This window comes from Ochotona curzoniae, unplaced genomic scaffold (genome assembly GCF_017591425.1).
Source record: "Ochotona curzoniae isolate NIBS_2020 unplaced genomic scaffold, NIBS_Ocur_1.0 scaffold_3208, whole genome shotgun sequence".
In the NCBI taxonomy this organism is placed as follows: Eukaryota; Metazoa; Chordata; class Mammalia; order Lagomorpha; family Ochotonidae; genus Ochotona; species Ochotona curzoniae.
In genome coordinates, this window is record NW_024467106.1 from 29,782,999 (window position 1) to 29,853,296 (window position 70,298).

The following is a 70,298-nucleotide window of genomic DNA, read 5'->3' on the forward strand; positions in this document are numbered from 1 at the left end:
TTTTCTGCCTTGCCTCTTGTCTTTCTTGTGCCTATTTTTCCTTCTTTTATCCTTTATTTCCCTCATTATTGTTCTTCCACTCCATAACTCTCTTTTCCTTCCATTCTTTGATGCAGACTCTGCTTGCCCACCTGTAGCTAAGGATGACTCACTCCTCACAGACTTTTCAGGCTGGCACTCTGGCTCAACCTTCAAGCGCCAGACACCACAGGGGCACCAGTTCGTGTCCTGGCTGCTCCACTTCCCAACCAGTTCTCTGTCTATGGCCTGAGGAAGCATGGAGGATGACCTTGGGACCCTTACCTGCATGGGAGACCCAGAAGCTCCTGCTAATAGGTATGGATCCTTAGATACAGGAAATGTTACAGCTCCTATATCAAGCCCTCAAACACAGGCCAGAATTAGGTCCTTCCTTTGGGAAAAAGAATAGAACACAGCTTTTGCTCAAAGGATGCAGGATTAGCAGAGCCAGTGTTGCTTCAATGGCTCAACTGGCTAATCTTCCACCTGCAAGCACTAGCATCCCATATGGGCAGCAGTTTACGTCCCAGCTACTCCACTTCCCATCAGCTTCCTGCTTGTGGCCTGGGAAAGCTATAGAGAATGGCTCAAAACCTTGGGACCCTGCACCCACAGGGGAGACCAGGAAGAAATTCCTATATCCTGGCTTCATTTTGGCTCAGCTCCAGCCATTATAGCCATATTTAGCGTCTTCCTCAAACATTTGAAGAATACAGGAGAACTTCTCTGTGGCCCTAATATATCAGGGATTTGTTCAAGTCATGGGAACCCAAAAAATATTGTTAGGTTAGCCAATCTTAATTTATGAACATTCTTATCTACAAGTCAATTAGAACAGACCAGTTAGGAGCATGCTTACCAGGTAACACATATTACAGGACAAAAAAGTGGTTTTAGAAACAGTTTCTTAAAATCTATAAGTGTTTTGTTTTAAGAATTATATCTTGGGCCCGGCAGTGTGATCTAGCAGCTAAAGTCCTCACCTTGAACGCACCAGGATCCCATATGGGTGCTGGTTCTAATCCCGGCAGATCCACTTCCCTTCCAGCTCCCTGCTTGTGGCCTGGGAAGGCAGTTGAGGACTGCCCAAAACCTTGGGACTGCACTGGTGTGGGAAACCTGGAAGAAGTTCCTGGATCTTGTCTTCGGATTGGCATAGCACCAGCCATTGCGCTCACTTGGGGAATGAATCATTGGACGGAAGATCTTTCTCACTGTCTCTTCTCTCTGTATATCTGACTTTCCAATAAAAATAAATAAATCTTTTTAAAAAAGGAATTATGTCTTGCCCTTAGCAACCTGGATTAGCACTACTTTCAGCTGGAACCAGTAATTTACTGTTAAACTTTAGCTTTATCTGCATTCAATACAAAAGAGGGTTGTTGGAACGTTGAATATGAAGCATCCATGGTTGGAATTATGAAATACCAATCAACAAGCAGAGACATCTACATTTCACACAGCACTATGAAACCACATGAAGGCTCTTACAAACACTTGTACTTTTTAGGCCTTTAGCATTAAGATAACAATTGTGACTAATGGCAATATCATTAGACTGTTGTAACCTTTGAACATTTGTATCAGCAGCAGTTTGTTATTTTAACATTTTATATTGTAACTTAAAAGTTTTAACCATGTTACAATTGCCAATGTCTTTAAGACTTATTTTATTTTTATTGGAAAGTCAGATATAGAGAGAGGAGGAGAGACAGAAAGAAAGAACTTCCACCCATTGATTCACTCCCCGGTATTACAATGACCGGAGCTGTGCCAATCTGAAGCCAGAAGCATCTTCCAGGTCTCCCATGTGGGTGCCGGGTCCCAAGGCTTTGGGCCATCCTCAACTGCTTTCCCAGGCCACAAGCAGGGAGCTGGATGGGAAGTGAAGCTGCTGGGATTAGAACCGGTGCCCATATGGGATCCTGGCGTGTTCAAGGCGAGGACTAGCCGCTAGGCCATCACACTGGGCCAGACAGTATCTTTAACATAATCTAAATAGGCTGGTCAATGGTCATCTCTACAAAATGAGAGATAAATCCTTTGACATTTTCAGGAGGCCTTACTGGAAATACCAAAGTCCCCAGATATTAAACTTTTTCAATTTCTGCATGTCTGTCAAGAATGTCAAAAAAGGCTTAAAACATCTGGATGGGGGCCTGGCACAGTGCCCTTGCGGCTAAAGTCCTCGACTTAAACACACCAGGATCCATATGGACATTGGTTCTCATCCCGGCAGCCCCACTTCCCATCCTAGCTCCCTGCTTGTGGCCTGGGAAAGCAGTCAAGGATGACCCAAAGCCTTGGGACTCTGTACCTGTGTGGGAGACCCTGAAGAAGCTCCTGGATCCTGGCTTCAGATTGGCACAGCTCCCAATTTGTGGCCACTTGGGAAGTGAACCATCGGACAGAAGAGCTTCGTCTCTGTCTCTCTTCCTCTCTGTATATCTAACTTTCCAGTAAAAATAAATAAAATCTAAAAAAAAATTTGGTTGGAATAGGATTCATTTACATGGCATACTATAAATCAGAATTGATTACTGAGTTCAAGTGATCACTCAAACACTTTCAACAACTATACAGCCTTTGCCTTTTTTAAGCAAAGAGAACTTAATGAAATAGAACAAAAGATTACCTCAATAGGACACAAAAACTACATATCTGGTTTGTCACCAAAATGAAAATTAAAAACCATGAATAAATGAGCACATCAGTTTGTATCAGACCTTGAAACAACTTAACAGAGTCATAACTAGAACTTACTAGAGCTAACTAGAAGAGTTAGTCACCAATAAGATGAAAATCATTAAGAAGGAAATGTTAAAACATTGTTGCTTTGATAGAGGATCAGATTTTAATTCCATGTACTAAAGATAAATACCTAGAAATGCCACAAACCATATGATCAGATATACCACACATCCTTTAAGAATTAGCCATATTCCTATAGAACATACTATCTTACAAACACTGCTCTTCTTGCACATAAAAATACATGTGATTATCCCATCACTCGGAACATTCTTTACAGTTATTAGACATCTTGATCAGGCACTAATACACATTAACAACTTTTGAAACTTTATGAAAGACCTATGTAACCATGCAAATATTCACTCACTTTGATAGAACATACAAGCTTGCACGCAGAATTTACTTCTCTTCATAAACAGCTCTAGAGATAAACAGTGATATTAGTGTAACAAACTTAGCACTATTTTTATAACTTTACAAAGTGCTTTGCATAATCTAAATTAACTTAAATGACCATCACCTCATCCAAGTGAGTCTCATTCTTTGAGAGTTCCAGGGCTCCTACTGGAAACCGCAAAGCCAGGAGACTTGGCTTGGAACTTGAAAAAATTCAGAGGCCCAAATCATTTGATCAAAATAAAATACATTTAACTGAGCACTTTAACAAACATTAGGGGTCAAATCTGATCAGAGTTAAGGTAATTAGTACAAACAGGTGGATAACTAATTTCTTTCAAGACTCAATAACAGTAAAAAATGCAGAAAGCCTTGAAAGACACATGAAAGCTCATTACTAAAGTCAGTCACAATAGCACAGATGAGCCTTGATTCAGCTTCTGAACCCATTACTTATGATAGTGAGATGCATCATGAGACAAACAGGCAGAGAATCACATATACTATAGTCGGAAGCCAGAGGAAAAAGCTAGTATAAACTGCAGAGAAGGGGGAAAAGGTGTCTCCTGAGTTAGAAAGGGTTAATGGAATCAAGTCTCTCTCCAGCTGGGGTGGGGAGTCTGATTGGACAGCTATAACTAGTAGCATCCCTGCCTTTTTTTTTTCTTTTCTAAGACTTATTTTATTTTTATCACAAAATCAGAACTACAGAGAGGAGGAAAGACAGAGAGGAAGATCTTCCATGCAAAGATTCACTCCCCATGTGACCACAACAGCTGGTGCTGCGCCAATCTGAAGTCAGAGCCAGGAACTTCTTCTGGGTCTCCCACAGGAGCACAGGGTCCCAAGGCTTTGGGCCACCTTTGACTGCTTTCCCAGGCCACAAGCAGGGAGCTAGGTGGGAAGCAGGACCACCGAGATGAGAACAAGTGTCCATATGTGATCCTGATATATTCAAGGTGAAGACTTTAGCCATTAGGCCACCACACCAGGCCCAGCATTCCCCTTTTATTCTATAAATCAGCAACCATGGAGAGGCAATGTGAGCCTCTATCTCCTGCTACGTATTTCTGACAATGCCTGCAAATGTGCAGCTAAGAGCCTTGACTAAAAGCAAGACAGAACAGGGAAAAGCCAAGGTGAATTAAGAAATCCAGTTGTGGGCCCAGCACGATAACCTAGCAGCTAAAGTCCTCGCCTTGAACACGCCAGGATCCCATATGGACTCTGCTTCTAATCCCGGCGGTCCCACTTCCCATCCAGCTCCCTGCTTGTGGTCTGGGAAAGCAGTCGAGGACGGCCCAAAGCCTTGGGACCAGGCGCCCACATGGGAGACCTGGAAGATGCTCCTGGCTCCTAGCTTTGGATTAGCTCAACACTGGCCATTGTGGCTGCTTGGGGAGTGAATCAGCGGGCAGCAGCTCTTCCTTTCTGTCTCTCCTCCTCTCTGTATATCTGACTTTCCAACAAAAATAAATAAATCTTAAAAAAAAAATCCAGTTGTGTGATTTTCATAGATATGGAGTCAGCACAGAAGAAGAGTTAATCTAACAAGCTATGCAAAGAAGGCTCATTTAAGCTAACTCTCTCCATCCTCTAGCTTAGAAGCAGGCCAGGCTGTAGTGTAGAAAAGAAAAATCAGGCACCTCTTCTGGGTGTCAAAGGACTCCCAATGCTTAGGGATAAAACCCAAGGGGCCCCAGCTGAGAGCAACAGCCTAGTTTGCATTGTTCCTACGCAAGTGTTACACTGCTGGGAAAAAAGCAGCTAATAGTTGGCAAACATCCTGGACCTGGTTAATGCCAAATCTGTGTTAACTATAGTAGTGTTGCTAGCATAATTGCCTATTCTTTTTACTCAAAAGATATGTGGAAAGCAGATGCCAGTTTGCCAACAGATAGGATCACTTAAGCAGTATCCTTGGAACATGCTCTGCATCTGGAGCCCTGGGATGACATCAGGTGGCCTTCCCCTGCTCCCGGGTACTGCTGCAGTTGAGTTGTTGGCAGCAGCACTTCCCCCTTCTCTCCACTTTCCCAGATACCAGAAGCAAAAAGGAGATTGGTGGCAGCTGTCTCATCCACTCTCCCCCATTCCTCAACCCTCTCCACCCTACTTGGCAGTCCACATGCACATGCATCCCTCTCAACTATCCTTCTCATCAAAATAAAATGGATTTTTTTAAAAGGCACCAGCCCGGGCCAAAGGTTTGGGTTCTGACCACCGCCCCCACTGCCAGCTATGTGGCTGTGGCCAGGAGAACTTGGGCCCAGCAGCCAAGGCCCCAAAGGCACTAGGCAAAGCCCTTGGGCCACCTGGTGCTGTGCTCTGGGGACTGAAGATGTGGAGTTGCAGGGAGTTTGGAGGATGCCACAAATGTGGATGAGTAGGGACCTGAGGGTTCATGTCAAGTAAGGAATGACTTCTGAGAGACTATCATGGACAAGGCCACTATACTTGCAGGGCTAGATCATGGAACCCACCAGCCAGAGTTGGAACAAGGAACAGGTAATGTGAGACTGAGCCACAACATTGCCCAGTATGTTAGTGAGTTGGGTTTGGGTTAGAATCTGTGGAGGATTTTGTAGGCTCACCCATGTGGAACAGTAATCTCCACTGACATGAGCAAGATCTGGGGCTGGGAATGGGCCTAGTTGGGGAGTAAGGGGATGCCCCAGCTGGGTTGGGGTTCCCACTGGTGAGCACAAAATAGAGGCAGCAATAGAGCCAAAATAGGGGCAGCAATCTGGGCTGAACATGGCTGCAGTCTGAGTGTGGACTGGGTCTAGGGAGCATCGGACTGGGCTAGACTCCAGCATCCACTGGTACTTGTGAGACCAAGAGTAGGTGGAGAACGGGCTGGGCCAGGTCTCAGCTCCCACTGATCCATGTGAGAGCTGTGGCTGGGCTGCAGCACCCAACAATAAGAACCAGATAAGGTATGGCCCAGTTGGGCAAGGGACACCGTTCCTGCCAGAACAAGAGGTGGAAAAAGTCAACTTGGGCCAATGACCCACCACTGTGCACAAGATCTGCCACTGTGGGGAGGCATGATAGAGGAGCTTGGGGAATTCCTTTGTCAGGACACAGTCCCTGCAGGTAAGTGCAAGAACCAAGGCAAGGTGCAGCCCAAACCAGGCCAGGTTACAATACCTGCTGGCATCATGTGGATCAGATCTGGGGTAGACCAGGCCAGAGAATATCAGAATAGCCATACACAAGAACCAGGATGGGGTGCAGGAGGAGCCAGAGCAGGCTGTAACACCAGCCAGTTCACACTGGTCTAGGCTGCAGCATCCACCACCAGGATCTAGAACTGGGGCAGGCTGGACCAAGCCAGTCTGAAGCATCTGCTATTGAATGCCAAGTTGAGATGAGCCATGCCTGTTTGTTTGGTGGATGACAGGCGTGTGAGCCAAGATGGCAGGGAGGGGTCCAGAAGGACCCGGGTCATCCGGCCCAGGCTCTTTGAGTCACTTGCAAGATGGGTGCTGGAACTGTGAACCCAGGGGGTGGAGTTTCTGGTGGGGTCCTGGTCATTTGGCCCAGGTCCTTCAGCCCACCTCCAAGGTGGATGCTGGATCTGTGAGCCCCAGGGGTGGGGGTTCAGCAGGGCCTGGGCTGCCTGGCCTTGGTTCTAGGGCCCACCTGTGCAGTGGGTATCAGGTCCGTGAGCCCCAGAAGTGGGGGTCTGGCGGGACTTGGGTCATCTGACCTGGGACCTTTAGCCTGCCTGAAAGGTAGGTGCTAGATTCATGAGCATTAGAGGTAGGGAGCTCTCCTCCCCTGATAAAGGACAGAGTGGTAGACGGCAGTCATTGATGCACATAGAGGCTATGGTAGCCCATTGGGGCCTGAGGAGGACATCTGGTACCATACCAGAGAACGGTGAACAGAACATATCAGACAACTACCCCAGCCAAATGATGACAGCAAATATCTCAGCGAATATAGACACTGAGGTTGATTGTGTCAGCCAATGGACATTTCCTCATCCTTAGATCACCAATATCAACATCATTTCAGAATTATCATGGGCCTGGCATGGTAGCCTAGCAGCTTAAGTCCTCGCCTTGAAAGCGGCAGAATCCCATATGGGTGCCGGTTCTAATCCTGGCAACCCTGTTTCCCATTCAGCTCCCTGCTTGTGGCCTAGGAAAGCAGTCATGGATGCATGCACCCACTTGGCAGACTTGGAAGAAGCTCCTGGCTCCTGGCTTCAGATTAGCTCAGCTCCAGTTGTTGCGGCCACTTGGGGAGTGAATCATCAGACCGAAGACCTTCCTCTCTGTATATTTGACTTTCTAATAAAAATAATAATTAAATCTTAAAAAAAGGAACTATCACATCCACTTGGGCAGAACCCTTGCAGCATCTGCCACATTGGGACCCTGAGTTGATGTCGGGTGGCTGTTCCCCATCAGCAGGTACTGAGTTGGTTGGGAGGCTGTGGAAGACTTTGCCCCTTATCTCCTCCTCTCCCCAGAAATGGGAAGAAGAAATAGCAAGTTTGGAAACAATGATCATAGTCACTTTTCTCTAACCATCGATCACTCCTGCCCTGATCAACTAGGTAAACATCAACTATAATTTTTAAAATTCTAAAAATTAAAAGCAAAGAACAAAACAACAACAACAACAACAAAAAGTAAAGCCTGGGCCTGGCGCGGTGGCCTAGCGGCTGAGGTCCTTGCCTAGAACGTGCCAGGATCCCATATGGATGCCACTTCTAGTCCTGGTGGCCCCGCTTCCCATCCAGCTCCCCGTTGGTGGCCTGTTGGGGACAGCCTGGGGCCTTGGGACCCTGCACCTGTGTGGGAGACCTGGAGGAGGTTCCTGGCTCCTGGCTTCGGATCAGCTCAGCTCTGCCCATTGCAGCCACTTGGGGAGTGGATCATCTGACAGAAGAAAGCTCTTCCTCTCTGTCTTTCCTCCTCTCTGTATAGCTGACTTCGAAAAAAAAAAAAAACCCTCAAGGGGGTGTTTGTGCTTGGATGGCTTGTCTCCCATTTGAAATGAAAGGACAAAACCAGAAGTATTCCTCAATTATTTCTTCTTCTTTTTTTTTAATCCTCACCTACCCCCAATCTCTCTCAGTTCTTAACTCTCCTGAGTGTGAGAGTTCTCTTAAGACTCCTATAGCCAGCCTGTGGCCTCCAGGCATGCACTGAAGCCCACAAGGTAGGAAGGAAGGTGAGGGGCAGGTTAGCAGACTTCACCCATATTCACTCAGCCTTCCACACCTTTGGGAAAATATTTATCAGAACAGCATGTTCGGGAAATAATCAATTCCTGTTTCCTGTGCCTTGGTAGATCTGGGACTCTGCCTGGTCAAATATATCATGGTTTGGCTAACCTTGAGTGTCTGGGGATATATCTGTCGGAACAACATGTGCTAGCAGTGATCAATTCCTGTTTCCTACGCCATGCTAGATCTGGGACTCTACCTGGTCAATTGTATCCTAGTTTTAACAACAAGCCTGATTTCAATGAGCCTTCCTGGCAAAAGTTGTAGCAAAGGCTTTTTGAGCTAGTGTTTAGAGAGAGAGTGTCCATCCTTGCTACTGCTTAGATAGACGACTGGATGGGTGAAGGGATTAAGGGAGCCTAGTTAGAGAATAAAACTGTCCCCAATAAGCTTCCTCTGAGAGATAGGCTACATAGAAAGGACCTGACAAAGGAAATGCAAAGGAGAAATCTATGAAGGAAAGGGGACACTAGGGACCCTGCTGGAGGACCTGCCTCCATACTTTAAAGCCACCTGGGGCTCTTGCCTTCCTCGGAGCCTCGATGGAAAGGACACCTGCCTATAAGAGAGTTATTTAAGCCCTGCCACAGATCTAAGGAAATGTTTAGCAAATACTGGCTAGCAAAATCCAGGAATCCAAGCCCATAGGAATTGAGGAGATTTTCTGGTAAGCCTTCTCTGGCTTTTGTAGTGACAAGCAGAGAAAGAGACGGAGGACTTGTCAGCGTCTGGGGCAGGTTGGGGATTCATCGAGACAGGCAGCACAGGTTTCATGGCTTCACCATGAACTGAGCCCAATCTTACTGGCAAAGGGATCTCCAAGCAAGGAAGGACAGAGTGCAGATTTCAGTCCAATACCCCGATGGGCTGTCAGAGTCTGAGATCCAGTCAAGGTGCCTTCAGAAGAACTTCAGGGAGTAGCCCCGACCTGAATGCTTGATGTGCTCAAAGACTTTCCCCCAGTCTTACGCGACGGGCCTAGTCCACACAAGGAAACTGAGTTTGGACAGGACCAACAGTCCTGCAGCTGGGACGAGTTCAGCTCCTGGGGTCTGATCTAGCCTAGTCAGCAAACCTGACTCCTGAGTCTTTTTTTTTTTTTTTAAAGATTTATTTTTATTATTTTTTCATTGGAAAGGCGGATATACAGAGAGGAGAGACAGAGAGGAAGATCTTCCGTCCGATGATTCACTCCCCAAGTGAGCGCAACGGGCCGATACTATGCCGATCCGAAGCCAGGAGCCTCTTCCGGGTCTCCCGCGCGGGTGCAGGGTCCCAAAGCTTTGGGCCGTCCTCGACTGCTTTCCCAGGCCACAGGCAGGGAGCTGGAAGGGAAGCGGGGCTTCCGGGATTAGAACCGGCGCCCATATGGGATCCCGGGCGTGCTAGGCGAGGACTTAGCCACTTGCGCCACCGCGCCGGGCCCGACTCCTGAGTCTTAAGACTGGCAGTCACACTAACCATATTTAACTGGCTGACAGGAACCCAATGTTTCCTGAGAGAAAGTTACTGACGGTGGAGAAAAGGGTCTCTGAAAAACAGAAGTTAGAGAGCAGTCCACGTGCTCACCCACTGTCCGACAAGATGGTACGATGCTGGCTGGAGTTGAACTGGAGTCACATTGGCACTGATTCGAGTCATGCTGGCATTCAACCAGTCACCACACCGAAACTGCTCCGGGGGAGTTCCACCCAAAGCAAGAGGACCCTCTGTTCCTCTGTTCCTCGTCTTGCTGTATTCAGCAGTAAACAGAATGTTACATACATCAGTGACAGTCACAACAAAGCTCTAACTACAATGAAAAGTAAGGCAACCTACCAACCAGGACTGACACCCCTTACCAGAGAGCGGCCTGAATGGCACATTTACAGAGTTTTTACAGGGGCAGTTTACAATGGCTTGCATAGTGTAGCAGGAGAAGAGGCATTGCACGTTCCCTGCCTATCTCAGCTGGGCAGCCCGTGCCTGTCTCCTTTCCCGGCCAGCAGTCCAGATCGCCAAGCTCAGCCCTCGACAACATCCGTGAGCTAAGGTCACGTAGACGGTTTGGCCTGCGAGCTTACACAGTCTCATACAGCTTCATAGCCAACCAAGCAAAGCTGAAGCTTCAAAAGCGAGAAGTACTGCAGTTGGTAATGAGCCATGTTTACTCCATTTTGCCTTCAATTTTAGTCTCACACAAGAGAATTTTCATGTGAACAATTTTCATGCTTTAATAAAAGGGATCGGTATAGGTTATGTCTCCTTGCTTTTGTCATGACAGCTCCAAGTGATGGGAATTGATATTCTGATTTTGTCCTTTGGTTCTCCCTCAAGGGGAGAACGTGCTCTTGGAAGGGTAAGAAATGGGGAGAATAAAAATTTTCGGTTTTAAAAGGAAACTTTACCAGGAGCCAGAGATCCTAACTGCCTCCTTACCCCATCTCACTCCTCACAACTGGTCGCCGGTCCCACCTCCCTGCCTTCCGATGGATGCTGGGGTTGCTATCATCATTAATCAGTGCTTTTGTTCCGTCTGGCTTGCGGATTCACTCCACATGAAGACTTTCTTGGGACTTTACCTGCCTCTAGTGTATGAAGAACCACCACCAAGCGGGCGACTAAAAGAAGTCCCTCGAGTCAGTTGGAGGGCGGGGCGCCGGTCGGCTCGGGCTCCAGGCAGTCGTGACTGGGATTGGAGGAACTAGACGGAACACCCGGCGCCTCCACCTCCACACGGACTTTAATTGGCTGCTCCCCGCGGTCGCTTTGCCTCAGCCCAAACCTGGGGCTGGTGAGCGCTAAAGCCCGCCCTACAAGGCGTTTGATAACAGTTTTGCGTGTTGTAAGGCAGACGGTGATTGGCCACAGCCGTTCACGGCTTCGGTCGGTAGTAAACACAACCAGACTCCTGGGACCGGGGATTGGTCAGTTTTTTGAGGGGCCGAGCAAATTCCTCCGGGTTCGGTGCACCAGGGCTGGCTACCCTCCCGCCCAGGCCCCGCCCCTCCCGCCTGCTCATTGGCTCCAGCAGGGTCGGGGAGGAGGAGAAAATGAAGCGGGGAGGACGCTCGGGCATTGCGTCACTTCCGTTTACTGTGGGGCGCCGCCGCCGTAGTCTGGACCGCGGCGGTGAAGCGGGGTGAGGGAGAGGAGGGACGGACGGGCGAGGTGGGCACGGGGGGTGGGGGGGAAGGACGTCCCATCCTGGAGACGCCCGGCTGGACGCGCCCGCCCCTTGCGAGCCTGTCGGGTCCCTTAGGAGACGGGGTCCGTCCGCCGCCGGGCGAGGGCAAGGGGGGCGGAGCCCGCCTCAGGTGAGTCGACCCTGTCAGCGCGAGTGGCGGCGGCGCGCGGGGGGCGCGCTCCCGTGGAGGCGGTTGAGGGCCGGGGGGCGCGCGCCGGGGAGGCGGGCACCCCGCGAGTTTCTCATTGTTACCCTTTGCACCGGCCGGGGCCGGGCGGGTCGGAGGCGGGTCCTTCTGCGCAGGCGTCCCCCGTGCGCGGCGCGGGGCGGGGGGCTTGGGGTCGGGAGAGGCCTCCGGGGCGGCGGCGGCCGGGGGGCGGATGGAGAGGCTCGGCCGGCGCGGGATGGAGGCGGCGGGCTCGTCGGTGTCTCTGGAGCGACGAGGCTTCGTCTCCGCGCGAGCGCAAGGCCCACGCGCGGGGTGGGAGGGGGCGCCGGCGGCGGACCCCGCGTTTTGGGACGCCTCGACTCGTCCAAGTGTTTTATTTAAACGGGCGGTTGTGCGGGAGTGCTCGTCCCTGGCGGGGAGCCGTGGACCAGGCTGTGCCGAGATGATCCTCGCTGTCCCATCTTGTGCATGGGATGGACGGACAGACGGGCTTCGGGCTCAGCGAAGGATATGGTAGAAGCTAATTTTTAAATGGAAATGGAATCTTGAATATTTAACTCAAGGGGAAGATGTTCCTGTAAGGACACTGAAGTCTTGATTACGTGTGAATCAACGGAAGTTGCTCATCACCTTCCAGCAGTTGAAGCACTCTGCAAGGGGTGTGCATGCACTTTCGGCTGTTGGGTAAATGTGGGTGGGCGGTCTGTCTTCGGGGGTCGGAAGGGGGTGCTGAGGCTTGGCAGCCGCCGGTGACTTGTTGGGCTTGCTTGGGCTCTTGTGCCATAGACAGTGCTGGAAAGTTGCCTTTTGTTTTGTTTGCCGGGGACCTTGCGCCTCGTTGGCTGAAGCTCTGCGATTTCTGTGCTGAGGCTGCTTGGCCATAAGCAACACTTTGCACTGTGGCTTTAGCCCCTCAGGAAATCTCTATATTTGGGCAGACACCCGGCTAAGGCAGCCAGGTGGTAAGCTGCCAGGTAAGAGGAACTGATTTGGGACATGTTTCTTGGGTGTTTGTTTGTTTTTTGGAAAGTACTGGGGCGTTTTCCTTTTTTTTTTTTTTTTAATTTTCCTAAGACGTATTCAACACATAACTTTTGGCTAAATATTTGGGATGCTGGCAGACTAGATTTATAGAAGCAAAATTATGAAAAAAAATTTGGAGAAAGCACATTGTACAGTGGGAGTATTTTCCTTAGTTTTAGGAGTCAGTGTTCTCAAGAAACTTACTTGGTCACATGATTATCACAAGAAGTGGATAAAAATTTGGTTCCCAAAGTGCATGTAAGTGTTTCATGTGTTGGAAATCTAGCATGTTGTGTTTAGTGAGATGAACAAACTTTGCTTGTTGTGCGGACATGGAATGTCTCGTCTGCCTCAAATCCTCCTAGAGTTCCCACGGATGGGTTGCTTGGGCTTCTTGTCTTAGCACAAGAAAGAGTGAAGACGTCATAGTAGTGGGTCTAAGGCGTGCTTCCTCAGTCCATCGCATAGAAATTCTCATTTTTCGGGCCCGGCGCGGTGGCGCAAGTAGTTAAGGTCCTCGCCTTGCAAGCCCGGGATCCCATATGGGTGCCGGTTCTTCCCGCGGCCCCGCTTCCCTTCCAGCTCCCTGCCTGTGGCCCGGGTTTTGGGACCCTGCACCCGCGTGGGAGACCCGGAAGAGGCTCCTGGCTTCGGATCGGCATAGCATCGACCGTTGCGCTCACTTGGGGAGTGAATCATCGGACGGAAGATATTCCTCTCTGTCTCTCCTCTCTGTATATCCGCCTTTCCAATAAAAAAATAATAAAAATAAATCTTAAAAAAAAAAGAAATTCTCATTTTTCTTCAGCTCCTCACACATACTGTTTGGCTCATGTTTACCTAGCTACATTAATGCTTGGGCAGGGGAACAAAACCCAGGCATTGATTAGCTGGCAGCTTCTTTACTAATGTAAACTAATTGTAAATATTTTCCTTCTATGTCAGTTTTAAGTGGATGAAAGACCTTAAAAACAGTTCTTAAAATGCATATTGTGAGAAATCCACTTGTGGATTTCAATTTTTTTTGCCATCCATAGGTCTCTAACATTTCTTAAGTGTGGATGTCATCTAGCAGGGGCAATTTTTGTGGGCGGTTGGTGTAGCTGGTGGCGGCTGTAACACTACCCTGCACCTTTTGTCGGACAGCAGTGACCTCCGCCTGTGCTCCAAGACCAGCTGTTTCTGGGTGAACTGTGCTCTAGACAGTTGTTTTCGTCATTTTCACCTTCTGAACTGTGGAATTTAATCTCAACTTTCATTTTTAGGGGATGATTTTCATCTCATTAATTATACATATATTTGCTGAAAGTTTTGATGTTTTTAATCTGCTAGACAGCTCAGATAAGGAATTGTGTTAGAGTACTGACTATTGTGTGATCTCAGGGATTCCTCTAGTGGGGACCAGGACTCGAGGTATGACCACCACACCGAAAAGAATTGGGACACAGGAGATGCGAAGGCAAAGATGAACCAATGTACATTTTATTGTGTTATACTGGGTAACTTATAATAATTTTTGCAGGACGGGCCCGGCGCCATGGCCTCACAGCTAAAGTCCTCGCCTTCAACGCACCAGGATCCCATATGGGCGCCAGTTCTAATCCCGGCAACTCCATTTCCCATCCAGATCCCTGCTTGTGGCCTGGGAAAGTAGTCCAGGACGTCTCAAAGCTTTGGGACCCTGCACTGGTGTGGGATACCCGGAAGAAGTTCCTGGATCCTGGCTCCGGATTGACATAGCATCAGCCATTGCGCTCACTTGGATGGAAGATCTTCCTCTCTGTTTCTCCTCCTCTCTGTATGTCTGACTTTCCAATAAGTAAATAAATCTTTAAAAAATAATAATAATAATTTTTGCAGGACAAGCAGGCAGATGAAAGTGACCAGGATCCCATACGGACGCCGGTTCTAATCCTGGCAACTCCACTTCCCATCCAGCTTCCTGCTTGTGGCCTGGGAAAGCAGTCCAGGATGGCCCAAAGCCTTGGGACCCTGCACCTGCGTGGGAGCCCTGGAGGAACTTCCTGGCTCCTGGCTTTGGATTGGCACAGCACTGGCTGTTGCGGTCACCAGGGGAGTGAATCATCAGATGGAAGATATTCCTCTCCATCTCTCCTCCTCTGTATATCTGACTTTGCAATAAAAGTAAAAGAAATCTTTTTTTTTTTTTTTTTTTTTACGTTACCAGCTAACTAAACAACAGAATACAAGCTACTCTAACGATATATCACAAGAGATTTGGGGAAAAAAAAAAGTCACCTGGCCTCAGACAACAGGATAAGGAAACATGAGTTACTGGAACCAATACTGGTAAACAAACAGATTTAACTAGAAAAGGAATCTAACAGAACTTTGTACTCAGATAGGTTTAGTAACAATCACTAAAAAAAAGTAAGATGGTGAAGACACCTCACACCTCTCCAGGCACACTTAGCCAGCAAGGTGGCCCATAATCTCAGCAGGAAATGCTTTCTGCTGCATTCTCAGTCTGCTGGGAACACCTGAGATTTGGGCTCCCTTGGGCATCTGTCTGGTTCAGGGGGCAAACTTTCACAATTAGCAAATCTCCACAGTATGACATGGCAGTCACGGATTGTTAGTATCCCAAGATTATTTTATCTGTACCTTCCCTACTCTTCTAACATATTTGAATGACTTTTTTAAGGCCAAGCATTTCCTTGATTCTGAAACACATTTTCTTTACATTTTATTTTGAGTTTTTAAGATTTTTATTTTTATTACAAAGAGGAGGAGAGACAGAGAAAGATCTTCCATCCGATGCTTTACTCCCCAAGTGAGTGCAACGGCCGGTGCTATGCTGAACCAGGAACTTCTTCCAGGTCTCCCACACGGGTGCAGGATCCCAAGGCTTTGGGCCATCCTTGACTGCTTTCCCAGGCCAAAAGCAGGGATCTGGATGGGAAGTGGAGTTGCCGGGATTAGAACCGGCACCCATATGGGGTCCTGGCACGTTGAAGGCTAGGACTTTAGCCGCTAGGCCATACATTTTATTTTTCTTAAAGACAGGATGCCATAGATGTAAACCTTGGCGTGATTGACAGCATTTTTCTTTGTGTTACAAGAAATAGTTCATTTTATAATTTCTGGCATCCTAGAATTAATGAAATTTAGTACAGTTAGAAGACTTTCACACCCAATTAATTCATTATAATTGTAATCAGGGAATTGTCTAAATTTGCTGCTGTGCTCTGGGGTTTGTCACCTTTACAAAGAAGCCTGTTGGAGGTGTTCTTTTTTCTTGCATGGGTGAAAAGATGTTTTTATAAACTGAAGGTTGATTAAGTGGTGGGGCTGGCTTTCAGAATTTGTACCAGGTAACCTGTTCCTTTGTGCAGTTGTCAGTATAAGTTTGCAGGTGCTTTAGTTCCATCTTAGTAAGTTTGAAATGGTTAGAGAAAATCCACCCCCCCCCCACATTATTATGTTGACATGGTGTAATTCATTTTTCAGTGCATCTTTTTTTTTTTTTAAGATTTATTTTTATTGGAAAGTCAGATATACAGAAAGGAAGAGAGACAGAGAGGAAGCTCTTCCGTCCAGTGATTCACTCCCCAAGTGACCACAACAGCCAGTGCTGTGCCAATCCGGAGCCAAGAGCCAGGAACTTCCTCCAGGTCTCCCACATGGGTCCCAAGGCTTTGCGCTGTCCTTGACTGTCTTCCCAGGCCACAAGCAGGGAGCTGGATGGGAAGTGGAGCTGCCAGGATTAGAACCTGCGCCCATATGGGATCCCAGTGCATTCAAGGCGAGGACATTAGCTGCTAGGCCACCACACTGGACCTTTTTCAGTGCATCTTTATCAGTTTTAATTTAGAATCTACCAAACCTCCTTCCTCTAAAAATGCAAGGCAGGTACTTTTTTAGTCCTGGTTTAGTTTTTACTGTGAAAGGAATCTGAGAAGGGCAGAGAAAAGAAAACTCGCTGTTTGGTGGTTCACTTGTGAGAGGAACCCAGAAATGCTACCAAATCAAAGACATCTCTAATTGCATCATATTTTGAGTAGACAAAATTTTGAGCAGCTGAGCAGGTCGGTTAGCAGGAGCTATGGGAGAAGACAGAGCTAATCTGTGAAACCTGTATCACGCTGCCGGCTGGGAAGCCTTTGGTGTCACTTGCAGCCTGGATCGATTTGCCTTCTGCCCTATCCCTGATCCTTGAGGGTGGCTCCCTGTGCAGGGGCAGCTGATGGACAGTTCCTAGCTAGCCTGACAACCTGGTGCAATTCAAAGGGCCTCACCATACGGGAAAGAACTATATTTCTCTCATCTTCACAGCCTCTGTCATGTTCAGAAGTTGAGCTGACTACTCTCCTGGCTTCCTTATTATTATTAATATTTTTAAAATCTATTTTATTTGAAAGAGTGGAGGGAAAAGGAGATCCTCCATCTCTGGTTTTTCTCAAATGACACCAGTAGCTAGACCGGGCCCGGTAGGAGCCAGGAACTCCATCTGGGTCTCCTACGTGAATGATAGGACCCAAGTCGTTGAGCCATCATCTGCTGCCTTCCTAAGTACATTAGCTGGAAACTGGATATGCAAACTGGCATTGGAAGTGGTGGTTTAATACACTGTGTGGCAACACTAGCCCCTCAGGTGAATTCTTCAATCCTAATGCCACTCCAGCCTGTATCAGCCACTTCCTACTATAGATGGCTGCCCTTTTTGGGGATCAGAGGGATGGGAATGAGCTTTGTTTTTTTCAAGTTTGTTTTTTTAAAAATTTATCTTTATTAGAAAGTCAGATTTACAGAGAAGAGGAGAGAGAAAGGTCTTCCACCTGTCAGTTCACACCCCAAGTAGCTGCAACGGCTAGAGCTAGCTGGCTAGAGCCAGGAGCCACCTCCTGGTCTCCCATGTGAGTGTACGGTTCCAAGGCTTTAGGCTGTCCTCTTCTGCTTTCCCAGGCCACAAACAGGGAACTGAAAGGAAAGTGGAACAGCCAGGAGACAAATGGCACCATATGGGATCCTGGCACATGCAAGGTGAGGACTTTAACTGCTAGGCTACCACATTGGGCCCAAGCTTGCTTTATTTATTCATTTATTTGTTTGTTTATTTTTTCTTTTTTTAAAAGATTTATTTTTATTGCAAAGTCAGATATATAGAGAGACGGAGAGACAGACAGGAAGATCTTCCATCGATGATTCACTCCCCAAGTGGCCGCAGTGGCCAGAGCTGAGCCGATCCCAGGCCAGAAGCCAGGAGCCTCTTCTGAGTCTCCCACACCGGGGCAGGGTCCCAAGTCTTTGGGCCATCCTCAACTACTTTCCCACACCACAAGCAGGGAGCTGAATGTAAAGTTGGGCTGCCGGGATTAGAACTGCCGCCAGTATGGTATCCTGGTATGTTTAAGGCGAGGACTTAAGCCGCTAGGCTACCACACCATGCCCCTGAGCTTTATTATTTTTTTTAGAACAGTTTCAGATTTGTAGAAAAACTGTAAAGATAATAAGAGGAGTTCCCACATACCCATACCCAGTTTCTCTGTTGTTAACATCTTACATTGCTGTGGTTTTTGTTAGAATTAATAAGCCATTATTATTTTTTAAAGATCTACTGATTTTTGTTGGGAAGCCAGATCAGAGGTACAGGGAAAAGAAGAAACAGAAAGATCTTCAATCTGCTGATTCACTCCCCAAGTGGCCACAACCACCAGAGCTGAGCTGATCCAAAGTCAGGAGCCAGGAGCTGCTTCTGGGTCTCCCACGTGGGTAGGATGATCTCCCAGCTGGTAGATGATTTCCTTCTCTTCTCTGTTTTAACTCTGCCTTCCAAATTAACATAAGTCTTTCAAAAACAAGGTATTCGGCTGTGAGGTTGGGGCAAAAGCACCTCCCTGCAGTGTGGCAGCTGTGGGTGGTGCCCCAGCTAGGCTGGACCCAATGCTGGGCCAAGGTCACTCCTGCCAGTTGGTGACCGAGTCCTAGGTTTGGGCACCAAGTGGTGCCAGGCTCTGCCTGCTGGCCGCCTGGTGGTGAGTTCTGGGGCTTTTAGAATATGTAATTTGCTGCCTCAGGACATACATGGATAAAGCCAGTGTGAGTGTAGGTGAGGGATGAATCTGGTTGATTCCCAACAGCTGGGTCATGGAACTTTCTGGCAAGCACGGGAACTGAGACCTAGTGATTTGGAGGGGAGAGTCCATAAGATCTATTTGGGTCAGACTGATTCACCAGCCCGAATGGGAATCCTGAGATGGGCTGTTAGCGTAGAGCATCACTGACTGCCACACACGAGTCCACACGAAAGCTATGGCTAGGGGCCTGTCTGGCAGGGCTAGGTACCGGTACCTGACTGATTGGTAAAACGGTGGACGGGTGGCATTTGGCAGGGTCAAGATACTAACAAGCACACAAGAGAACCAGGTCTGGGGGTAGATTCTGTGGGTGAAGTGTGGGCCAAACCCTGTGGAAATACAAGTCCCGCTGGTAGCTAGTGAGCTGGCGTGGTGGTGGGCTGAGTGGTGTGACCATGGAACCTGCCATCACTTACAGGTAAAGGAACCAACAACAGTCTGGGCAGGTCAAGGCAGCAGCACATGAATGTGCATCCTAAAATAGGATGTGGGCTGGACTGAGCTGCAACTGGAAGGGGGCGGACCAGGCAGGGCTGAGCAAACCTCTACTCGCAAGGAAGAATGAAAATCAGGATGGAACACAGGTCATGCCAAACTAGGCTCTTACACCAACTGGTCTGCATGAGCCAGGGATACTAGGACACAGCATAGAAAGCAAGGCTGAGACAGATGAGGGGCTAAGCCACCTGGATCAGAGCAACCACTGGCACATGCGTCATCTAGGGTTGGGAATTGGCTCATTTGGGGAGCTGTGAGTATAGCCTTGCTGGGTTGGGGGATATGGCTGCAATTTCCCTTGGCACAAGTGTGAACTAGGGCTGAGTACACCAGCTAAGCTAGGCGCCAGCACCATCTAGTGCTCTGGAGAACCTGGGTAGATGGAGGACAGACTAGGCTAGGTCTCTGCCCCTACTGAGCCATGTGTGAGCAGTGTTTGGGTATGGACAAGCCTTGGCTGGGTTGAAACATCCAACAGTAAGAACCGGAATGGATTGAAGCCCACAAGGAGGGCTGGCCCATGAACCCACCAGTATGTGCAAGATCTGGCATAGGGAGAGGTTCTGATGGAGGAGCTTGGTAAACTCCTCTGTTGGGACACAGTCCCTGCAGGTGAGCACAAGAAGCACGATAGGGAGCAACCCAGACCAGGCCAGAGAAAGATACCCACTGGCATACACTCAGCATAGGTCAGGAGCAGACCAGGATGAACCAGTTCACATCAACCACTGGCAAATCTGAGCACCAGAATAGTGTATAGGTCGGGTCAGGCTCGGTCACAACACAAACCGGTGCACATTATGGAATGCCAAGGTGAGCTGAGATGTACCAGATGTGGACACAGCACCCAAACAGCTCACATGAGAACCATGGGGAAGGAGAGGGCAAAGCCAGTAGGGGGGAATGTGGAGGGCTCTCCTGCTGGACAGCCACTCCCATTGGAAAGCATGGGTTGGGATGGGGGGGAGACCACACCAGGCAGGACTACAGCACCTGTGACCCTCATGTGAGCTAGGTCAGGGAAAAGCCAGGTTGGACTGACTGTTCCGACTGGTACAAGCGAAAATTATAGTGGATGAGGGTTGGTTGGGCTTTGCTGCAGCATCAGCTGGCAGAGGCTGACACTGGGGGACTAAATCTGTCAAGTTAAACTCCAGAACCACCTGGAGAGTGCATAATCAGGGAGTGGGAATGGCCTAGTAGGGAAATAGTGCGCACCTCCCTCTTGGGTTACCACTCCTACTGGAGAGAGTGAAAACCAGGATAGGTGCGGGGTGGCTAGACAGAAAGGCACCTGCCAGTATATGTGTGGGCTAGATAGTAGGGTTGGTTGGATTGAACTAGGCTTCAGTGCCCATTGACATGTACGAGAGCTAAATGGAATGTGGACCAGCACCCAAAAGAGATGGGTATCATAGGCAGAAGCTTGGTTTGCTAAGCTGCAACTCTAGCCCAATAGTAATTCTCCAGCTTCTGTCATCAAAGAAATGCATGATGTTCTAGGAAGCATCTATTCAGTTAGCTCCGTGGGAGCCCCTGCCCCCATGCTTAAAATTAAACTGATTTGGAGCCAGTTTAATTTTGGGGGACTATCTTACTATTTTCTTTCTTTCTTCCTTTTTTCACTCCCCAGAAGGCCACAATGGCCAGTGTTCAGCCAGGCCTGAGCCAGGAGCTTCATCTGGGTTTCCCATGTAGGGAGCATTGGCCCAAATACTGAGGCCATCTTCTGCTGTTTTTCCCAGGCCATTGGCAGGGAGCTGGATTGGAAGTGAAGCCACTGGGACTTGAACCAGGAGTCTCCAGGGGATGCTGACATTATAGACAACAGCTTAAACACTGTACCACAGCACCAGCTCCACCTTTTCCATTTGAAAATTGAGGTTGCTTGTAGTATAATATACAAACTTTAATTTCTTGTTTTAAGTGTTTGCGAGTTGTGCAGCCATAACCATAGTGTAGAAATCCCCACAGTTCCTCTTCCATTGGATCTATTCCTGAATAGTGCCCCATGCCCAGTGGGTTTCCTTTATGTGTGAGATTGTTTTCATTGAACTGGCTGTCATCCAGGCCTCCTGTCTTAGCCTCCCGTGACCTTCACTTTCCCAATCCCTGGACAAGCAGTTTTTCAGCCTTTGGGAAGGGTGTGAAAGGTGTGTGCCTCTGACTGGGGTATAGCTTTATAGGCATGTTGATTCAGCACTCATTCACCTTCTTAGCTTACCAAATGTGCATATTCTTTTTCTCCCTCGCTCACCCCCCATGGGTTTTTATTATCCCTTTAACAGTGAAACCAAAAAGCGTTAGCATCTTTTTAATGCAGTTTTAGGAATGGGTAGGGAGCAAATACTTTTGTGTAGTCTGGTACCATTATAACTGCAGTTTCTTTCCACTAATGCTGGTTTGCCTTTTTGACTTATTTAAGGCCATCAAGACCGTGTGAAATTTCTTGGTGCTCATTCATTACCCTCAGGGAGCAACAAACCTATGGGAAGAATATGCCTTCACCCACACATCATCCTTTTCCAACACAGACCCTCAGAGGAGGGGGTCGTGGGAAGTATGAAGGAGGGTGCCTGCCTGAAGGAGGGTGCCTGAGCCCATGGGTGTGTATGCTTCCTGGGATAGTGGCCGAGGTAACAAGCTCCCCATGTCTGTGCCCATCATCAGAGACACTACAGCTTCCAGAGGTCCATGCTGAGCCAGCTACACCTCTTTTCCTTGTAATCTTGTGTTCTGGCTTGGGCTTAAGTTTTTCCATATCCTAACACTTTTCTGTTTTTCCTGTAGGACCATGGATTTTCCTGGTCACTTTGAACAGATCTTCCAGCAGCTGAACTACCAGAGACTCCATGGCCAGCTCTGTGATTGCGTCATCGTTGTGGGGAACAGACATTTTAAAGCCCACCGCTCCGTGCTGGCAGCATGCAGCACACACTTCCGGGCCCTGTTCTCGGTGGCAGAGGGAGATCAGACCATGAACATGATCCAGCTGGACAGTGAGGTGGTAACAGCAGAGGCCTTCGCAGCATTGATTGACATGATGTACACCTCTACCCTCATGCTGGGGGAGAGCAACGTTATGGATGTCTTACTGGCAGCTTCTCACCTGCACTTGAACTCTGTTGTTAAGGCGTGTAAACATTACCTAACAACAAGGACGCTACCCATGTCTCCCCCCAGTGAGCGTGTTCAGGAGCAGAGCGCCCGTATGCAGCGCTCCTTTATGTTGCAGCAGCTGGGCCTCAGCATCGTGAGCTCGGCCCTCACTTCCAGCCAGGGTGGCGAGGAGCAGCCAGCGCCGATGAGCTCCTCGATGCGCAGTAACCTGGACCAGCGGACGCCCTTCCCCATGAGACGCCTTCATAAGCGCAAGCAGTCCGCTGAGGAGCGGGCCAGGCAGCGCCTCCGGCCAGCAGTGGACGAGTCTGCTGTGTCAGACGTGACTCCAGAGAATGGGCCTGCAGGGCTTCATGCTCGGGAGGAGTTCTTCTCGCCAGATTCTCTGAAAATTGTGGAGAACACAAAAGCCGATGGGATGGCCGATAACCAGGAAGATGGTGCTCTCATGTTCGACCAGCCTTTTGGTGCTCAAGAAGATGCCCAGGTGCCCAGCCAGTCTGACAACAGTGCCGGCAACATGGCGCAGCTGTCCATGGCCTCTCGGGCGACTCAGGTGGAGACAGGTTTTGAACAGGAAACGGCAGCTGAGAAGGGGGCTTTCCAGTGTGAGAACCCTGAGGTGGGCCTTGGCGAGAAGGAGCACATGAGGGTGGTGGTGAAAGCAGAGCCCCTGAGCTCCCCCGAGCCACAGGACGAGGTGAGTGACGTGACCTCCCAGGCAGAAGGCAGCGAGTCTGTGGAAGTGGAAGGCGTTGTGGTCAGCGCCGAGAAGATCGACCTGAGTCCTGAGAGCAGTGACCGAAGCTTCTCAGATCCTCAGTCGAGCACAGACAGGGTGGGCGACATCCATATTTTGGAAGTCACAAATAATCTAGAACCTAAGTCGTCTTTTAGCATTTCTAATTTTTTGAACAAGAGCCGAGGAAGTAACTTCAATGCAAATCAGAACAATGATGATAATATCCCAAACACCACTAGTGACTGCAGGCTGGAGGGCGAGGGCCCCTACTTGCTGAGTCCGGAGGCTGGGCCTGCGGGCGGGCCCTCCTCTGCCCCCGGCCCCCACGTGGAGAACCCATTCAGTGAGCCGGCTGACTCCCACTTTGTCAGGCCTATGCAGGAGGTGATGGGCCTGCCGTGTGTGCAGACTTCAGGCTACCAGGGAGGAGAACAGTTTGGGATGGATTTTTCCAGGTCTGGATTAGGCCTCCACTCCTTCTCCAGGGTTATGATGGGTTCCCCAAGAGGAGGAGCCAGTAATTTCCCATACTACCGCCGCATAGCTCCCAAAATGCCCGTTGTAACTTCCGTCAGGAGCTCACAGATCCCAGAAAACACTGCCAGCTCCCAGCTGATGCTGACGGGGGCCTCGTCCTCCTATGAAAGCACTCATCCTTCCCAGCCTGGCCCCCCACAGCTGACCAGGGCGTCTGCGGATGTCCTGTCCAAGTGCAAAAAGGCCTTATCAGAGCACAACGTCTTGGTTGTAGAAGGCGCACGCAAGTACGCCTGCAAAATCTGCTGCAAAACCTTCCTGACTTTGACAGACTGCAAGAAGCACATCCGTGTTCACACAGGCGAGAAGCCCTACGCCTGCCTGAAATGTGGCAAGAGGTTTAGTCAGTCAAGCCACTTGTACAAGCACTCCAAGACCACCTGCCTGCGCTGGCAGAGCAGCAACCTGCCCACCACCTTGCTCTAAGTGCCCTGGTCAGATGCCACTAAGGCCAGCTGTGGGACTGAAATGAAGTCTGTGTTGGGAGGCGGCTTGTGCCATGGAGCTTCGGGCTTCACATGCCCTGTGGCTGTTGAAAGTGCCAACAGGCAGGAAATGGAGATCTACTGCATGTCGCCCAAACTGCCAGGCGGCTGAGTGACACGTGCGCCTCTGGAAGGGGATGGGATCCCTGAAACCAAGTTCTTCCTTAGGGTGAAGCAGTGCAGTTGTAGTTTGTAATTAATGTTGTTCAAAGCAGCACATTTAAAAATTGAAGCAAAACTTTTTTAAACCATTTTTGTAAATCCCTGGAGCATTTAATGAAATTTCCTCTACCCTCTGATGGGAATGTTACATCCCCTGTACAGTGATGCAGAAAGGCACTTAGTGTAACCAGGCAGTGGCGACCTGGTGCCTGTCTGCGGCAGGTGCTTGGAAGTGTCTCCCAGGTGCGTCCCTGGCCACTAAAAGTACTATATTTCTATTTTTGTCTGAGTTGCAGTCACAGGTGCTGCACTTCAATGGTGCTGACACTGGTCCAGAGCATGCGTGCTCTTGGACTGTTAGTGTAGATGCTTCTGGAAACATCCCTGTCGGGTAGGTGTCTTTACCAGTTTTTTTCTGATTTGAAGAACAGAGTTGTAAATGGAGTATGTGCTTATAGGGAGTGCCACGTAAGGTCTTGTTTCTATATGTGCTGTTTTAGCAGTGTTTTAAAACACTTGTATTACCGATGTTACAGTCCCATTTGGAAGTCAGAGAAGAGCTGGTGTTTGTCATTGTTCTGATGTAGTCCCATTTGTGGGGTCTTCCATGACGCATTTACCTTTTACTCACCCAGACATCCAGGCCAGTCCAGCGTGACACATCCCACCCAAGGGCAAGCCCCTCTCGCCTCGCTGCTTCCCATTTCTGTGCATTACTGTCTTCAATTATAAACTAACCAAAAACAACGCTCCCTACCCCCATGGATTTTGTTATAGCATAGACCTTGAACTTTTTATTAGTTAGTGTGCCTCCCCCTGCAACCTGATACTATTTAAAGTTTTGAAATCCAAATGTAGTAGCATTCATGGATAAATATTTTGCTGACTCTGTGAGTGGGGGTAGGCAGCCTGAAACTTAAAAAGTTACTGGGTAGCATCCAAGACAACCAGATGGGCCTGCAGGTCATTCGCCAGCACCTCTCTGGGCCTTGCCACCTGACTCCAGCTCCTTCATGCTGTCCTCTGGCCTTGGAGCATCAGGGCTGCTGGTGGCACCTGAGTCCTGGCTCACAGGCATTTGGGGACAGCACAGGTCAGTGCACCTCTGCAGCACTCACCAAATAAGTTTAATTCATGCATGAATGGGGGTTCATTGGTGTCCTGCTTTCTTACAGATAACCAAACCATTGTACTTCATTCAGAGTTACTCAGTTCTTATGTTTAGAAAGCTAAATATTTGTATAGCGTAAAACAAAAACAAATGTGTTGGCTCCTCTTAATCCACATCTCACCCATTGGTGGCTAAACTCATCAGGTCCACAGAAGGGCTCAGTGTCTCCTGCCAGCGAGTTCTATTGGGGAGCTCAGGGGAAACACGTTGAGCAGAACTGGGAAAGGGAGGGGTATGTGGCTCACCCTCAGCAGCCATGTTGTGACAATGTGTGGAGGCTGAAAATCCAGCCCTCTACACAACGCAGGGACCAGTGTGTTGAGAGATTGTTCATGGGAGTCAGGTGGTCAGCGTGGAGAGTGAGAGGCCCTGCCCAGGATGAGGTGCCAGGAGCCTGCGTCCCGCTCCAGCTCAGCTGCAAGTTGGGCTTGGTCCTTGGGGCCTGTGATGTACCCTGGAGCCCTGCCTATCCTCTCCACTGCTGGACAGAACCTGGAGTCTCATCTACCTCTTAGTTGCCACACCTCAGAAGCAAGCTAGCAGGCCAGTGTCTTTGGACATGCTGTAGCACTTAAAGAGTAATTCAGAGGTCCCTGGAGAACCAGTCTCAGGGTCCGTACTGTGACCTGTAGTTTCTACGCATTATAACTGGTGTTGGGTACCTGAATTCTGATTGGTTAGCCTTAATTCTCGCCCCGGCATAATCGTGTAGAATCTTTTCTGGTGATCACATAAAAGCTGTGTCAGGGCACCCGGGTCAGTGGTGCTATGCTGGTGGAATTTTAAAATAAATAAAACTTTGTCATATTCATGCCTCTAGCTCCATATTCTTTGCTTAATGTTACAAAGGTTAAAACAAAAATGGGAAATGATGTTTCTGCCTTGGCCAGTCATGCTTTGACTGGTACTTCCTTAAAACCAAGCCTCCCAGGAAATCATACTGTTAGGAAGTTCCTGGTTGCTCCTGTCACCTTATCCCATGTGCCTTCCTTGCATCCTGGCTTTGAGCCACGGGCACCTGGCAGGTTTGTCTGTCACACGGGTCAGAAGGCCCCTTCCTACACGTCCTGCTCCAAACTTAAAAAGTGCCATTTGCTGGCTTACGGCTGGGGGTAAGAGCAGGAAGCTGGTTCCTTCAGTACCTAGTCAGATTGCCAGTGGTCTATAGCTATAGGGAAGAGAAAGAGGACAGTGATTATAAAAATATCCTGCTTGGGGTAAAGGGATGAGAGAGGGAACAAAGGTATAGGTGCTGAAATGGACTAAAAAAACTAAGAAGCCACTCAGAAGGGCACTTGGCCCAGAGGTTAAGCAACCATCACATATCAAGGCCCAGCTGTTTGCAACATGAGCTTTCTAGAAAGCACACACCCTGGGAGCCCCAGGCTCAAATGCCCTGCCTCCCACCCCTCCTTGGGAGACATGGGTAGAGTTCTGGGTCCTGGCTTCAGGCTGTTGCATTTGGGGAGTCAGCCAGCAGACTGTCCCTCTATCTACCTTTTAGCAAAAATGGTAAAGGAAAAAAAAAAAAAGCCCACCTACCTTCATGTGCTGGTGACAGATCATGGAGACCTTGCTAGGTTCCCACTCCTTCACAGAAATTCTCCACCTCTGCTGGGGTCAGATTCTAGGACTGTCCCCCAACTGGCATTCAAGCTGTCCTGGCCTTGGGGAGGGACTAGGACAGGAATGTAGGAAGAGGCAGAGGGACGCAGGTTTGGACAGGCTCTCATAAGCAAAATGCTGAGGGTAGGCAGCAGCGCCAGGCACAAGCCCAGATGCCCACTGCTGAAAGGTGGCGGGTGTGTAATTGGCTTCCCCAGGGTACAGGCCAAGGCGTCTTTCTAAGAATTTTTTAATAGCAGAATCCCGCGCTGGGGCTCAGATTGTTCAGCTGTAGAAGCAGCACAGTGTCTCGTGGGTCCAGCATGGGGTAGGCACTCTCTTGGCCCCTGTCTGGGGCTGACAGCATGGGACCCAGCAACTCAGCCCTGGGGTCTCCAGGTGGCTAGAGCTTGAGTTCACTGGGCATCGGCTTCCCTCTCAGGCCAGCCAGAAGGTTGTTAGCTGCCAACAGAGACATGGTGTTGCGAGTCTTGTAGGTGGCGCTGCCAATGTGGGGGAGAATCACTGGAAAGGAGAAGAAGAGGGTGCTGAGGAGGATGGGCAAGAGCCTGTGTCCCCAGGGCCTGCCAGGAAGGGGACGGAAGAGCTGGCCCCCGGGCCCCTTCCCTCCTGTCCTCAGCCCCTCCTGCACCAAGGCCACTGACACCCAGACCCAAGTCAGCTTACATCCTAACACAAGGAGGCTCAAAAAGTTTGTGGAAAATGGGATTTAAAGTGCTTTTCTTTAAGATTATTTTTGTGGGCCCGGCATGATAGCGTAGAGGTTAAAGTCCTCGCCTTGAATGCGCCGGGATCCCATATGAGTGCCGGTTCTAATCCCACCAGCCCCGCTTCCATCCAGTTCACTGCTTGTGACCTGGGAAAGCAGTCGAGGACGGCCCAAAGCTTTGGGACCCTGCACCCACATGGGAGACCCAGAAGAGGCTCCAGGCTTCTGGCTTTGGATTGGCTCAGCTCCAGCCATTACAGTCACTTGGGGAGCGAACCATCAGATGGAAGATCTTCCCCTCTGTCTCTCCTCTTTGTATATCTGCCTTTCCAATAAAAAAAAAAAAAAATGGAGAGACAGATCTATCTGCTGGTTCACTCCCTAAGTGGCCACAATAGCTAGAGCTGAACTGAGCCAAAGCCAACAGCCAGGAGCTGCTTCTGGGTCTCCCACGTGGGTACAAGTTCCCAAGGCTTTGTGCCATCTTCCACTGCTTTCCCAGGCCACAAGCAGAGAGTGGATGGGAAGTGGAGTGGCTGGGACATGAATCAGCACCCATATGAGATCCCAGCACTTGAAAGGGGAGGATTAGCCAATTGAGCATTACGCCAGTCTCAAGTGTATTTTGATGCAAAAAAAAAAATTGAGGGGCTGGCACTGTGATGCAACAGGCTAAAGCTGCTGCCAGTAATACTGGTATAGGCACGAGTTCCCGTCCTGGCTGCTCCACTTTGGATCCAGCTCCCTGCTAATCCACCTGGGAAAACCCCAGAAGACGGCCCAGATGCTTGGGCCCTGCACTCAGGTAGGAGACCCATTGGAGGCTGATGGCTTCAGTGCCAGCTGCTGGGGCCATTAGTCAATCAGAAGATGGAAGAGCTCTTCCTCCAACTGCCTTTCAAACAAATATTTATTTTTTTGTTATTTTTATTGGAAAGTCCGATATACAGAGAGGAAGAGAGACAGAAAGATCTCTCCATTGATTCACTCTTCAGATAGCTGCAATGGCTGGTGCTGTGCCAATCCAAAGCCAGAAGCCTGGAGCCTGTTCTGGTTCTCCCACACAGGTGTAGGGTCCCAAGGCTTAGGGCCATCCTCCACTGCTTTCCCAGGCCACAAGCAGGGAGCTAGATGGGAAGTGGGCCGCAGGGAGACAAACTGACACCCATATGGGATCCCAGGGGGTACAAGGCAAGGACTTCAGCTGCTAGGCTACCACACTTGGCCCATTTCAAATAAATGATGTTTTCTTTCTTTTTTAAAATCCGTGTATAGAAACACAAGCATCCGGAGCCTGAGGAGACCCAGCATTGACATCACTGCCCAGGGACATGGGGGCACCAATCTTGGCCAAGTTGCTAAGCCCCTGACCACCCACCCTCTGGACCCAGAAGGTGATGCCACACAGGCTTTCTACGGAGTGATGTAACCGTGCTAAGGTGTGGGCAGCACAGTTGTCTGTGAGGTCACTTGCCCCAAAGAACCACATTTGAAGGGCAGGAGGCACCAAGTTGAACGCCAGGCCAGCGGGGTAGGGCTTGGGATTTGGGCAGCACTCAACATTACAAGCCATGTTCCCTGTGGGCTGGGGTCAGGATGGCAACGGTGATTCCCGGGGCTATAATAACGGGGGACATTAACTGGGGGTGGCAGCTGAGACCATTCTGTGTGCATTCCCAGGGCCTGAAGACCCTGGAGCTGAAACCAAAGCCCAATGGTAGGGTCCTGGCTGCCTAGGACAGTGCCAGGAAGCCACAGGCAGGGTGGGTGAGGCTTTGTGGTTCTGGCCACTCCTACAGCCAACCTGCCAGCAAGCTAGGAGGGCACAGGTGCTGTAGTGAGACCTGTAATGTCTCAGGCTAATGGTGGCTCACAGGCACAGGGACACTCGGGAGAGGCTGGAGCTGCACCAGGGCCCACCCACCCTCTTTTAAAATTCTTTTGGGCCTTGTGCAGTAGCCTAGTGGCTAAGGTCCTCACTTTGTGCACCCTGGGATCCCATATGGATACTGGTTCCTGACCCGGTAGCCCTACTTCCATCCAGCTCCCTACTTGTGGCCTGGGAAAGCAGTCAAGGACAGCCCAAAGTTTGGGACCCTGTACCTGTGTGGGATACCCAGAAGTAGTTCCTGGCTCCTGGGTTCAGATCAGCTCAGTTCCAGCTGTTGGCAGCCATTCGGTAGACGGAAGATCTTCCTCTCCTCTCTGTATATCTGCCTTTCCAATAAAAATAATTTAAAAAAATTGTTTCCTGGGCCCGGCGCGGTGGCACAGTGGTTAAGGTCCTCGCCTTGCACGCCCGGGATCCCATATGGGTGCCGGTTCTATCCCGGCAGCCCCACTTCCCTTCCAGCTCCCTGCCTGTGGCCTGGGAAAGCAGTCGAGGACGGCCCAAAGCTTTGGGACCCTGCACTTGTGTGGGAGACCCGGAAGAGGCTCCTGGCTTCGGATCGGCATAGCATCGGCCGTTGTGCTCACTTGGGGAGTGAATCATCGGACAGAAGATCTTCCTCTCTGTCTCTCCTCTCTGTATATCCGCCTTTCCAATAAAAAAAAAATAATAATAAAAACAAATCTTTAAAAATTGTTTCCTGCCTTCAATTCTGTTAGGGACACAGACCCAGGCTGGCCTGCTCAGGAGCACCTCCTGTCATTGTTTCCCACGACATTCATCCCCTGCTGGCTGCACACCCAGCCCGCCAAGCCCCTCAGCCCCACCCGACAGCAGGACAGCACAGGGCAGTGCATATGGGAAAACACTTCTCACCACAGTTCTGCAGGGACAGGAGGGGGTGGTCTGTTGGCAGAGGCTCGGGGGTCGTCACATCCAGTCCAGCAGCTGCAATCTGACCACTGGCCAAGGCCTGGTACAGATCGTCCTGATTCACAACGTCGCCCCTGGGAATGAGAGCAGGGAAGGCCTTTAGGACAAACAGAACTACCCTCAGAAACCGAGCCTTTGAGGCTTTTTTTTTTTTTCTTCTTTTTATTGGGGCTGGTATGGTGTTGTAGCATATTAAGCCACCATTTGCAACACTGACAAATCCAAGTGTGGGTTCAGGCACAAGATGCTGCACTTCTGATCCAGCGCCCTGCTTAATGCACCTGGAGAGGCAGCATATGGCGGTGAAGTGCCTGGGCCCCTGCCATCTGCGAAACTGGATGGAGTTCCTGGCACCTTTTTTGGTCTGCCCAGCTCCTCTTGCTGTCATGTGGGAAGTGAACCAATGCTCTCCCTCTCTCTGCCTTTCAAGTAAAATATATTGGTGGGAAAGTTGGCACAGTGGTGTAGTGAGCTAATTCTCCATATGGTGCTGGCATTCCATATATAGGTGCCGGTTTGAGTCCCAACTACTCCACTTCTGATCCAGCTCATGGCTTGGGAAGGCATCAGAGAAGGGCTAAGTAATTGCATGCCTGCACCTGTTTGGGAGACCAGACAAATGCTCTGGCTCCTGGCTTTGGATCAGCTTAGCTCTGGCTGTTGCAGCCATTTTGGAAATGACTGAGCAGATGGAAAGTCTGTGTACTTCTTTCTAAATTCTGCCTTTCATATAAAAAATAATAAATAGGGGCCCGGCGCGGTGGCGCAAGTGGTTAAAGGTCCTCCCCTTGCAAGCCTGGGATCCCATATGGGCACCGGTTCTAATCCCGGCAGCCCCGCTTCCCTTCCAGCTCCCTGCCTGTGGCCTGGGAAAGCAGTCGAGGACAGCCCAAAGCTTTGGGAACCTGCACCCGCGTGGGAGACCCGGAAGAGGCTCCTGGCTTCGGATTGGCATAGTATCGGCCCGTTGCGCTCACTTGGGGAGTGAATCATCGGACGGAAGATCTTCCTCTCTGTCTCTCCTCTCTGTATATTCGCCTTTCCAATAAAAAAATAATGAAAATAAATCTTTGAAAAAAAAAATAATAAATAAACCAGTGTTGTTTATTTAAGGCAGAGTAGACATATGACCAAGCGCTCCTATCCTCTGCTTTACTCCCCAAATGCCCACAGTGGTCAGGACTACGCTGGGGTGGGAACTCCATCCAACTTCCTCTTGTGGTAGCAGGGAGCTGGAGTCAGGAGCCGGAGCTGGTGCTGAGCCCAAGCACTCACAGTAGTGATGTGGGCATCTTAGCCAGTAGGACAATCTCTAATCCCAGTACTGTTTTTCTCCCTTCCCTTAAGGTATTTATTTGAAAGGCAGAGTTACAACAGCGATCTATCCATTGGCTCACTCTCCTAATGGCTGCAAATGGCCTTTCTTGTGTTCTGTGTGGGCAGGATGGTTAATGATTGGCTGGCTGGTTGGTTGGCTAATTGGTTGGCTGGTTGGTGGGTGGATTGGTCAGGTGCTTGGCTAGTTGGTTAGTTGGTAACTTGGATAACAGGTTCGTTAGTATACTTAGTAAGCTAGTTGGTTGTTTCGATAGTTGGTAACTTGGTTGGTGAGTTAGGTGGTATAGTGGATTGGTTATTTGGTTAGCTGGTTACTTGTTTAGTTTATAACTTGGTAGACTGGTTGGCTAGTGCTTACTTGGTTGATTGGTTAGCTGGCTAATTGGTTGGTTACTTGGTTGTTTTAGTTAGTTGGTCAGTTGATTGGTTGTTGCAGATGAGCAAGCTCAGCCCGAGGGCTCAATCATAGCCTTTCAGACCACAGGCATCCCTGGGATACCTGCTGATGTTGACAAACACAGCTGTGCTCCTCATCTTCTGGAAGAAGTCCTTGTTGCAGAGCCCCTTGGTGGCTGGCGTCAGGGAGCAGGACACAACCACGAAGTCGGACTCAGCGGCCAGCTCCAGGGCAGATACTGAGGGTGGAGCAATGGGCAGGTTAGGAGCGGGATGGCCCAGACTCCACCCCCCCCACCACCTCCCATGGCACAGCCTCCCAAGATGCTTTCTGAAGGCCAGGTCTCCACCTGCACAGCTCTGACGACCAAGTCCATTGCCTCCCGTGGGCCCTGGGTCATCCCAGCCCCCGGGGTGCAGACCTGAGATGGCAGGCCCTTGGGCAGCACCACCTGGGGCTCTAGGTGGCCCTGACCTTACCACCTTGAGTGCCTGGTGTGATGAGGGGACCTGCAGTGGTTGAGGCCCAGTCTGCTATCTGCCCTCCAAGCTATGCACTCCTGAACAAGGGCACACAGTGCTGGGCCTGTACTCGCCAGCTGCCGACAGACACACAGTGGCGCTCAGCTCCTCCTCCCCACGGCTCTGCCCTTGCACAGGCAGTGGTGACAAGGAACTGTGCCCAGCAGGGGGCCTGGCACTGAGAGAGTTCCCTAGGCAGGGAGGTGAAGGGACACCCAGGACACAGCAGCCCACATCCCACCTGGAGCTGCCACATCCTGCCTGCACGCCACCTCTCAGGGAAAGTGGGTTAAACCACACATCCCATGTTGGAGCATCTGGTTCAAGTCCCAGCTGCTCCATTTCTGACCCAATTCTCTGCTAGGAAAGCAACGGAAGACAGCCCAAGTGGCTGGACCCCTATATCCACATAGAAGAGCTAGACAGTGGTGTGGAAATCTAGGAAGTGAACCAGCAAATAGAAATCCCCTTCCCTGTCATGCTTTGAAACAAGAGCCCCCCACTCACTGCTTGAGTACAGATTGGGCTCTAGCAGACATCGAGGCCATACTTACCAAACTCAGCCTGGAATTCCGCTGCTTCCTGAGGCTTGGGCTGCTGCCCAGTGTACAAAAACCTCTGGACACCAAATGGTTTCAGACGCCGAGCAATGGCCTGGCCTGGAGCAAGGAGTCAAAGTCCACGGCTTGCTCTCACTTCACAGAGAGCAGGGCCTGCCAGCTCCATCCCTCAGCATGGCACCCCCTGAACTGGTCCGTCTGAGTGGCTGTGCAGCCCTGGAAACCCAAAGTGCCCCCAGATGCCCAGAATATGCCCAATGGCTGCTCTGCATCCTCTTGGAGGTGCCAGCCACTGTGAGGACCACTGGTACACATTCCATGTCTCCTCCCTCCTAGATCCTCTGCTTTTGTTATTGCAAAACAGGCCTCATTTGGCTACATCCAGTCCCAGCTTCCCATCCAGCTTCCCACTTACGGGTACCCCAGGAGGCAAATGATGGCAACCTACACAGGAGACCTGGCTTCAGCCTGGCCCAGCCCTTGTCATCACGGCTATTATAAGCATTCGGGGAGAGAACCAGTGGATGGAAGATCTCTCTCCCTCTGCATCCCTGTTTCTCTTCCTTTCAAATAAGAAGAAAACATCCTTTTTGTAAAGTTTTAAAATAAATGATGTATTCATTTGAGAAGCAAAGACAGACACACAGGTGGCCAGGACTGGGCTGGGCCAAAGCCAGCAGCTGGGAACTCAATGCGAGTTTCCTGTGGGAGAGGCAGGGCCCCAGTATCCGAGCCATCACTAGCCCTCTGGGGTCCGCAGCAGCAGCCAGCTGGCAGGGGCAGCCAGAGCTGGAAATCCCACGTGGGATGCAGCATCTTTCCCAGACGGCCCAACACTCACCCCACATCTGACTTTTTTGGTGTCATCCACTGTCTCCTAAATCACCCCAAACCTACAAAACCTGTTCATCTACACACTGTGGAGACAGGTGTGACAGCTGGGTTTTCAAACTCAGAAGACGCCCAAGGTTGGGTTCCTCCAGCAACCCTCTCTGCTCCTGGCCCTCTGGACCCCAAGCAACCGCTCTCCATTCACACAAGGTGAATGAGCCCTGCCCCTCCCAGGGATACACATTGTACCTGCAGCCTCTGCCTGTTCTTAAAGAGCCCTGGTCCCTGACCCCTTGCTGACTTTGTTCACACATCCTACAGGAAGCCTCGGCTTTACTTGTTCATTTGCCTGTGAATTTGCTGCTGCTACCTCCTTGTGGGTACCAGCCCTGCAGGGTGCAGGACACCCTAGGATACAGCTGGGGGAACTCAGCAAGGCGTTTTCAGAGGGTGAGCACATGTGGCAGGGGCAGAGTCCAACCCCGCCCACAGCCTCACCTATGCGGCCCAGCCCCACAATGCCGACCGTGCTCTCTGACAGTCCATAGCCACACATCCACAGTGGCTTCCATGAGGTCCAGCCACCGCTGTGGGAGAAGAGAGGCTGGTGAGGGGCCCTGGGGCCCTGGGAAAACACACACGCACCCATGGCCCCAGCTGTAAGGGCGACGAGCTGCAGCCATGACCACTGCCCACTGCGGTTGAGCAGTGGGAAGGACTCCTGCTTTACAGAAATCCAGAGTGGGACAGGGAAATAGAAGAAAGGGGGACTCACGTGAGCTCCCACAGCCCAGGAGAGCTCAGAGCAGCAGCTGGCATGGCCCAGGAAGTGGGGCTCCATCCAAGCCAGCTCTCAGCAGCTGCGAACAAGTGAGCAGAGCTGTGACCCCCTCCCACCCCCCAGGTCAGCAGGTGGAGGTGCCCACCCCCAGGCGATGCTGGGAGCATCATGTCTCAGCTGCTGCTAAGGATACGCTCCTGATGCACACTCCTGCCCCACTGACCACTCTTCTCCCACCCTCCTCTTTCGTGATTTCCCTTTGTGCCCAGTTCACCCTGGCTCTGATTTTAGCTGTGTCCAACACGCCGCTCCCTAGATGGGGCACTGCAGGGTGGGGGGGCGTTCACTCACTTCTTCACTTCCCCGATGGCTTCAGGCAGCCGGCGGCAGGTCGTGAGCAGCAAGGAGACAGCGAGCTCGGCAGTGGCATCCGTCAGGACGTCTGGGGTGTAGCCCACTCTGATCCCACTACAAATCAAACATCGCTGTACTGGACTGTGGGAATGTCTCCCTCCACAATGGCACTTGGCTCCCTGTTTGCCCTGCCTCGATGGCAAGGGAACGCCGAAGAACAATTCGTCAACCCCCATCCTTTGGGCAGGGTGTGGAGGTGGAGGGAACTGGACGGGGAATCTGTAATAGCCATCTTTTCTACTTCCAGTGTTGTTGCGGAGCTCCAAAAAGGCTCTCAAAGTGGGGGAAGGAGACACCTCCACACAGGTTGACTTTTGCTGACCTCTTGGGTGATTTTTTCTTTCTAAGATTTATTTTATTTTACGGGCCTGGCACCGTGGCCTAGTGGCTAAAATCCTCACTGTGAACGCGCTGGGAGCCCATATGGGCGCTGGTTCTAATCCTGCCATCTCCACTTCCCATCCAGCTAGCTCCCTGCTTGTGGCCTGGGAAAGCAGTCGAGGATGGCCCAAAGCCTTGGGACCCTGCACCGTGTGGGAGACCTGGAGGAACTTCCTGGCTCTTATCTTCAGACCGGTTCAGCTCCTGCCATTACAGCCACTTGGGGAGCGAACCAATGGATGGAAGATCTGTCTCTCCTTCTCTCTGTAAATCTGACTTTGCAGAAAAATAATAAAACTTTAAGAAAATTATTTTTAAAAGGTTTATTTTTATTGGAAAGTCAGATTCACAGAGAGGAAGAAAAAAAGATCTTCTGTCTGCCGGTTCACTCCTGAAGTGGCTGCAACAGCTAGAGCTGAGCCAATCCAAAGCCAGGAGCCAGGAGCTCCTTCCGGGTCTCTCATGAGGATGTAGGGTCCTAAGGCTTTAAGCCATCCTCTAAAAGGAGGGAGCTAGATGGGAAGTAAGGTAGCTGGGACATGAACCAGCACCCACATGGGATCCTGGCACATGTAAACTGAGAATTGAGCCACTGAGCCATCACGCCGGGCCGCTCTCAGGTGATTTTAAGCATCAGGTGTACATGTGGACAGTCTGTCTCTCACCTGGAGTTCTGGGTGACTGGAGCACACACAATGAAAACAATGAAACAGACTAGTGCTATGGCACAGTCTGCAGTTCAACATCCCATATGGGCACCAGTTCAAATCCCGGCTGCTCCACTTCCACTCTAGCTCATTGCTTAACACCTGGCCCAAAGCATTGGGATCCTGCATCCATGTGGGAGACACAGAAGAAACTGCTGGTCCTGGCTCTGGGCTTCTGCCTGGCCTGACCCTGGCCACTGCAGTCACTTGGAAAGTGAACCAGCAAATGGAAGGTTCTTATCTCTCCCCCTATACCTCTGATCTTCAAATCAATCAATCAAATCTTTAAAAAACAGTTAAGAAAGCAGAGTCCCCTTCATGCCCACTCCATGGCCACTCCTCCCCAGACCCCCTTTAAGACCCTGGTTGCACTCACCGCCTCTTGATTTCATCCAAGGCCAAGTGGTCTACCCCCACAGACAGCGTGCTGATGACCTTGAGGTTGCTCCCTGTGATACAGAAAACGTATCTCTTGTCTCCACCTTATACAACTCAAAGCCAAAACATGGGGGACTCCATGGGGACACCTGGTTATGACTTTCTTGGAAAGAGACACAGTGACATCTCCGGGTCTCCCACAAAACCCTGACCAAGGCTACTGGATAGCACAGATTCCGTGGTCCAGGCAGATCAAGCAGCCCGGCCCAGGCCTGTCTTACCCACTGCCCTGGCCACCCAACCAGGCCTGGGGACTCAGTGAGCTACTTGTTGGGGGGCTGTCCCACGGAGCGCAGGCCCTCTCACACCCTCTCCTGAGAGCTTCTGGGCCAGGGCCAGGGAGCAGTGGGCTTGGTACTGGCTCATGAGGCGCCCCCACCCCTAGACTCGGCAACCTTGGTGCCTGAACATCTCACAACTGTCATGACTGCAACCATGACCCAGTCTCAGGGTGGCTGGATAACCACATACCGGCGCCAGGCCTCCTGCCGCCCACAGGCACAGGGTCTGCCTTCAGGGGCTCACCTGGGGGAGGTCGGAGGGTGGGGCAGTGTGCATGCCAGAGGGGCTTGTTCAACAGCAAGCCAGGGTACCCAAAGAGCATGCTGGCTGCCCACGGGCCCTCGAGCCAGCTGATGCCTAGGATACGTACCAGCAGCATCCAAAAGCTTCTTGTCCACTCGGTCAGAGAGGAGGCAGAGCAGACCGTGAGCGCCCGCCACACCACGCTCCAGCTCCTGGCTGGGGATGGGTTCATCCGAGTCCCACTCCTCCACCTCACAGCTGCAGGGGGAAGGCAGCATGCTCAGGAGCAGCTGGGGCTGGGGGACCCTCTCAGGGCTTGTCCTGCTGCCTTCAGGCTGCCTGCAGGGCGAAGGGCTGCCACTAGCAGAGGACACCAGCTCCCCAGTGGGGGAGCATGCAGGGGACAGATGTGGCCCCAGCTGGCTACAGTCCTGGGGGCTGGGGCTTGGGGGTCACCTGCATCTTTCTGTTCTGACAGGTCGATCTCCAATACTTGCCCTGAGGTCAGGGAGGGCAGGATCCCCACCTGTCAGGTAACAAGAACTTACTGTTAGTGCAGCCAGCACAGAGATGCTCGGCTTGCGTGCAACAGCCCACAACAGGAGAGCAGACTGCCCTGCAGTCAGTGTCCACGCTTCTCCCGACCCCCACCCCACCCCAGCTCGGCCCAGGCCATCCTTCTAGGGCACAGCAGGCCTTCAGTATAAGCTCTGTTGCACTGAAAAAATAAAAACGTAAATCTGATCTCCTGCCCTGCTGCCTGGGGCAACAGGACCCACCTCCCACTCCCGTTGGTGGAATGCAGCCTCGGACCCCCAGCGTGGCTACCTGGGCAAGGTTCTGTACTCTGGCTGGAGCAGGAATAGCTGACTCCACCGTTTCCCAATGCAAAGTTGAAGGATAGAAGGCTGGCCGGCGGAGCTTTTCAAAGGTCTCATCAAAGGTCATGGCCAATCTCTCACTGGGCCAGACCAGTAACCCTAACCCTGACCCCACCTGTCTGGCAAGCTGCGCCCGAGATAGGGGGTGGAGAACTAACAGCTAGGACCTCGTGTCCAGGACAGTCCCTGGCTCCCCTTGTCCTGGGGCCCACCTGGCCGCCCAGCGCCAATGAGAGTTGCCAGGAGCCTGGAATGCAGCCCAGGCCCAGGGCCCAGGCCCGGGACACTGCCTCCTCACCCGTCTCCCATCCCAGCCACAGGAGGCCTCTGAAGGCCGCCCCCAGCCTCACGCTCCACTCCCAGGCGCGTCCGGAGATGGCTGAATCACCCGGACCCGGGAGCGGGCACCCCTCCACACTCCGGGGTGTGCTCGGGTGACTCCCGCCACGGCGCGGGAGACGCCGGGATCTTACTCTGCGGCCTGGGCGAGCGTGGCCCGGCCCTCGGGCGGGATCCTGCGGGTGATGAACACCTTCATGAGTCTTGCCAGCCTCATCCGACCTGCACCGGAGAACTCTGGCCCGACCCGGCGGCGGCCAGCGGGACGGAAGCGGGAGGCGGGGCCTCGGATGGGGCGGGTCCCGGCGCGTGGGCAGGCGGGAACGCGCGCGCGCGCGGGTCGGGGCTGGGAGCCTGGCTGACCAGAGATGGGGCTGCGCGGCGGCTGCTCGCGCTGCGGGGGGACCCCGTGTGCAGGTCTCGGTGTCTGATCCAGCTCCAGTGGATCCGAGGCTGGAAACTCCAGGAAGCCGCGGCCAAACGTGGCCGCTTTGCGCCCCGGAGGTTCGGGCCCGTTAGGTGTGGTGTTGGGTTGGCACCAGCAAAGGACTCCAGTGTGTATGGGGCTGTGTGCGGGTGCAGAGTCTGGGGTTAGGAGAGAGGGTATCAGTGGGAGCCACTGGCACTCTTAGCCTGGGTGTCCTGACCGTTCCATCTGGGCCACGCTGATCCAGGCTGCAGTGCTGTCTGAAGCAGTTGGGTACCTCCCGCTCACATGGGTAACTGAATTCCCAGCTCTTGCCTTCAGCCTAGCCCAGCCCTGGCTGTTCCAAGCAATGAAGAAGTGAACCAGGGCCCGGCGCCGTCACCTAGAGGCTAAAGTCCTCACCGTGAACGCCTTGAACGTCCTGGGATCCCGTATGGGCTCCAGTTCTAATCCTGTTTCCACTTCCCATCCAGCTAGCTCCCTGCTTGTGGCCTGGGAAAGCAGTAGAGGATGGCCCAAAGCCTTGGGACCCTGCACCTTGTGGGAGACCTGGAGAAACTTCCTGGCTCCTGGCTTCAGGTCGGCTCAGCACCAGCCATTGCTGTCACAGAATGAACGGCCACTTGAAGGGGTGAATCATCGGAGGGAAGATCTTTCTCTCTGTCTCTCCTCCTCTCTGTATATCTGACTTTCCAATAAAAATAAATAATCTTAAAAAAAATAAGTGAACCAGCAGGTGGGATATTTCTCTGTTCTCTCTCTTTCAGGCTGCAAACTCCTCTGGGCTGCAGTCACACTGCAGGCTCCCAAGCCTGGCCCTGTCCCCTGGCCCTCCCACCTGGCCCTGCCCTCCTCCCTGCACTAGCCCCAACACCCACTCAGGTAGAGTGGCTCAGCCTGGGTGTGTGGCCAAGAACCAGGGGCTGGCTGCAGGAAGCGGGGCCAATGGAAGCAGGGAGAGCCTGTGCAGCCACCCAGCCAGGTGAGGGGGGACACGGAGGAGGGTGTCCAGTCTTGAGCAGATGCCCATTAATGTTGGTCAGGACTGAGTCATAATTGTGCTGCCACAGGTTTATGCCACTAACAGGGTAGTCATGACAAGTTGATCCCAACTGTTTCTGAGAGCCAGCAGTGTGCCCGTGGCAGTCCTTTGCATCTGCCTTCTCAGCTCATCTCTCTGCAGTCCTCTGCAGCCGGCACTGTGATCATGCCCATTGTGTAGGTGGGTAAGCTGAGGCTCGGCAAGGCTCAGAACTTTGTCCCAGGTCCTCATGATTGGTGAGCTGCTCAGCTGACATTTATCTACAAGCATGGATGAGGGAGGAATGTGTTGTTACCCATCTAGGAGATGAGATGGGATAAAGACTAGCAGTGTTCATGACCTTGAGAAAAGTTCAAGGTGCTCGCCCACTGGGGAGGCATCAGGGGTGCTTCTTTTTATTTTTTTTAAAGATTTATTTATTTTTATTACAAAGTCAGATATACAGAGAGGAGGAGAGACAGAGAGGAAGATCTTCCATCCGATGTTTCACTCCCCAAGTGAAACAGCCAGAGCTGCGCCAATCTGAAGCCAGGAGCCAGGAAGCTCCTCCAGGTCTCCCACGCAGGTGCAGGATTCCAAGGCTTTGGGCCATCCTCTACTGCTTTCCCAGGCCACAGGCAGGGAGCTGGATGGGAAGTGAAGCTGCTGGGATTAGAAACAGCGCCCATATGGGATCCTGGGCGTTCAAGGTGAGGACTTTAGCCACTAGGTGACGGCGCCAGTCCCATGGGATGCTTCTTACTGGAGCTGACTGAGCTGCACCCCATGAAGTGTGCGGAGGGTCGAGAGAGACAGGTGAGGGCAGGCAGGGGGCTACAGGTCCCAGGGCTTGCTGCTGAGCGTGAGACTGTGGGAGCCCTGGATAGGGCTGGGCAAGGAGAGCCACTCCTGGCTGTATCCTGGCCTGAGTCCGTGAATTGCTGCTGCCTCACTCTCCCTCTCTGCTGGCATGGAGACCCCCCAGACTCCCAAAGGATGTGCACCAGGGAAGACCCTTGGCTGTGGAGATGGGCACCCAGGCCCACCCAGCCAGGAGCCTGAGAGCACTCACTCCCCGGGCCTGTGCGTTCCTTGGAGGTCCAGCCTGGAGGGACTCCGGGGAAGGAAATGCGCTCCTGTTTCCTGTGCTGCTTGGCCTCTGCCCCAGCCAAGGCCTGACATCACTGCCCAGTACCCCAGCAAAGCACCTGGCGCTGCAGAGTAGTGGGTTAAGTCACAGTTTGAGATGCTGGTGTTTAATGTGCCTGGAAAAACAGCGGAGGATGACCCAAGCCCTAGGGATCCGGCACACGTATGGGTGACTCAAAGAAGTTCCCGTCCCTGGCTTCCGATGGGCTCTGCTCTGACTGTTGGGTCCATGGGGGAGTGAACCAGTGGATGGAAAAATCTTTCTCTCTTTGTATCTCTTTTGCTCTATAAATATCTTTCCAACATAAATAAATAAATCTTAAAAAAAAAAAACACCTTTTTTTTTTTGCTTTTAAAGATCTTCCATCTACTGGTTCACTCCCAAAATGGCTGCAATGGTTGCAATGGCTGTAGCTGAGCTGATCCGAAGCCAGGAGCTTCCTCTGGGTCTCCCATGTGCGGGGTTCAAAGGTTTGGGGATGTCCTGCACTGCTTTCCCAGGCCAAAAGCAGAGAGCTGGATTGGAAGTGGAGCAGCCGGGACCCAAACTAGCACCCAGATGGAATCCTGTGTTTAAAGGTGCAGGATTAGCCAGTTGAGAAACGTGCCAGCCCCACTTCATAAATCTTAAAATCACAAGATGAAACATGAAGCCAGTTCTCCCATGTACCTGCATCTCACCATGTCTTCTCCTGAAATAAAAGTGAGGCTTCGGGAAAGCGCTGATCCTTGGACTTGAGGACATCCTGCCAGGCTTCATTCTTCCTTCTCCTGCCTCTCTCCCCCCCAACAGGCCAAAGGTGCCAGCCACCCAACTGCCCAGGCCACATGGTCTTGAGCCGTATGGGAGGCCGGGCTCCCAAGAGACCCTGGCCCCTCTGGGGCCTGCGTCCTCCATCACTCACACAGGAAGGGGATGGGCAGAGCCGGAACAGCACTCCAAGACAGACAGACGGTGGTAACACCCAAGGCTTTAGGACTCCTGAGCAGCAGCGCCTGCTCCAGCCCAACAGCTGGCACCATGGTCCCCACGCGAGCAGTGCCCACGGCAGCCCACACCGCAACTCCCCAGGCCCACAGTCCAAATGCAGCATTAGACAATATGAATGTCAATGGATGCAGCTGCATTCCAAATAAACCTTTAGTTAGGATCACTGACAGTTAAATTTAGTCTATTTTCTAGTTAATCACAAATTATTATTATTATTACTGTTATTATATTTCCGCTCTTCTGAGTAGGCTCACTCCTAAACTGGGAGTCATGTAAAAATGGGACAGATTTGGTCCATGGAGTCAGTGACTCCATTTAGTTCTGGGCAGATCATGACTCAGGGGAACTTGCAACTCCTATGACACCGTCCCCCCCAAGGTGGGAGATGTTGGGCGCAGAGAGGCCGCTGCTGATTGCTCGGCCTGATTTATACAGGGCTGTAGAGGCACAGTCTCGCCATCCTACGCCCAGTGGTCCAAATGCTGGTCCGCACGTCCAGACGCTCTGAGGGCCCTGGCACTCCCTGAACAGACTCTATTTGTGCTGCCCCTCGCCCCATCCCACCTGCCCTTCTTCAGTTAGAACATAAGCCCTCTGAGAGCAGGAACCTTGTTGTGTTGCCCTATCCCCCGCAGCCTCCCTGCAGCCCCGAGTGAGGCACCTGCTCTAAGCAGAGTCGTTGGAAGCAAGGAATGATGGCAGGTGGTGTGCCTGGTTGGCCTCACTCAGGGCTCGTCCCCAAGGGGACTTTGTTGTTTTATCACCACCTAGTGGACACTTCTGTGTACTGCGGAGTGGGGGGAAGAAAATAATTCTGGGTCTGACCCAAGCTAGCAAGCCCCAAGCAGCCTGGGGAGCCCCAGGAGCTGTGTGCGACTCTCAGAGCTCTTGGGAGGAGAGAGCCTTCCTGGAGGAAGTGGCGTTGGTGCCGAGTCATGAGGGCTCTTCGGTGATAGGAACGGAGAGAAAAGTCGTCCCAGGCAGGAGGAGCAGCGCTTGCATCTGTGTGGCACAGGGGGTGGGGGTGAGGGGAACAGGACCGGCTATCTGTTGGTTGCTGGCCAAGGTCACACAGCAGCGACCCTAGCCACTGTCCCCATAGCCACTGCGGGACAACCCTGTCCTTTGCAGCCACCTGGGGTCAGATCCTTCCACTGCAGGGAGGAGACACAGGGTGACCTCTTCTCCTGGAACTTCTCAGAAGTGATCAGCCTCGAAGGGCTCCCAGGCAGTTGCAGCAGCCAGAGCCCAGGGTCTCAGGCCTGGTAGGCATCAGGGAGGAGGACCCAGTGTCCCTTCGTTTCACCAGCCTCCTCCAATCCGTTGCCCCTGGAGTTGTCAAAGAAAAAACAAATCTCTGAACAACAAACCGGGGCCTGGCGCTCTCCTGCCTGCCACCTTCCCAGGCTCTCGGGAGACAGAGCCAGCCCACCTGGAGTGCCTGCAAGTTTCACCCACACAGACATGGGGGCAGGGAGGGTGGGCAACTTCTCTAGAGCTGGAAATCAGGGTTCCCAGTGGGCCTGCGATTCGGGAGGCATGGCCTGAGAGCTGCAGCCCCATCTCCAGTGTCCGCCTCCCTCTGTGACGTTGCCTCTGTGATGAATTTATGGAAAGTGTCTAGATTGGGCGTCAACACCAGCCTGCACATTTTATCTGATCTTTGCCTCTGCTGTGCCCAGGAAGCGGGGCTGTTCCTGTCACCATGTGGGGGACAGGGTGGGGCATAAAATGAAACATTGGAGGTTTTGCTTCCAGCTCTGGGAGGTGTGGGGGATGAGGAGTGAGGGTCCCCCAGCCCCAGCACAGGGAGGGGGACTCTCACTCCCCGTCCCCCACACATCCCAGTCCGTTCATGTAAGTGCGTCGCTCTGTAGTCACCTGTCAGCCCATCTCCCTGCTTCTGCCCTCCTCCATCTTCCCAAGGCAGTCAGAGCCATGGCTGCTGCCTCCAGAAAGCTCTCCCAGGAACCCGTGTCCCAGCGGAAGGCCAGAGCCCACATCTAGGACCCATAAAGGACAGCACCATCCCCTCCAACACCCCCCTCCCCACCCCTTCCAGAGTCTCTGGGGTCACGACTCTGGTGCTTGGCCCAGCACTCAGGTGTGCAGTACCTGGTGCTCCCTGCTGGTATCTCTCCGCATCCCACAAAGTCTGACATCCGAAGTCAGCCCCTGGACACGTGGCTCAGCAGTGTAGACACTGTGGCCTGTTTCCTGTCTGGGTTCACTCCTGGCTCAGCTTCCTGATAATGCATACAGCCTGAGAAGCAGCAGGTGGTTTAAGTGCTTGAGTCCCAGCCAGTCAGGGGAGAGCCCAGGTAGAGTCTCAGACTCCTGGCTTCAGCCCAGCCCAGCTCAGCTGCTTCAGGCACTCGGGGACTGAACCAGTGAATGGCAGTCCAAATTGAAGTTTTTGTTTGTTTTCTTTTTAGACAGAAGTGGGTCTTCCCTGATGGCGCCGCCAGCCCCACCTCCTCCTTGCTGTCACGGCAGCACTTCACACATTCAGGTCTGTGAGCGATGCCAGGGAATGCCACAGGCGTGGACACCGTCCTGCCCCCCACCTCTCCACTGAGCTGTCAGGTGTCGTGGAGTCCATGTTAAGTGACCTCTGTGGGAAGTTCTGGCTGCAGGTGGCATCTCTGACAGGCTGCTTTCCTCTTGATGCAAGTACTACCTCCTCCAGGGAGTCCTCCTAGAACCCTTCCCAAGCCCCAGGGAAAGCCTGCCACTTTCTCCATTGTGGTTTGTTTTGTGTAGTGCTGGTCTGGGGAGCACCTGAGTCATACTCAGACAGCGCCTGGAGGGCCCGTGTCACCCAGCACTCTGAAGTTACACACTGGTGCAGGAAGCCTCGCAGTCACCCTCTGAGGCTGCCATCATCAGCCCAGCGTTACAGATATGAAGACTGTGGTCACAGGCTGCACACTGACTTGCCCAAGCCCTGCAGCTGGCATCCGGGAGCCCAGAGCCCGGGCCTAACCCTGGCCAGCCTGCCAGCAGTCCTGTGCTCACAGCTTGGGGTTCAGGACAGATTTGGAGACCTGTGGTCATTTGGGGAGGGAACCAACGGCTGGAAGTTCTTTGTTTCTCTATTTCTCTGTGACTTTGCCTGTCAAGTAAATAATTAAATATTTTAAAAATATATTTATTATTGGGCCCGACCTGGTAGCCTAATGGCTGAAGTCCTCACCTTGCAAGCACCGACATCGGGCACCATTTCATGTCCCGGCAGCTCCATTTCCCATCCAGCTTCCTGCTTGTGGCCTGGGAAAGCAGTTGAGGATGGCCCAAAGCCTTGGAACCCTGCACCTGCGCGGGAGACCCAGAAGAAGCTTTTGGCTCCTAGCTTTGGATTGATGCAGCTCTGGCCATTGTGGTCACTTGGGGAGTGAATCATCGAACGGAAGATCTTCCTCTCTGTCTCTCCTCCTCTCTGTATATCTGACTGTCCAATAAAAACAAATAAATAAATGATTTTTTAAAAATTATTATTTATTTGACATTCCCTAAATGGCTGCATCAGCCGGGGCTAAGCCAGGCTGAGCTCAGGAGCCAGAACTCTCTCTGGGTCTCACACACAGGTACAGGGACCCAAGCACTTGGGCCATCCTCTGCTGCTTTCCCAGGTGATTTAGCAGGGAGCTCGATGATAAGCTAAGCAGCTGGGATTCACTGGACTCCAATATGGATGATACCCTAACCCACAGTGCCAACACACCATTGTTGTCGGGTTCCAAGGGAAGCATGTGTGTACAGGTACTTGAGAAAGTTCATGGGAAATGGAATGCAGAGATGGGGGACTTGGGGTGTAAATCCACACTTTTTGTACCATATGTCTCCCACCTTCCACATCTGTTCTGAAGGCCCATGTATTCCACTGGCTCCTTCCTCCCCATCCACACAAGTGGATCTCAAGGCCTGGAGCTCTATGCTTGGTAGTTTGAAAAAAAGAAAAACCCTATTTCTTTAGGGAAAAAAAAAATCAATTGAAATAATAGTGCTTAATGGTGAAGGTGACAGGGCAATAGTGCTACAGCCTGGTAGCAAGGGGGGCGATTTAAATATTCAAGGTAAATATTTCATCAGCTGTTAAATATTCATGGTTCCATTTTGCCCGATTCCCCTGACTTTTAAAATGTATGCCAAGAAATAAGTAATCTCCAAGGTGTCCAGCTAAGTGAGCTGTAAATTGGATTTACAGTATTGCCAACTCAGGCATTTTTTTCAAACTGGTAAACAAATGCAAATGTCTCCACTCATCCTTTGCAGGATTGGTCTGGAATTTCACAAGCTTTGAATTATGCCAGGTCAGGCATGGGCCTTCTTGGCATTAGCTGCAATGGTCCCGTGCACATACGATGGATCTTCAAGAAGTTCATGGAACGGACTGGCATTGTGGCACCATTGTAGCACTGCCTGCAAGCCCAGCATCACACATCACAGTGCCAGGAGCAAAGCCAGGCATCAGGAGCTTCTTCTGGGCCTCCCACATGGGTTACAGAGGCCCAGGGACTTGAACCATTCTCTGCTGCTTTCCCAGACACATTAGCAGGGAGCTGGACCCAAAGTGGAGCAGCCGTGACTTGAACTGGTACCCATATGGGATGCTACAGGCAGCAACTTCACCTATTATGCCACAGTGTCTTTCCATGAACTTTAATTAATTAATTATTCAAAGAGAATGCATGCGAAGGAGTCCCCAGTTGTTGGCTCACTTCCTCAAATGGACTGCAACAGTCAGGGACAGACCAGGATGAAGAGGGGAGTCCAGAGCTGGATCCGGTTTCCCATCTGGGTGAAGTGACGCGTCTCCTGCTGCCTCCCAGGGTGTGTGTTTGCAAGAAGCTGGGACTCAGATTCAGGCCCTCCTATGTGGGATGCGGGTGGTTCAAGCAGCTGCCTAAAGAGTGTACCACATACATCATAAACTTTTTGAGATCCCCCTTGGTCAGGTCACCAAAGTCAACTGTTTGGGGAAGGAGCAGTTTGACAGAAAACATGTCAAGAACCATAGGGACCACCGAGGCACTTTGGATAGTTCTTGGATTTATCCAAGGGAAGCCTTTTTTTTTTTTTTTTTAAACAAGCAAAGCAAATAATAAATGCACGTGGAGGTGCTCACTCCAGTGCTGTTTAGTGTAGGGGAAATGGCAGACACACTCTGACAATAGTTACATTCAACTTCAGTCCCATATGCTTCAGCTAACGCCAAGGATCATCTTGCGGAGCAGGTGTCTGACCCAGCGGCTCAGGTGCCTCTTCCCACAGCAGAGGGCCTGGATTTGATTCCCAGCTCCAATCCCTGCGTCCAGCACCTCATCAGTGCAGACTCTGGGAGGCAGGCAGCAGTGATGGCTCAAGTGCTTTGGGTCTCTGCCGCCTGAATCAAGTTCCCAGCCTTGGCCCCTGCGCCAATCTTGCAGGCACTTTGGGCAGTAAACCAGTAATAGATGGGAGCCTTGCGTGTGCTCTCTGCTGCCTCTCAAAACAGATAAAATGACAGAAACAAGATTATCAACTTGATGGGCCTGGCCCGGTAGCCTAGAGCTAAAGTCCTCGCCTTGCACGTGCCAGGATCCCATATGGACACCAGTTCTAATACAAGTGGCCCTGCTTCCCATCCAGCTCCCAGCTTGTGGCCTGGGAAAACAGTTGAGGACGGCCCAAAGACTTGGGACCCTGCACCTGTGTAGGAGACCCAGAAGAGCTCCTCGCTCCTGGCTTTGGTTGGTGCAGCTCAGGCTGTCGGAGTTACTTGGGGAGTGAATCATTGGACTGAAGATCTTCCTCTCTGTCTCTCCTCCTCTTTGTATATCTGACTTTCCATTGAAAATAAATAAATTGGGCCTGGTGCGATGGCGCAGTGGTTAAGGTCCTCGCCTTACATGCGTGGGATCCCATATGGGCGCCGGTTCTAATCCTGGCAGCCCCGCTTCCCATCCAGCTCCCTGCCTGTGGCCCGGGAAAGCAGTCAAGGCCGGCCCAAAGCTTTGGGACCCTGCACTTGTGTGGGAAACCCAGAAGAGGCTCCTGACTTCGGATTGGCTCAGTTCCAGCCGTTGCGGCTACCTGGGGAGTGAATTATGGGACGGAAGATCTTCCTCTCTGTCTCTCCTCTCTCTGTATATCTGCCTTCCCAATAAAAATAAAATAAATCTTTAAAAAATAATAAATTCAAAAAAATTGTCAACGTGATGACTAGGGAACAACATGAATGTTGTTTATGCTAAAAGATTTCATATCAAAGGGAGAAAAGCCCACAAAGACTGCACAAGGACTCCATTCTCTGCTGACAGGGAGTGTTTTGTTTTGTTTTGTTTTTCCCTTTCTGTGTGATTCTCACAGCAGCATAAACCATTTAAGATCAAGTTCACCCCCTCCTCTGACCCATGAGAAACTGGATATTCCCACAAGCAACTCAGTTTCCAGGCCTCCTGAGGCAGAAGCTGGTGCTGCCTCACGGCTGCTTGCTCCCAGCGAGATCCGGCGGGCGTCCTGCCCACGCCAGGGCGCAGGCAGTGCAGGACGCCCGTGCTGGGCCATCGCCCCAGCTCGTCTGACACAAGTGGCCTCCTGGGCTTCCCCCTCCCTCTCTCTGTCTGGCAGATTTCCCCTCTTGGAGAGGCCTGGGAGAACCCCCAGACCCAGGCCCCGCCTCCTGGGGGGCACTGGTGGGGCGTGGAGGAAGCACGTTCTGCACACTGGACCCTCGAGATCAGGTGGGAAAACCCTCGGAAGCCCAACACCTGCTGCAGGTGTCTGTTCTTCCTCTTATCTAGAAAAAAAACATTGTAAGGTGAAATTTTTCTACCATGCAGAAAATTATGATTAGTACTGTTACATTCCAAGCTCCACTGGCACTTACAGAGTAAAACTCAGAGGGCCCGGCGCAATGGCTCAATGGCCACATCCTCCCCTACAAGTGCCAGCACCCCACATGGGCACAGTTTGTGTCCTGGCTGCTCCACTTCCCATCCAGCTCCCTGCCTGTGGCCTGGGAAAGCAGTCGAGGGCGGCCCAAAGCCTTGGGACCCTGCACCCACGTGGGAGACCTAGAAGAGGCTCCTGGCTTCAGATCGGCTCAGCTCTGGCTGTTGTGGCCACTTAGGGAGTGAACCAACAGGTTGAAGATCTTTCCGTCTCTCTTTTTCACCATAAATTTGATGTGCCTTTCCAATAAAAATAAATTTTAAAATATGTATACATATAACTGTATCTCTACATACACATATATTTTACATATATAATTAATATAATAAATATAACATAATAAAAATATATATTATATATGTGTATATATATATATAACTGTCAGAGGGCCCAGGAAAGCTCCTGGGTGCCCTTCTACATCTGGCTCCCCACCTTGGGAGAGCTGAGACCTCAATTGGATGCTTGTCCCCAAACATGAGGGCAAGCGTTTGTTTTAGCCCTGAAGGAGCCACTGGAGACCCTGCAGTCCATGCTGGAGCCTGAGAACTCGAGTTCCTGCCCTGTTCCTGACTCCAGCTTCCTGCTCACGCACATGCTGGCAGGCAGCAGTAATGCTTGTCACTGAGACTCGGCTGCCCATAGAGGAGTCCTGGGTTGACTTGCGGCTCCTGGGCATTTGTGGGAATGAACCAATACACAGGATCTTGCTCTCTCTCTCTCTCTTTCTGTACTTGTCTAATTAATCCATTAATTTTAAAAGTAGTATTGTTTGGGGGCTGGCATAATGGTATAACAAGCTGATCCTCTACTTACAGTGCCAGGATCTTGTGTGGGTGTCAATTTGTGTCCCAGCTGCTCCACTTCTATCCAGCTCCCTGCCGGTGGCCTGGGAAAGCACTGGAGGGCAGCTCAGGTCCTTAGGCCGCTGACCCATGTGGGAGATCACGGCTCTTGAGGATAATGGGGGTTGAATATGAACCAAATGCTATACAAAATTCAGATAAATGAATGTAAATATTAGACTTTGAGAACTGCAAAGAGGAGAAGCCAAGGAAGCCGGTGAGACGGGGGGTCCTCCCCAGTGTTGGCAGGAGCAGCCCCTCTGCGCTCGTTACTGACCAACACTCGCCTTCTTCGCACGGATGCCTCTGTTTACTCACACCTCCGTCCCTAAATGCTTAGGTTGCTTTTTTTTTCTGGTCATGGTCAAGGATCTCACCCTCAGAATTCTCATGTTTCTGGGGGCACACGTGGGAGAGATGTACAGGGGCATGCACCCTGGAGAGGAACCCCAAGTCGGGGAACCCTCAACCTCACTTCGCCCGACAGTCCCGCAGCTCTTCAGAGTCGGGACCAACGATGCCCTCTGTAGTTACTCCAACTCTGCCAGCACTAGATATTTGAAAATACTTGACAACCTGATGGATAGAAACTGTTATATTCCTCCTTACGTCTCAATTTCCCAGATAGCTATGAAGGTAAGGTATGGTCTCATAATTCATCTGTTACTGACGTTTCTTCTTTAACCACTTAGAACTTCGTTAGTTTTTGCCTTTTGATCTTTGCTCTTTTTTTTTTTAAGCTTTATTATTTATTTGAATGGCAGAGTGGCATAGAGAGAGAGAGAGATGAAGAGAGGGAAATCTTCCATGCACTGGTTCGCTTCCCACATGACCATCACAGCCCAGCACCCAGGGCTGAGCCAGGCAGAAGCAAAAAGCCCAGAATTCCGTCAGATTTCCCAGCATAGAGCAGTGGGACTCAAGATGCCAGCATGGCACATGATGGCTTAACCTGCCACGTCACAGCTCCAGCCCAGCCTTGTTGTTGATCTTACATCCAGCGATCTTGTTAACCAATCAGTGGTCTGTATATCCTTTTTGATTTCTGAAACCATAAAATCATGTGCAAATAATGATGGCTTATCTCTTTCTTTCAAATAGATGCTGTCAGTTCTTTATCTTGTCAATTTATTTTTAAAATCTATCATCAACTATATTCACTCATTTAAAAAGATAATCTCAAAAGTACAGTGCTGGCTAGAGGAGGAAATAGAGGCGCCCTTGGAAGGAAATTCTACGGCTGGCAGATGAAGGACCATCGTTAGATGGTTACGCCTCATCACAAGGACAGCCCCTTCTGGTTGCTGTATGCTCAGAAATGCTTCATGATTCACTCTAGACTTTAATCAAATACTTTTTCTGCATTGATTCAGACAACCATGCAGCTGGTCTTCCTTGGTGTGTTAACGTGGTAAATTACCTCTACAGATCTTCTACTATTAAACTGTCTGTGTGTTCCTGGGATAACCCCAACCTGCTTATGGTGCATTCACCATATGAAATACAGTTGGATTATTAAAGTAACACCAAGAGTCTTGAGAAATTCGGGGAATACCCATACTATTTGCACCAAAATAAATTTATTTTTAAAATTTCTTTGCCTTAGGAGTTTCTTAAAGACCCCTTCTTGCATTGACTGCTGTATTCAATAGGCTGACAATTTCCTTTTTGCCCTATACTTGTCTACTTTTAGAATTAAAATTCTACTGACCTCAAAGGACAAAGGTAGGAGTTTTTCTTATTTTTTTGCTTCTCTGGAAGAACTCATGAGATTCAAATGTTCTGTCCCTTAAACTGGTGGGAATAACCTATAAAACCGTCTGGACCCTGAGTTTTTTTGTGGTAAGAGTCTCAGTTATTGCTTTAATTTCTTTAGAAGTTTTAGAATTAGTCAGAATTTCTTCCCCTGTTTTGGATGAAAATTGATTCAAGTAAGTATTCAAGTTTGTTGATATAGAGTTTTTGACTGCATTCTCTTATTTTTTAATTCTGACATTTTGTTTGCAAATACAACCACATGAAAAGTCTCCAGAAGCTTCCCTGGTTTCATCTTATCATTTCAGCTCTGTTGTAGCTGTAGTATTGCTTCCCTTTTCATTGATTATTTGTATTTTTTTCTGTCTTTTTCCTTGGTTGGTCTTCCTAGAGCTTTGTCTAGTTTCTCCTATCTTCCTTCCTTTCTTTTTTACATCTTGCTAGCCAGGGACATTAACTCACTAGGCAGGCCAATCCTTTTCTGTTCTTTTCTGTTCTTTCCTGTTCTTTCTAAGATTTATTTATTGTTATTCGGAAGGTAGATTTACAGAGAGATGGACATAAAGATCTTCTAAACACTAAGATGGCCTCAAAGGCCACAGCTGAGCAGCTCCAAAGCCAGGAACCGGAAGCTTCTTCTGTGTCTCCCAGGAGCATGTGGGTTCCCAAGGGCTTGGGCCCGCTTCCTCTGCTTCCCCAGGATACAAGCATGGAGTTGGATGGGAAGTGGAGCAGCTGGGACAAGAATCTGTCACTTGCAAAAAGGGAGGATGCAGCCAACTGAACCCTTGTGCTGAGCCCTAGTTTTGTTTTGAAAGCAAGGTTCTTGACTTTGTTAGTCTTTCCCAATGCATTTTTTACAATTTCCTATTCCACTGGTTTCTGTCTTGCTTTTATTATCTCCTTCCTTGTATTGTTTGGACACGTCATTCATTTGCTCCTACCTGACAGGCTAGGCCGGGAGCCTAGGGGGAGGGAAGATAGGGGGTCCAGGACCCTGGGGGGCGGGAGCACAGTCACGCACACTGAACTTGGAGCTCAACTCGCACACGGTCTTGCTTTCCTTCCAGACTACCTGAGCCGGTTTTCCTTCTCATTTTATGAGGCCTACAGGAGCAGGAGGACAGTGACAGGAGTGGCCACAACAGAACTGTGGAAGTGGGAAGGGGGTGTGTGTACAGTCCCATCAAAGCCAAACCCCAACCCAGTTCGCAGATCAGAACCCAACGGGGGGCCCACGCACCGGGTGTGCCTTGCCCAATGCCTTGGAGCCAGGAACGGAGGTGAATACTGGGTCAGGGTGAGAGAGGAAACAAAATACAGAGGGCCACGGTGCGGGTTGTTTCTAAGGAACCCAAGTCTCCTGGTTTGCCGCGGGATCTTAGGTGAAGTCTAAGGGTGGAGCAGGGCTCAGAGTAGGAGGCCCAGAGCAGAGGACCGCGAGGGAGAGGGGTAGCTCTGAGCCTGGAATGCTGAACACAGAGATGGGGCCAGCAGGCTAATCCTCTGAACGCAGTACCAGCATCCTATTTGAGCACCGGTTTGTGTCCCGGCTGCTCCACTTCCCATCCAGCTCCCTGCTTGTGGCCTGGGAAAGCAGCCGAGGACGGCCTAAAGCCTTGGGGCCCTGCACAATGTGGAAGACCCGGAAGAAGCTCCTGGCTCCTGGCTTCAGATTGGCTCAGCTCCAGCCGTTGTGGCCATTGGGGAGTGAACCAGCAGGGTAAAGATCTTTATCTTCTTCTCTCTATAAATCTGCCTTTTGAAGAGAAATAAATAAATCTTAAAAAAATTCTGAAAGATTTGTGATTAATAATAAAAAGTTAGCAAGGTAAGGCAATGACAAAGACAAGTCAGTAACTGACTCTAGGAAAAAAACAAATGTGATTCAGGACCACAGGTTAGGGCCAGTGCCATGGGGCAGCATGGTAAGCCTCCGTATGTGGTGTAGGCAACTCATATGAGTGCCACTTTGTGTCCTGGCTGTTCCAGTTCTAATCCAGCTCCCTGTTAATGTGCCTGGGAAAGCAGCAGAAGATGGTTCAAATCTTTGGGGCTCTGCACCCACGTAGGGGACCAGGAAGAAGCTCCTAGCTCTGGCTATGGCCTGGCTCCATCCATTTAGGGAGTGAACCAGTGGTGATCCTTCTCTGTCTCCCCTTAATCTGTCCAACTCTGCCTTTTAAATAAAAATGAAACTTTTTTTAAAGATTTATTTATTCATTTATTGGAAAGTCAGATATACAGAGAGGAGGAGAGACAGAGAGGAAGATCTTCTGTCCGATGATTCACTCCCCAGGTGAGCGCAACGGCCGATGTTATGCCGATCTGGAGCCAGGATCCAGGAACTTCCTCCAGGTCTCCCACACGGGTGCAGGGTTCCAAAGCTTTGGGCCGTCTTCAACTGCTTTCCCAGACCACAAGCAGGGAGCTGGATGGGAAGTGGAGCTGCCGGGATTAGAACCTGCACCCATATGGGATCCTGGGCGCGTTCAAGGTGAGGACTTTAGCTGCTAGGCCACGCCGCCGGGCCCCAATAAAAATGAATCTTTAAAAACAATATGGAGGGACACAATCCTATGTAGCCCACTTGACAACTGGTTTACAGTAGGAATAAGGCACACCAGGAACATTGATGGAATACCAATGATGATATCAGGAGACTGGGTCGTGATAGGGATGAGGGGCTGACAAGAGATCGCGTTCTCTTTTCCACAGTGAGTGACCATATACTGGACAAACCGGCATTGTCAGGATGTACTCAAAACCTAAAGAACTGAAACAGGTGGGCGATGCAAGCGGGGAGCGTCTCCAGGAATCACTGCCTTTCCTAGCAGTCCAACCTTTTAATTCCCCTGTGTTTACCTGGGTAAAGATCAGAAACGAACTAAGAGGCTGCCTTGGCTCTGCAGCTCCGTGCCTCGGTCTTCTAGATCTCTCCAGATCTCTCTAGATCTTTCCTTTCAGGAAATGGGGTAGCAGGATCCCTGGGCATGGCTGTTGGCAACTTCATAACCGTCGTGGTGAACAGCGCCCTCTCGTGGCCGCTGTGGGGACCTTGGTCTTCTTTTCCCAACCTTGCATCCGACCAGTGTTCACCTCTGCCATGTGGCAGCTTTCATGTGCATTTATTTGTCTAACTGCCAATGAGTTTTATGCGAGTTAACATAGTTAGCTATTATTTTCAGTTCTTCTTTGGTGAATTTCCTGTTACTGGTCCTTGTTCTTTTTTATACTGAAAGATTCTCCTTATTGCTGTAATGCTGTTGAGACAGTTCTATCACCCCCCCCACACACACACACACACACTTCCCCCACGGGCTCCTTCTCTTTGTAATGCCCTGATTTGCCTATGAGGGACTTTTTATTTCTGTGTGATTACATCTCTGTTATTTTGAGATTTTATACATACAGTGTATCTCAACGTTTCATCCCATACCATACTCGGCTGGTTCTGAGTTTCTCACATTTTACGTATTTCAAAGATGTATTCACAATTTGCTTGAAAGGACCAGAGAGAGAGAGAGAATATCTTCCATCTGCTGGTTCACTCCCCCAGTGCCTGCAATAACTGGGTCTGGGCCAGGAGCCTGGAGCTCACCCAGGCCTGCCAGAGGGTAGAGGAGGGAAAGCTGGATTGAAAGAAGCAGTGGGAGATGGCATTTGACCCCACACACTTCCAAAGGGGATGCTGGAGTTCTAAGCTGCAGGTTAACACACTGTGCCATGAGGCCTGTCTCTGTTATTGTTGTTTCAAATCTTTAAAATTGGGGTAGGGCCCAGGCAGCAGCCATCGCCAGCCGGCCACACATCAGAACAAGCGGCAAGTTCAGTGATCTGTAAAAAGGAAAAACAAAAGTCAGCTGGGGGAAATGGTGGGCTCCAACGCAGTACCACTCCATGGCTGTTTCTCCTCCCAGGCACAAGGTGCTGTTTCTCAGCCCCAGGGCAGTCAGGGGAGCTTCGTCCAGGTTCCAGTCCTGTGGGGTGGCAATGCAGGCTCCCCTTCCCTGTTGGCCCCCCGAGACCTGTCCCATGCTCCTTGACCGTCTCAGAGGGGCCAGGAGGCGGCAGCTGAGCCCGAGGCAGAGGCAGCCGAGGGCTCAGGCTCACTGTGTACTCCCACGGTGCTCGGCCACTGAGAATTTAAGCCAGCTTGGTTCCCACAGTTGCTGTTGCAGGTGCCTCGCTGGTGGCTGTGCCGCTATCTGAATCCCTCCAGACTGGAGCTCAGAGTTGGGACGTGGGCCCTCGAGTGCAGACAGTCTTTATTCTGTGCCCTTGAAACAAACAAACAAACAAACAAAAAACCTTGGTGTGGGGTTATGCTAATGGCATAAAATTAATCGGAAAATTATAAACTTTTCTCTAAGCCCTGGGACAGGGTAAAGAAAAGCCTCCCCTTGCTGAGAATGGAGTGTGTTTCTGCGTAACCACTGCTTTCACAAGAGAAAAGGAGACACCGAGAGAGAGAGATCTTCCATCTGCTGGTTCACACCCCCAAAATAACTAGGGCTGGTCCAGGCCAAAGGCAAGAGCGGGAGGTCCTGCTGGGCTCCCGCCCGGGTACAGGGCCCCAGCACCTGGGCCTTCTGCACTGCTTTTTCCCAGGTCATAAGCAGGAGCTGGATTGGAAATGGAGCATCCAGGACTTGAACCAGCACTCTAATAGGATGCAGGTGTCGCAGGCGGCAACGATCCAACCCATTGTGCCACAGCACTGGCCTCCACTTTTTTTCAAACTAACTTTTGGAGAGGATTGAATTGTGCAGTCCAAAGGGTCATGGGTTAAAGTCCTAACGCCTTAATAATAGGAGATGGGGCCTTTAAGGAGGTCACTCAGGTCAAATGAGGTCATCGAATGGGGTTCTCAGGAGATGGGACTGGTGTCCTCATAAGAAGAGAGGCTGGGGGTCCTGGCACAATAGCCTAGTGGTTAAAGTTCTCACCTTGCATGTCCTAGGATCCCACATGGGCATCAGTTCATGTCCCAGTGGTCCCACTTCCCATCCAGCTCCCTGTTTGCGTCCTGGGAAAGCAATCGAGGATGGCCAAAGCCTTGGGACCCTGCATCTGTGTGGAAGACCTGGAGGAGGTTCCCGGCTCCTGGCTTTGAATTGGTGCAGCACGGCTGCTGCGGTTACTTGGGGAGTGAACCAGTGGACAGAAGATCATTCTCTCTGTCTCTCCTCCTCTCTATATCTGACTTTCCATTAAAAATAAATCTTTAAAAAAGAAGAAAAGAAGAAGAGAGGCTGGGAGCCGTCGCACAGGGAAAGGGCCTGTGACGAGGTGTGGAGAGGGTGCCTGTCCACGGGCCAAGGAGAGGACGACTTAAAAAGAACCAGTCCTGCCAGCCATGCCAGGAACCAGGAGCCTTGGATCTGTGGTTCTAGTGCTGGGAGGCAATTTCTGATGTTTGCATCACCTGCTTTGTGATGCAAAGAAGACCAGGTCGGACAGTCCGGGAGCTACTGCACCATGCTGCCTAAGTCAAGGGTTTGGGTTTTTTTGGTTTGTTTGTTTTATTTTTATTGGAAAGTCAGATATACAGAGAGGAGGAGAGACAGGATGATCTTCTGTCCATTGATTCACTCCCCGAGTTGCTGCAATGGCCGGAGTTGAGCTGATCTGAAGCCCAAAGCTCAGAGTCTCTTCCGGGTCTCCCATGAGGGTGCAGGGTCCCAAGGCTTTGGGGCCCACCTCAAATGCTTTCCCAGGCCACAGACAGGGAACTGGATGGGAACTGAGCCTGCCAGGATTAGAACCGGTGCTCACGAGTCAAGAATTTTTAAGCAGTCATCCTCCAGTATTTTGAGAGCCATGCAGTACAAAAGTTTCCAGTGAAGTACTATGTGGCAGGAGTCAGAAAGAGCTGCTGGAGCCCAAAGTTTCATTGTAATTAATTAACCTGAAGTAGCACCGCAGGAGGCAGCAGGGACAGGGTGTTTGGAGCCTCCAGCGTCATTCCTGCACTGCCCATTAACTTGAATGGCTGGAGGAGGTACAAGGACAGAGTGCAGATCCTCCATTCACACGCTGTCTGTGCTGCCAGTTAACCAGACAAGCAGGTGCTAGCCATCAGCCAGCTGCACCCCAGTACAAGTTTGCTGTGGCAGTGCCAGTGGACTAATGTAACCTTCGTTTTTTCCTTTTTTTCTTTAGTGGTAAAATATATCTAATAGACAATCTTACTCAATTCTACTTCCCGAGAGTAGCCATTGTTAAAATGATGATACATATCCTTTCATACCCCCACTCATACTCTGTATGCTTACTGACATCAATGTCATTATCTGCTCAATTTGCAATTAATTTTGTTTTGTTTTGTTTTGTAATTCACTGTTTCAGACAGTTTTATTTACTGGGGTTGGTGCTGTTGTATGGTAGGCTAGCCCTTTGTCCGTGGCGCTGGTATCCCATATGGATGCTGGTTTGTTTCTCAGCTGCTTCACGTCCAATCCAGGTCCCTGCTTATGGCTTGGGAAAGCAGAGGACGACGGTTCAAGTTCTTGGGCCCCGTTTTCCACGTGGGAAACCCCGAAGTTCCTGCCTCTAGGCTGACCCAATTCCACAAGCCTTTGCCACCGTTTGGGAAGTAAACCAGTGGATAGAAGACCTTTCTTTGCCTCCTCTCTCTGTAACTCTGCCTTTCAAATAAATAAATAAACTTCCAAAAAAGTTTATTTTATTCTTATTTCAAAGGGAAAGCAAAAGAGAGAGGAAGAGAGAGAGATTTTCCAACTGCTGGTTCACTCCCCAAATGGTCATAACGACCAGGGCTGGGCCAGGGCAAATATCGGAGCTTGGAGTCCATCTGATTGCGCTCAAGGATTCAGGGGCCCAAGCACTTGGGGGGCCGTCCTCCGCTGCTTTCCCAGTTGCATCAGCAGGAAATTGGTCGCGTGTGGAGCAGCTGAGACTCAAGCCAGCTCTCATATAGGACGGTGACACTGCAGATGGCAGCTTAACCCATTGAACCACAAGGATGGCCCTTGCAGCGCACTTTTTAACTGCTTCACGATGTTATAACTATCTTCCATAATAATATGTTTCACTGTATCTATTTTTCAGATTTTAAAATAATTAATATCTGTTGGGGAAAAAAATCCAAATACTGCAGAAGGAAGTTTTGTAGCTTTTTTCCATGGCCTTTTTATGCTTTCTACTTATTTTTTAGTCAATCTTATAAACATTTGTTTTCATAAAAAATTCTTTATAAATTAAAAAATATTCTAGAGTTCAGTCTTTGAGAACATTCTTACATTTAAAACGTATCTTCTTTCCTTGTCTGTATTCAAATGGAATCATCTAAGGAGATCTTTCTGCAGTTCCTTCTACCATTCCCTCCTCCCACTAAAGTGCAGCTTCCTCCAGGCAGCCTTCCAGGGTTGGAGTCTTTGGGTGGGCCACACAGCTCCCTGCACAGGCTCACAGCTACTGCAGTTGCACCTGAACGCCACTAGAGGCAGCTTAAGGCAGTAGAAAAATACAGGGACGTGGCTGGTCTTGCCTGAGACTTTTCATGGCTTTTTTTTTTTGCAACTGCAGAGGTGGCAGGGATGGGGAGGGGGGTGGTGGTGTTGAATATCATTTAACCTGCCTGAGCAGGTCCATCTGTGAAATGGGCCAGCAATCATGCCTCCCTCCCAGGGTTGAGATGAGAATTAAATACTATTCCAGAATGAACAGACCCAGGGCTCACAGTTCTATTCGATGTGATGTGTGTTACTTCCTTCCAAAGACAGAGTCCTGAGTCAGTAACCCCCGGAACACGGCTAGCCATCCACAGAAGGGACCTTGAGAGGCGCTGTGAGGAACCCAGCAAGTGGGCATGCCCCATGTGGTTTTCCTGCACATGGAGAAGCCCTGGGGAGCGCCAGCCCCACCGTGGGCCCAGGCACTTTCTTTTTTTTTAAGAGTCATGTATTTTTATTGGAAAGGCAGACTTACAGAGAGAAGGAGAGACAGAAAAATCCTTCGGCTGGTTGACTCCCCAAGTGGAGCAACAGCCAGAACTGAGCCAGTCTGAAGCTAGGAGCCAGAAACCTCCCCTGGGTCTCCCCCACTGCTGCAGGGTCCCAAGGCCTTGGGCCACTCTCTATTGCTTTCCCAGGCCACAAGCACGAAGCTGGATAGAAAGTGGAGCAGCTGGGGCATGAACCAGTGCTCATAGGGGATCCTGGTGGATGCAAGTGGAGGACTTTAACCACTAGGCTACTGCGCTGGGCCCTAAGACCCTTGTAAGGAGGGGCTGGTCTCCCACACTCCCACCTGACAGCTGAGTGGGCCTCCAAAATGTGAAATAGAAGACTGGGGGGTCCTTCAAAAAAATGCTTGTGGGATGGGCGAGCATTTTGGCCTGCTGGTTCAGGTGCCCGTGTCTCCTGCCTGTCTGCCTGTATGGGAATGCCTACTCTGGCTCCAGTTGCCAGATTCTAGCTAACGCAGACTCCCAGAGGAACAGCAGTGATGGTTCAAGCCATCAGAGTCCTGCCACTCAAGGGCTTCAGCCTGCCTCTGCTTGGCCACTCCGGACATCATGGTGTGAAACAACAGACGGTGGAGCACCTTCTGTCTCCATTTGCCTGTCTCTCAAATAAAGGGGGGGAAGTGTGCTTTTTTTTTTTAATGCTTCTGCATGATCCAGTATTTCCAATTGCAAATATGTATTCATAGTAAGTGATAGCAAGGTCTTGGAGAAATATTATTCACATTAGCTAAAAGGTAGAAATGGCGTCAAGAGTCCACGGGTGGGTGAGTGGGCAAATGAATCCTGACGCACACAGCCAAGCAGCGGTAGCTTCCCAAGGAAGCAGGGACTGACCCAACGAGGTCACCCAGACAGTCCTGGGGCTTCCCTAGAGGGGGTACGTGGGGTAGTGAAATTCACAGATTCAGAGAGCACAGCGGTTGCTTGGAGCTGCGGTGGGCGGAGGGCCGAGGGGAATATAGAGTTTCAGTTTTTGTAAGCTGAAGAGTGTTCTGGAAATAGACAGTGATGGTGATAGCACGACCATGCGCACGTACTTGACGCCGCTGAACCATGCGCTCAACATGGTTAAGATGGTAGATTTTTGTTGTTGTTGATGATGTGTGTGTTTTACCACAATTAAGGCTAAGAAAATGCTCCTGGGGCCTTGTGGTTGCCGGGGGACGGAGGTGGGAGGGCAGGATTTCACAGCCACCACCTGCAGAGCCCTACCTCCAAATTCCAGGGCTGTGCTCCCCCAACCACAGCTTCCCCTTCCTGGGGCGCCCATGCCAGGCGGGAACAGGATACCCAGGCTCCCTCCTGGCTCTGAGGAGCTGAGATGAGAATTAGAATGGAAACGTGTGCTTTTCAAAACGTAGACAGAGATTAAAAATACAATCAAAAGTCATGCTCACGGTTCCAAGATTAAGAACATTCTTCGAGAACTAACTGGCCTAACTGGAGGCCTTGCTTCCTGTGTGGCGAAGCCGGGGAGGGCGGGGGGCCGGGTCATGGCGCTCTCCGTAGGGGGCAAGCAGGTGAAATGATTATGAAATATGTCAAATAAATGGTCCTTTTTTTTCCTCCCCAGTAGATAAGGAAAGGTAATTTGGTCTGTCGGTCGCGCACACAGCAGACTTCATGGTCAACTGCATTAATACTGAGTACTTTGTCCGGAGTCACGGAGCTCAAAGAAATTACAGAATCTTTCTCCCATGAATTCTGGCATGTCTCTCAGCAGACCTTCCCCACCTGAATTCACAAGGGAGATGAATAATGAAAGTCATGGCGATGGCGGCCCCCAGAGTGTCTGGCTTTTCTCCCACCCGGGGACCCTCCCCTAGCCACCCGACCAGTTCCTCCTCTGGCCACACCCTTTCCAGTCCAGGCCTGGCTCAGGCTCTCCCCTCTGCCTGCTGCTCCCCTGCATCGGCTGGGGCACCTGCCTGTGAATGCCACCTCGATGGCAGCCCCAGTTCACTCCCCACTCTGCTCTGGTTTGGAGCCCCAGACCACCTCCATCCTGCCCGCTGCACCTGCTTCTTTTTGAAGTTTGTTATGGGGATGTATGTCACCAGCTGCTTCCTTCCCTCCCTAGGGGAGGACCCTTGCCCAGCCTGCCAGCCTGGGTCCAGCCTGCAGAGGTGTGAGGGACGGGTTAGTGAGGTCTCCAGAAGTTTCCTCCCAGGTCCACAAAAGAGTCTGTGGAGGGTTTTTTTTTTTTTTTTTTTTTTAATATCCTTTGTTCTTTTAAATATGTTTCTTTGGAAGAATCACAGAGAGATAAGAGAAAGATCTTTCTGGTTTATCCCCTAGATGGTCACAATGGCCATTTAGAACCAGGCTGAAGGTAAGAGCCTGGCACTCCTTTAGGGTCTTCCATGAGGGTGCAGGGGCCCGAGGCTTTGGGCCATCCTCCCCTGCACTTTCCCAGGCCATTAGCACAGAGTCGCATCAGAAGTGGGGCAGCCAGGATATACCGGCTGTTGGCACCTCAGGTGGAAAGTTAGCCAGATATGCCACCGTGCCATTCCCTCTTCTGGTTTTGGGATTTGTGCATCTCTGGAACAAGCAAAACTCTTCCAGTGCAGTTTACTACATTGCTTGGAGACTCTTCTACTCCAAATGTGTTTATTGACAGTTAATTATAACTTCACATTTTAAAAAGTCAATATTTGTCCACTACTTCAGCTAACCCATTAATCATATACCAATCTCTTTGCCCATTAACAGAGGAAGCTGGGAGCGGAGCTATTAGACTCAGTAGCGGATCCTGGGTCAGGGCCCCATTTTGGGTCCTGCAGGCTGGACTCATGGGGCCCTGGTGGGGCACCTGGAAAGTGAGGCCACCTCAGGGGCCTTAGCTTGGGACTGGGGGAAACCCAGGGTCAGTGTGGTAGAATCTAAGCTGTGTGGATGTGAAACAGCTCCTGGGGCGTTAGGGTTTAAGAAACAAACCTCCCTGTGCCACCGCTGGGCAACTCTGGGTAGAGAGGGGACCCGGAGTCCCGTGTGTGATGCAACGCCAGTGGGCAGCCATGAGGGCCCCGGTTCCCTGGGCTTCCAGCAGGAGGCTAACTGTGGACTGTTAAGCAGTCCGTGAACTACCAGACAGCACCCCGAATCACTAATCCTCAGAGTGGGGGCAGATGCAGGGAGCGGCAGCTGTTCCCCCGGGGATAGTTCTGGGAGCCCCTGTCAGGGGGAGAGCCTGCCCGTCCCCCAGCATTCCTCCCAGGGTGGGGATGCTCAGGAACGCCTTGTATCGGCGTGCAGCAAGTCATGATTTGCAGCCAAACCTGGAATGGTGCCCGGTCATGGATGGGTTGGAAGCCAAGAGAAATTTTGACATTTTTAATGGGCTAGAAAAATGAAAGGACTAATATTGTGGGGTCAGCTGTGCTGTGGCAGGTGAAGCTGCTGCCAGCGCCACCTGCATCCCACATCCGAGGGCCGGTTCGCCTCCTGGCTGTGCTGCTTCTACTCAAGCTTCCTGCTAACGTGCCTGGGAAGGCAGGGGAAGATGCCGGAAGTGCCTGGGGTCCTGCCACCCACATGGGAGCCCTGTGATGAAGTTCCTAGTCCTTGGCTTCTTGCAGCCATTTGAGGAATGAACTAGCAGATGGGAGATATCTCTCTCTCCCGCCTCTCTCTTTCTCCCCCTCCTCTCTCTTTCTCCCTTTTGTGAAATGTGAAAATCCCAAGACATTTTGGTGCCTGTGCATGCCCAGCCCTGCTCCTTCCCTCGGCCTGCCTGGGGCTGCTTCTGCCTTACAGTGGCACAGGGGAGCTCCAACAGGAACCACGTGGCCTAAAATCAGAATTCTCCAGTTCTTCCCAATCTAAGTAGAGGGGACCCAGCTCTGCCAATCTAAGGGAATGCTGTCTTTTTTTTTTTCTTTTAAAGATTTGTGTATTTTTATTGAAAAGTCCAGTATACAGAGGAGAGACAGAGAGAATGATCTTCTGTCTGCTAATTTGCTCACCAAGTAGTCACAACGACTGGAGCTGCACCAATCTGAAGCCAGGAGTCTGGAGCTTCGTCAGGGTTTTCCACATGGATGCAGAAACCCAAGGCCTTGGGCCGTCCTCGATTGCTTTCCCAGGCCACAAGCAAGGAGCTGGATGGGAAGCAGGGCTGCTGGGACACAAATTGGCATCCGTATAGGATCCTGGTACATGCAAGGGAAAGACATTTTTTGTTAAAGATTTATTTATTTTTATTGCAGTCAGATACACAGAGAGGAGGAGAGACAGAGGAATATCTTCTGTCCAATGATTCACCCTCCAAGTGACTGTAGCTGCTGGTGCCGCACTGATCTGAAACCAGGAGCCCAGATCCTCTGCTGGGTCTCAAGGGGAGGACTTTAACCACTAGGCTATTGCACCATGCCCTGGAATGTTCTTAACAGATTAGACAGGACCACCCAATTGTTCACTGATTCTTCCCTCAATAAACACTACAGCACTTTGTCCAACGGCGTCAGGGGTTCATATGACCCACGCCTTTCCCAAAGGAGCTCCCATCAGCTGGGAGGAAGGCCCGTGCGTACCTATCTCAATTGAAAGACAGAAGGGCTAGGCTCCCGTATATATTTTCACCAGATGCTCAGATACTCAGAGGAAAAAATCATGGGCTCTGCTTGGGAAAAGCAGGGGAGACATCTGGGAGGAGGTGCGATTGAGCGTCACACCATAGAGGCTGAAAACACTGAGTATGGTCCGAGTCCAGGGACGTCTCCTATGGTGACACAGTGCAACCCTACCCAGCCTCCACGAGGCAGCCCTACACGTGGGCCCTGAAGGCCTCTGGGCTGCAGCCAGAGTCACCTGACTGTCTGGGATGCTAGCTGTCCAGGGATTCACTGGCTTCCGAAACGCACACTTCCAGGGGGACCAGCACAGCTAGAAGCAGGAACCCGGGCAGTGTTGTCAGGGCCTGGCTGTCTCTTTTCCTTGCAATCCACAACCTCCCAGACAGACAACCTGCGCAGGGGGCTCTTTCTTCCTGAGGACAATGTAACAAGAAGTCTATCTAACATCAACACCGGAATTCCTGGAAGAAGATTCTGATGGGCCGTGTAAATCATCCTGCGGAGGGGAGGGGGCAGGAGTGCCTCTGCCAAGGAGACTCTCCCACTGAGCCGCACGGCCATCACACGGAGCCTGCAAGAGCTCTGCAGGCCCCCCAGCTGGGACGGTGCCCCTACCCGACCCAGAGGCCTTCTGCAATGAGGGTTGCCATAACGAGCAGGTGCCACGGAGCCGTGCGACTGGACGACCTTGCCTCTTCCCAGGCTAAGAGCACTTGCCACCTCTGAATGCGGCGATTGAAGGAAAAGGAGATCCCTACCTCCCCACGTCTCCCGTGGGCTGTCACGAGCTCCACAGGCACTTGGGGCCCGTTGAATCACTTGTAGGGTTCTTTAACAATGTGGAGATTTCATTTTAAAACTTCCTTTGCCCATTGCAAAGCATGAGCACTGAGTCTGTGCTGTGCATCTCACAGTGAACATGGAACGGAGTCACACGCACAGGTTGAGATTGCAAGATGAGATGCAGAGCAGGGACCTTGCTTGTGATGGTGGCTCGGCCCACGCTGCCCGTGCCTGGTTACACCCACGTGACATCACCTCACCCAGGCTGGCAGGGCTCCGGCTCAAGCCGCTGCCCATTGCTCTGTAGCCCGCTTGTAGGGCTGCCTCGTGGAGGTTGGGCAGGGTTGCACTGTGTCGCCATAGGGGACGTCCCTGGACTTGGACCATACTCAGTGTTTTCAGCCTCTATGGTGTGGCGCTCAATCTCACCTCCTCCCAGATGTCTCCCCTGCTTTTCCCAAGCAAAACTCATCTGAACAGCAGACGGTGGAAGAAGAGCCAGGATAATTTGGTTGTGCCTGACATTTTGGTTGTGCCTAGTTGAAACCGACATCCCAGGGGACCATTGCTGGCATTCTTATAGCTCTTAAAGCTCGGTGAGAAAGGCTACTCGAGTCATTTGAGAGGAGCTGTTTTCACCCAACCCTCCAGTGTTGTAGCCATAGAAACTGAAGCCCCAAGATGGAAGTGGCCAGGACTGACACGTGGCTTCCACTTTTCATCTGGCTGTTTCTTAGCTACTTTGGCTTCATTTTTTTTTTTTTTTCATTTTACCTTGGAGTTTTCTGCTTTTTTTTTTTTTAAGATTTATTTATTTTTATTACAAAGTCAGATATACAGAGAGGAGAGACAGAGAGGAAGATCTTCCCTCCGATGGTTCACTCCCCAAGTGAGTGCAACGGCCAATGCCAATCCGAAGCCAGGATCCAGGAACCTCTTCAGGGTCTCCCACACGGGTGCAGGGTCCCAAGACTTTGGGCCGTCCTCGACTGCTTTCCCAGGCCACAAGCAGGGAGCTTTTGGGAAGTGGAGCTGCCGGGATTAGAACTGGCGCCCATATGGGATCCTGGCATGCAAGGCAAGGACTTTTGCTGCTAGGCCACGCCACTGGGCCCAGAGTTTTCTGTTTTTTAAGATTTACTTATTTTATTTGAAAGGCAGAGTTACAAAGAGAGACAGAAGCGAGAAAGAGAAGACAGAAAGATCTACCTGCTCGCTTACTCCCAAAATGGCTGCAAAGGCTTGGGGAGCCGGGCTAGTCTGAAGGCTGGAGACAGGAGCTGCTTCTGGGTCTCCCACATGGAGACTTGAGGCATCCTCAACTGTTTTCCCAGGTGCATTATCAGGGAGCTGGATCAGATGTGGAGCAGCTGGGACTCGAACCTGTGTCCATATGGGATGCCAGCACTGCAGGTGGTAATCTAATCTAATGTGCCACAGTGTTGGCACATTATTATTAAAAATCCCTGGGGCCTGGCATGGTAGCCTCGCGGCTAAAGTCCTTGCCTTGCAAACACCGGCATCCTATATTGGCGTTGATTGTAATCCTGGCTGTCCCGCTTCCCATCCAGCTCCCTGCTTGTAGCCTGGAAAAGTAGTGGAGGATGGCCCAAAGCCTTGGGACCCTGCACCTGCATGGGAGACCGATAAGAAGCTCCTGGCTCCTGGCTTCAGAGCCAGCTTGTGCTTTGGCACAGCTCTGGTTGTTATGGCTGCTTGGGGAGTGAACCAGTAGACTAAAGATCTTTCTCTCTCTCCTCCTCTCTGTGTATCTGACTTTCCAATAAAAGTAAATGAATCTTTTTTAAAAAAAGTTCCTTTCTTGGGACTTTTAATTTAGAGTGGGAAGCACAGTTGTTGTTTTTTTTTTTAACTCTAAAGGTTAAGTGTTATCAGAAAAATTTTAAGCATATTCGATGTGCTATTCAATGTCCTTACTTCATGGCAATCTGTGGGCTGTGTGGTATGTGTATTTAAAACTCTTGCTATTGCAAATGACAGCTCTGAAAATCAGAAGTCATGGTGGCTTGATGGCAGTCGCGGATGCTGCAATGCTGGCCTCCCTGTCCCTGGGCCCTCTGCCCTCAGTTCGTCATCCCTCCCACTCTGACTGTGTCCTGGACTTGTGGCAGACGGTGAGGTGTGTGATGTGGTCACTGCAAGAGCCTGGGCCCTGACCGGCCAACCACAGGACATGAGAATGAGTTCATCTTAGACCATCTAGCTGGCCCGCCAGCTGGCCACAACCCATAAATAACCCCAGTGAAGAGTAGCTGAGTGGGGAGGGAGCTGAGTGTAGCAGGGTAAGCCACCTCTTGCGACCCAGCACCCTATTCCAGAGTGCCAGTTTGAGTCCCGGTTCCTCTGCTTCATAGCGAGCTCCCTGTGAAGGCAGTAGAGGATGGTTCACGTGCTTGAGTCCTTGCTGCTCCTGTGGGAGACCGGCATGCAGCTCCTGGCTCCTGGATGCCATAGTTGTACTCTTGGACCTCACAAAAATGAGAAATCCTGAAACGGGTCCTCTTCTCCCTGTTGGTTTCATTTCCTGGACTTCCTTGCTTTTTGCCTTTCCCTCTCCTTTTTCAGCTTCTTTATTTATTTGAGAGGCAGAATAACACAGACACAAACACACACACACAGACACACACACATTCACACACCCCACTCCCCATATGCCTATTACAGAAGCCAGCAACTCCATCCAGGTCTCCCACGTGGGCTGCAGCTGAGCCATCACTGCTGCCTCCCGGGGTGTGTTTTTATTAGGGAGCTGGGCTGGGAGTGGTGGTGGCACTGGGTCCTGGGCACTGGAATATGGGATGCAGGCATTGCAGACAATGGCTTACCCCACTACATCACAACACCCACCCGCCGGCCTGGCTTGGGGATCCCGCCGGCCTGGCTTGGGGATCCCGCCGGCCTGGCTTGGGGATCCCGCCGGCCTGGCTTGGGGATCCCGCCGGCCTGGCTTGGGGATGCTGCCGGCCTGGCTTGGGGATCCCGCCGGCCTGGCTTGGGGATGCTGCCGGCCTGGCTTGGGGATGCTGCCGGCCTGGCTTGGGGATCCCGCCGGCCTGGTTGGGGATCCTGCCGGCCTGGCTTGGGGATGCTGCCGGCCTGGCTTGGGGATCCCGCCGGCCTGGCTTGGGGATCCCGCCGGCCTGGTTGGGGATGCTGCGTCTCCCATTCTCCAGCCCGTCTTCCTCATTGTCTCCTCTTCCATCCCAGTCTGTGCAGACTCCTCCCCCTCCACATTACGCTCCGCTCTAATCCCGTTTCTTCCGGGAAGCACCTCTGGACTGCCCATTCTGAGCTTCTGGAACACCTGCTCAGACCACCCTCTGCTCTCCCTCCTACCGTGCACCTTTCTTGCCCTGATTTGGTCGCTTTATCCAACTGTTAGAGACAGGGCCACCACCTCATGTAGCTCATTTTGATTTCCCCGTTCCTGCCTCAGGGGCAAGGTCAGGAGCAAAGGCGAAGTCACACAGAGACAGAAATCTGGAAACGAAGCATTTCTAATCACGCACGATGCAGATGTGGAGAACAGAAGATGAGGATGTGTATTGGGTGGCAAAGCAGCACTCAGAGCAGCACTAGAACTGCATGTTCTGGGCTGGCTCCAGTGTTGCTGCTGATGGACGCACAGCCTGTCCAGCAAGAAAGGACCCAACTGGGACTAGGGTGAGGCACACCGGGTGGCCAAGGCACAAAAGGGCAGGACAGGTTGGGGATGGGGGCTCTTAGAGGAGGGCTCAAGCTTCAGCTACAGAGGTTTGCACTCCCTGCCAACTCTCCCACCCTGGCAGGGCTGTATCCACTACAGCCAGGGCCGGCCTGCCTCGAGGGTACAAAGGCCTGGGCACTTCTGCTGTATTGGAACACCATGCCCAGGACTCCTCTGAAAGTCCCCTCTGGCATCCACGCGTCCCCACAGGGCCAACCTGGCTGGGACTGGGCCTGTGAGGCAGCAAGGCAGCTGTTTCTGTCCATGCCTGCTTCCCTCCTTCCTCTTGTCCAGCTGTTGGAGGGTCCTATTCCATAAGCATCACATCAGGGGCTGAGGTGCCACCACCTACAGTGTCAGTCAAGGTCATTTGTCTGGGTCACAGAAGAGCTGGACCAGGATGATGCACCATCCCAGTTGCAGAAGGGGACCAGTCAGGGGTTCTTGGGTGACCTTGGCCTCCAGCACCCAGCCAGCCTGAGGAACCAGAGGGTGCCTCATCCTTCCATTATCCCTGCAGTCCTTCTTACAGTGTCAGGAGCACAGCGCAAAGGCCACTGGAACTAAACTCTAGTAAGCCAGCCTACCTATATTTGACTTCTTGCACACTGGCGTGGGGCATGAACCTTGGGGAATTGTGATTTCTATTCATGGAGATCCAGCAGTTAATTTAAATATAGAAAACTGTCCTGAAGAGAAACAGCAGCTTTCTGACATCAGGGACCTGCTGAGGGCATTTGAAGTGGTGGGCACAGATTGACTGTAGCTGTTTTTCCCTTCAAATAATAACAGGAAGGGCAGTAGGAAAGCGGAGGTGGTTTCCTCCACCCACCATGAGGTTATGTAAATTGCAATTAAAATGTTTTAAAAAAAATTGTTTTGTTTGGAAAATAGAAAGAATGAGATTTGACCAGCTAGCCCATTCCCCTGATGCTGGCAACAGTCAGGGCTGGGTCAGGCTGAAGCCGGGGCAGGAAACTCGATCCAGGGCTCCTACATGGGAGGGGGGTGGTGGTTCAAGTACATGGGCCTTCACCTGCTGCCTCGCAGGGTGCAGAGTAGCTGCAAGTTGAAATGAGGAGCCAGAATCGGGACAACACAGGCTCTCCAGTATGGAATATGGGCATCTTATGTGGTGTCTTAACTGAGAGGCTAAATGACTGTCCCTGTTTTGTCATTACAAATCTGGAACTAGCTACATTTATGGTTATGTGCTGGGAAAGCTAAACAAAGCT

General features: G+C 51.1%; 2 protein-coding genes across 2 annotated transcripts; one reads left to right on the forward strand and one right to left on the reverse strand.

The window, feature by feature from the left end:
• Window positions 1-20,956: 20,956 nt before the first annotated feature.
• Window positions 20,957-26,397, forward strand: ZBTB5 (zinc finger and BTB domain containing 5). Its single transcript, XM_040963193.1, has one exon. It carries the CDS (start codon window positions 22,168-22,170, stop codon window positions 24,196-24,198), a length of 2,031 nt encoding a protein of 676 aa, XP_040819127.1. The 5' UTR covers window positions 20,957-22,167; the 3' UTR covers window positions 24,199-26,397.
• A 1,024-nt stretch (window positions 26,398-27,421) lies between these two features.
• Window positions 27,422-39,091, reverse strand: GRHPR (glyoxylate and hydroxypyruvate reductase). The gene is made up of 9 exons (XM_040962823.1): window positions 38,997-39,091; window positions 37,770-37,900; window positions 37,056-37,128; window positions 35,529-35,645; window positions 34,895-34,983; window positions 33,560-33,664; window positions 32,587-32,722; window positions 30,693-30,823; window positions 27,422-27,720 (listed from the first exon to the last, which is right to left on the reverse strand). The coding sequence occupies exons 1-9, from the start codon at window positions 39,077-39,079 to the stop codon at window positions 27,599-27,601; spliced, it is 987 nt and encodes a 328-aa protein (XP_040818757.1). The 5' UTR covers window positions 39,080-39,091; the 3' UTR covers window positions 27,422-27,598.
• Between the last annotated feature and the right edge of the window lie 31,207 nt (window positions 39,092-70,298).

What these genes read in the sequence shown, in the direction of transcription:
- GRHPR (XM_040962823.1), bottom strand. Translation starts at nt 39,079, where the DNA reads ATGAGGCTGGCAAGACTCATGAAGGTGTTCATCACCCGCAGGATCCCG. An exon ending in GCCATCGGGGAAGTGAAGAA is followed by an intron (nt 34,984 to 35,528) that starts GTGAGTGAACGC and finishes CTTCTCCCACAG; the next exon opens with CGGTGGCTGGACCTCATGGA. An exon ending in CCTGTCCCTGCAGAACTGTG is followed by an intron (nt 27,721 to 30,692) that starts GTGAGAAGTGTT and finishes TCTCCTTTCCAG; the next exon opens with TGATTCTCCCCCACATTGGC.
- ZBTB5 (XM_040963193.1), top strand. Translation starts at nt 22,168, where the DNA reads ATGGATTTTCCTGGTCACTTTGAACAGATCTTCCAGCAGCTGAACTAC.